Genomic DNA, 72089 nt, shown 5'->3' on the forward strand with positions numbered 1-72089 from the left:
GTTCTATTAGTCCATCTATACTGACCTCCATCAGGTTGCAAACTGAATATAATTTTTTTCTGCATCTAGCTCTGAAAAAGTATTTGGCCTTCTAGCAGTGTGTGGGACTTTCTCTATTAGTCCATGTATACTGACCTCCATCAGGTTGCAAATTAAAAATAATTTTTATCTGCATCTAGCTCTGAAAAAATATTTGGCCTTCTAGCAGTGTGTGGGACTTTCTCTATTAGTCCATCTATACTGACCTCCATCAGGTTGCAAATTAAAAATAATTTTTATCTGCATCTAGCTCTGAAAAAATATTTGGCCTTCTAGCAGTGTGTGGGACTTTCTCTATTAGTCCATCTATACTGACCTCCATCAGGTTGCAAATTAAAAATAATTTTTATCTTCATATACCTCTGAAAAAATATTTGGGCTTCTAGCTGTGTGTGGGTCTTGTTCTATTAGTCCATCTATACAGACCTCCATCAGGTTGCAAACTGAATATAATTTTTTTCTGCATCTAGCTCTGAAAAAATATTTGGCCTTCTAGCAGTGTGTGGGACTTGTTCTATTAGTCCACCTATACTGACCTCCATCAGGTTGCAAATTCAAAATAATTTTTTGTCTGCATCTAGCTCTGAAAAAATATTTGGCTTTCTAGCAGTGTGTGGGACTTTCTCTATTAGTCCATCTATACTGACCTCCATCAGGTTGCAAACTGAATATATTTTTTTTCTGCATCTACCTCTGAAAAAATATTTGGGCTTCTAGCTGTGTGTGGGACTTGTTCTATTAGTCCATCTATACTGACCTCCATCAGGTTGCAAATCGAATATAATTTTTTTCTGCATCTAACCCAGCCAATAGTTTTGGCCTAATACCACAGTTTGGCCACTCAGCTCTGCTCGGTTCCAATCCATTGTTTTTTTGTGCAAACAACTCCAGAGTTGTGAATTAGTTAACCACCAAAATGAGTGGAAAAAGGCCTGCTGCTGGTGGAAAGGGGAATAGGCGTGTTGGGAAGGGGAAAAAAGGTTGTGTTCGTGTTGTAGGTGTTAAAGCAACAGTAACATCTGCAGAAGAAAGACCATCTTCCAGCCAAACTAAAATGTCTACTTCTTTTAGCGGACAATGTGATAAGATCCCTTTCTTACGGCCACGCCAATCGCTACAAATTCCAGATGAGGCACAAAAACAGCAGGTGCTTCAACGGATATCAAGTGCTCCTTTAAGTGGGCTCTCCTCCACATCAACTTCAACATCACAAATACTCCAGTCCTCAAAGGTGTCACCCCAATCGCACTTGCTTCCTCACAGCTCCCAAATCTCCATCTGCCCGTCTGAGTATGAGGTAGAACAGATGGTTGAGTCTGCAGAGCTGTTTACTCATACTATAGCCTGGGAATCAGAGGTAGACTCCAGCGCTTCTGTGAATCCAGACGAGGAAATGATCTGCACTGATGCCCAGAATCTTTATGAGTCGGATCCAGGACCAGACGCAGAAGGTTCTGACCATAATGTAGACCCTCATTCCCAAACTGTAACTCCTGTTGGTGGAGACAATGAGGAAGACGATGATGAGACTCAAATACCTGATTGGAGCGACAACTTTAGTTTTTTGTCAGGGCAGGAACAGGTTGGCTCTGAGGACGACGGGTGTGATAACGCACAGGGTGATGATGATGAGGTTGGAGATCCCACTTACTGTCAACCCACAGTCAGCCAAGAGATGAGGTCAGCAGAGGAGGTGGAGGAAGATGCTAGTGACGACGAGGTCAGGTTGCGCCTTCCTGGACAGAGACCTAGTACTGGAAGCTCGTCAACAACTGCATCCTCAAACACAACTCTGCCTCTCACCACAAGTCGTGGTGGCTCTTCAGGTCGCATGGGTGCTAAGCCTTGCATAGCCTGGGCATTTTTTCAGATCGATAAAGATGAACCAACTCGTGTTATCTGTAACATTTGTCAGCAAAAGCTAAGTAGAGGCCAAAAAATACATAGTTTGAGTACTTCATGCATGAACCGGCACATGGACATGAAGCATAAGTTGCAGTGGGAAACTCAGTGTGCTACAATGCGGCCTAGCCGGCCGGGCCAACCACCGTCTGCCATATCTTGTGCATCCGCGGCCTCTTCATCCTCTGTGACTGGGGGGACAGCAGTCACACCTGTTTTGGGGCGCAGACCTGCCACCTCTTTACCCGGAACAGCCAGCGTGATTGGCAGGTCATCATTTTCTTTGGAGGTGGTAACACCAGCTGGTGTTGAGCGCTGTCCGACATCGATAGCACCACCTTTGGATCAAGGCAACTTAACATGTCCGCCTGCATCTTCCTCACAGACCGGCAGTTTGCCGGGGACACCCTTATCAACCCCGTCTAAGCACAATAGCCAGCCCTCGGTCCCTCAGATGTGGACAAGTAAAAGACCATTTCCTCCTAGCCATGAGAAAGCTAAGAGGTTGAATTTCACCATCTGCAAGCTCTTGGCTACAGAAATGCTGCCTTTCCGCCTGGTGGACACAGAGGATTTTCGAGACCTTATGTCCGTCGCAGTGCCCCAGTACCAGATGCCCAGTCGGCACTACTTCTCAAAGAAAGGTGTGCCTGCGCTCCACCAGCATGTCGCACACAACATCACCGCTTCTTTGAGAAACTCTGTGTGTGTGTCACGCTGTCTCTGTATACTGGAGGTAGGGGGCCTAAGCTGACCCTAAGCTGGGGCCCTGACTAATCCCTCAACCTGGAGGTACTGTTAAAGGTACAGAGGTCCAGGCCACCAGCGTAACCCCTACCTCCTGAGGATCCCTGCACCTAAGTAATCTAGTCCTGAGAAGGACCCCGATCACAACAAAAGGGGACAAGTAATAATATGCCCACACACAGTACTTAGACAAACGAGACAGTACAAGGGAAAAACCAAAACCACCTTGCATACAAAAACTACACAACTACAACAGAGGGAACACCAACGGGAAAGGAGATAAATGATAAAGCGAGGAAGGGAAAAAACGCTCCAAATACACTTATCTCTGAAACTCCAAATACCACGATCCGCTCTGTTAGTCTGCATGAAATGCTTTCACCGACACTTCCCTAACAGACCAGCAGGCATTTGAAGGAGTCTCACTACAGCAGCATTGATTGCAGCTGGGCGAGGCTGGACCTCGTCTAGCACAGAGAGAGAGAGAATTAACTCCCTCACTGCCGAAAAACACAAAGCACCAAAAAGTCAGCTGCGAGAAGTCAGGCTGTGTAATCGTGACGATCTTCGTGGCGACACACCCGTGACAGTACCCCCCCTTCTACGAGGGGCCTCCGGACCCTCAGGGCCAGGTTTATCCGGGTGAGTCGTGTGGAAGGCCCGAACTAATCGGTCTGCGTTAATATCCGACGCAGGAACCCACATCCTCTCCTCAGGACCATACCCTTTCCAATGAACCAGGTACTGAAGGGACCGGCGATTAAAGCGTGAATCGATGACCCTCGATACCTGGAACTCCAAGTTACCATTGACTACCACTGGAGGGGGAGGTAAAGGTGACGGTACCACCGGCGCCACATACCTCTTAAGCAACGATCTGTGGAACACGTTGTGAATTTTAAACGTAGGGGGGAGGTCAAGACGGAATGCCACCGGATTAATAATAGAACTGATTCTGTACGGCCCGATGAACCTGGGACCCAGTTTCCAGGAGGGAACCTTAAGTTTTATATTCCTGGTAGACAACCATACCCGATCGTTCACACTTAGGTCCGGACCAGACACTCTCCTCCTATCAGCCATATGTTTGTATCGGTTCCCCATAGTATTCAGATTCTTCAGCACTCCTCTCCATACTGAAGCGAGTGATGAGGAAAATCGTTCCTCCTCAGGAACCCCCGAAGAGCCCCCCCTACTGAAAGTACAAAACTGGGGGTGAAAACCATATGCCCCAAAAAACGGGGACTTACCAGTGGACTCGCTCCGCCTATTATTAAGAGCAAACTCTGCCAGAGGTAAGAAAGAAGCCCAGTCCTCCTGGTTCTCTGACACAAAACACCGGAGATATGTCTCCAAGCTCTGGTTCATACGTTCCGTCTGACCATTGGTCTGAGGATGAAAAGCCGATGAGAACGACAAATGCATACCCCGCCGTGCACAAAACGCCTTCCAGAACTTGGACACAAACTGAGACCCCCGATCAGACACCACCTCGGAGGGTACCCCGTGAAGCCTCACAATCTCCCCAATGAACACCTGCGCAAGAGTTTTAGCATTAGGGAGAGCCGGAAGAGCGATAAAATGTGCCATCTTGCTGAACCTGTCCACTACAACGAGTATGACCGTTTTACCCGAAGACGGAGGGAGGTCCGTAATAAAGTCCATAGACAGATGAGTCCAAGGACGCTCCGGGATCTTCAAAGGTAAGAGGGCCCCAGATGGACGGCTATGTGAGGTCTTAGAGCGCGCACAAACCCCACAGGACGCGACAAAAGTTAACACCTCCTTATGTAAGTTAGGCCACCAAAACCGACGCGAGAGGAGATCCACAGTTGCTCTACTCCCCGGGTGTCCTGCAAAAATTGAGTTATGGTGTGCCTCGATCACCTTTTGTCGCAACTGATCTGGAACAAACAGTCTCCCCGGAGGTCCAACAGGGGCGTCCCCCTGAGCCTCCAATACCTCCTCCTCCAGCTCAGAGCATACTGCCGAAACCACCACCCCCTCCTGAAGGATAGGAATCGGGTCGTCCGTATTCCCGGCCCCAGGGAAACTACGAGATAAGACATCCGCCTTTACATTTTTTGACCCAGGACGATATGTAACGACAAAATTAAACCTGGTAAAAAACAATGACCACCTAGCTTGTCTGGGATTCAGACGTTTCGCGGACTCCAGATATAGCAGGTTCTTGTGATCGGTGATGACGGTGACCGGATGGACTGCCCCCTCCAAAAAATGGCGCCACTCCTCAAAAGCTAACTTAATGGCCAAGAGTTCCCTATTGCCGACATCGTAATTCCTCTCAGCGGACGACAATTTTTTAGAGAAAAAGGCGCACGGATGCCACTTACCAGGGGATGAACCTTGTGACAATACTGCTCCCACCCCTACCTCGGAAGCGTCTACCTCTACAATGAATGGCTGTGACGCATCAGGTTGAATGAGTATGGGTGCCGAGGCAAAACATTTTTTCAAGGAGGAGAATGCTTGACAAGCCTTGTCAGACCACCTAGAAAAATCCGTCCCCTTTTTAGTCATGTCTGTGAGAGGCTTAACCATGGACGAGAAATTACGAATGAACTTCCGGTAATAATTAGCAAACCCCAGGAAACGTTGTAGTGCCTTAAGATTCTCTGGCCGATCCCACTCAAGAACTGCCCGCACTTTCCCAGGGTCCATACGAAAACCGGACGCTGAAACCAGGAAGCCTAAAAACTGGAGTTCCTGTACGGCGAACACACACTTTTCCCATTTGGCATACAGTTTATTATCCCGCAAGATCTGTAACACCTGCCTAACGTGCTCCTGATGAGACACCAGATCCGGCGAGTAAATTAAGATATCATCCAGATATATGACAACAAACTGTCCCACCAGGCAGCGAAAAATGTCATTAACAAAGTGTTGGAACACCGCCGGGGCATTAGTCAGACCGAATGGCATGACAAGGTTCTCATAATGCCCCTCCGGAGTGTTAAACGCCGTCTTCCACTCATCCCCCTCCTTCATCCTAATCAGATTGTACGCCCCCCTGAGATCCAACTTAGAGAACCATTTGGCGCCCACGATCTGATTAAAGAGATCGGGAATAAGTGGGAGCGGATACGGATCTCGGACCGTAATCCGATTAAGTTCACGGAAATCCAGGCAAGGGCGTAGGCCTCCATCTTTCTTCTTAACAAAGAAGAACCCCGCAGCCACCGGTGAAGATGAAGGTCTAATATGCCCCTTAGCCAGACTTTCTGAAATATAATCCTTCATGGCCTGCCTCTCAGGACCAGAAAGGTTATACAACCTAGCTTTAGGTAACTTGGCCTCAGGGAGCAGTTTTACAGAACAGTCATACTCGCGATGAGGAGGTAGTTCCTGACACCCTTTCTCCGAGAATACATCCTCAAAGTCCGCCAGAAATGGAGGTAAGACCCAAGGAGTAACCGCACCGATGACCGTGTTCATGCAGTTTTTATTACAGAATTTACTCCATTGGCTTATCTCTCTGGTTTGCCAATTAATAACCGGGTTATGCTTAGTTAACCAAGGAAGGCCCAACACTATAGGAGTGGGAAGACCCTCCAACACGTAGCAAGACAACAGTTCTTTATGTATCGCCCCCACTTGAAGTTTTACGTCATGCACAGCTTGCAAAAAACTTCCCTGACCGAGAGGCCTGGCATCGATCGAGAATATGGGGATGGGTTTAGCCAACTCACTCAATCGCATACCTTGAACCCGGGCAAACCGAGCATCAACCAGATTAGCCCCGGCCCCACTATCCAGAAGAACAGATATCCTCTCAGTTCTCGTACCCACCACCACCTCCGCCGGTACAAGAAACTGAGACGAACCTAGGGACGAAATACCTACTCCCAGATTGCCGTCCACCACACAACCTGGGATCAACAGAGTTCTGACGACTCTTCACTCTGCAAGGGACGGGATGGACACCCCCCAATAAAATGTCCCTTTCTCCCGCAGAAGAAACACCTTCCTGTCTTATGGCGCACCACCGGTCCCCTCCTCCGAAATGATGTCCCTCCTAATTGCATAGGCTCCTCTGGACTGACCAGGGGAACCACCATATGAGGGGACCTTGTAGGAGGTGGAGTCATCACAGGGGGTGGAGTTATCCCGCACCTCTCCCGAAGCCGTCTGTCAATGCGAATAGCAAGGGCCATAGCGGCTTCCAGTGACGCGGGAGAGTCATACTGTGCCAACACATCCTGTAATTTTTCGGATAAACCTTGACAAAACTGGCTCCTAAGAGCCGGGTCATTCTACTGGGTGTCCGTGGCCCACCTACGGAACTCCGAACAGAATTCCTCCGCCGGACGATCTCCCTGCTGAATCCTACGTAACTTAGACTCAGCAAGGGAGATCCGATCTGGGTCATCATATACGAGTCCCAGAGCAGCGAAAAACCTATCCACTGACTGGAGAGCCGGGGAGCCCGGGGGAAGAGAGAACGCCCAAGATTGTGGGTCCCCTTGTAGGAGCGAGATGACAATTCCCACCCTTTGTTCTTCACTCCCCGATGAGCGAGGCCGCAGCCGAAAGTACAACTTGCATGCCTCCCGGAAAACAAAAAACTTGTCCCGCCCCCCAGTGAACCTGTCAGGAAGAGCTACTTTAGGTTCTGGTCCGGCTTGCTCCTGAGGATACAAAACCTTGGACCTAACGTCCGCCAGCTCCATGGACAAACTCTGCAACTGCCGAGCTAGACCGGCTACTGGATCCATGGTAGCTGGAGAAAAACTAAGTGGTCGGTGAAAATGTCACGCTGTCTCTGTATACTGGAGGTAGGGGGCCTAAGCTGACCCTAAGCTGGGGCCCTGACTAATCCCTCAACCTGGAGGTACTGTTAAAGGTACAGAGGTCCAGGCCGCCAGCGTAACCCCTACCTCCTGAGGATCCCTGCACCTAAGTAATCTAGTCCTGAGAAGGACCCCGATCACAACAAAAGGGGACAAGTAATAATATGCCCACACACAGTACTTAGACGAACGAGACAGTACAAGGGAAAAACCAAAACCATCTTGCATACAAAAACTACACAACTACAACAGAGGGAACACCAACGGGAAATGAGATAAATGATAAAGCGAGGAAGGGAAAAAACGCTCCAAATACACTTATCTCTGAAACTCCAAATACCACGATCCGCTCTGATAGTCTGCATGAAATGCTTTCACCAACACTTCCCTAACAGACCAGCAGGCATTTGAAGGAGTCTCACTACAGCAGCATTGATTGCAGCTGGGCGAGGCTGGACCTCGTCTAGCACAGAGAGAGAGAGAATTAACTCCCTCACTGCCGAAAAACACAAAGCACCAAAAAGTCAGCTGCGAGAAGTCAGGCTGTGTAATCGTGACGATCTTCGTGGCGACACACCCGTGACAGTGTGACAGGGTGCATTTCACCACAGACACTTGGACGAGTAGGCATGGACAGGGGCGTTACATGTCGCTGACTGGGCACTGGGTAACTATGGTGACAGCAGGACAAGGGGCTGCTGTCCAAGTCTTGCCGTCCCCACGAGTTGTGCGTCAATCCTCTTTATGTCAAAGTTCCTCCACTGCTTCTGCCTCCTCAACCTCCTCTCGGTCTTCCACCTGCACCCAAAGCCTGTCTGGTCATGCCACAAGCTTTCTAACTGCGCAGAAGGGATCCTGCACACCTCCTTACTATGCTGGCAGTAGGGCTCAACGTCATCAGGCGGTTTTTACTTTGAAATGTCTGGGAAATGTGAGTCACACAGCTGAGGAGTTGTGGTCAGCTCTGGAGAACCAATTTCATGAATGGTTGTCTCCACTGGACCTGAAACCAGGGAAGGCCGTGTGCGACAATGCTGCAAACCTGGGTGCGGCCCTTCGCCGGGGCAATGTCACACACGTGCCTTGTATGGCTCACGTGTTGAACCTGGTTGTCCAGCAATTTTTAGCCCACTATCCCAGACTAGATGGCCTTCTGCAGAGGGCACGGTCGCTGTGTGCTCACTTCCGCCGTTCGCATCCCGCAGCTCAGCGACTTACATCTCTACAGAAGTCGTTGGGCCTGCCACTTCACCGGCTAAAATGCGATGTGCCTACCCGGTGGAATTCAACTCTGCACATGTTGCAGTGACTGTGGCAGCACCGACAAGTCCTGGTGCAATACGTTCTGACGTATAGCCTGGGCCAACGAGATCCAGAGGTGGGGCAAATCACGCTGGAGGAGTGGTCTCAGATCAGGGACCTATGCACCCTTCTGCACAGTTTTGAAATGGCGACGAAGATGTTTAGTGCTGACGATGCCATTATCAGCATGACTATTCCGGTGATTTACATGCTGGAGCACATGTTAAACAGAATTCGGAGTCAGGTGGTGGCACAAGAGGAGGTGGAGGAAGAAGAGGAGGAGGAGTTGTATGCGGAAGGGCTAACATCTGCAAGGTCCAGACGGTCGGCAGCACCAAGGCGGCAGGCATGTGAGGGTGGGGGAGATGGTTTTACCAGGGCGCATGGTAGCAGCCAAACTAGTGAGGAAGGTGCAGGAGCCCAGGAAGAAGTGGAGGACGAACTGATGGAAGACTCATCAGATGAGGGAGACCTTGATCACATTTCTGTTGTGCGAGGTTGGGGGGAGAGGACAGAGGAAGGAAGCATGATTGTTACCTCGCCACCAACACAACAGGGACTTGGTGCTCCTGGATGCGCAACACACATGAGTGCCTTCTTGCTGCACTACCTGCAACATGACCCTCGAATTGTGAGAATTAGAAATAATCCTGACTACTGGGTTGCCACACTGTTAGATCCCCGGTACAAAAGTAAATTTGCCGAAATTATTCCTGCCATAGAAAGGGATGCACGCATGCAGGAGTATCAGCAGAGACTGTTGCAGAATCTTACATGTGCTTTTCCACAAAACACCAGTGGTGCACGTAGTGAATCTCACAGTTCCAACTTGCCAACCGTGGGACCGTCAAGTGTTCAGCACTCAAACCATAACAGAACCACAGTATCTGCTGGTAACATCAATTTTGCGGAATGATTTCACCACTTTTTTAGCCCATCCTTTGCAAGGCCACAGGAGACAAGAAGTCTGACACATAGTCAACGCCTAGAGACGATGGTACAGGAGTATCTCCAAGTAAACATTGAAGCCATGACTGTGTCACTGGACCCTTGCTCTTTTTGGGCTTCCAATCTGGATAAATGGCCGGAGCTAGCCACTTACGCCTTGGAGACCTTGTCATGACCCGCAGCCAGTGTTCTGTCTGAACGTGTGTTCAGCGCTGCTGGTGGTGTGCTGACAGATAAGAGCACGCGGCTCTCCACTGATAATGTAGACAGACTCACGTTCATAAAGATGAACAAATCATGGATCCGAAACGACTTTTCTACCCCTGTGTCATCCTGGGGAGAGTAAAAGCTTGATGATTGGTTAAAATCACCCTACCAACCGTTTTAAGCTTTCAAATTACTAATCATGTTTATCTGTATCTTGGCTGGAAAATAATTTGGGCTTTGTAGCAGTGTGCAGCACTGATTCTATTAGGCCATCTCTAATAAGCTCCACCAGATTTAAAATTACTAATCATGTTTATCTGTATCTTGGCTGGAAAATAATTTGGGCTTTGTAGCAGTGTGCAGCACTGATCCTATTAGGCCATCTATACTAAGCTCCACCAGATTTAAAATTAATAATAATTTTTAGCTGCATCTAGCCCGGAAAATAATTTTGGGGCTCCGAGATGCGCAAGACACATAAGTGCCTTCTTGCTGCACTACCTGCAACATGACCCTCATATTGTCAGAATTCGAAGTAATCATGACTACTGGGTTGCCACACTCTTAGATCCCCCAAAACTTTTCGATCAACCTTTTCATTTTAATAAAGACCAAAAAAATTGTCATTTTTGAAATTATAAGCATTAGCAGGTTATTAGAAACTGAAATCAAACAGTTTTCAACTCAAAACTTTATTCTAGGTGATGTTACATTTTCACATAGGACCCCTTGTTCGAAAGGAGCTTCTGAACTCTCTCATCCATTGAATTTGTCAGGTTTTGGATGGTTTCTGCTTCAATTGTTTTGCATGAGGACAGAATACCCTCCCAGAGCTGTTGCTTAGATGTGAACTGCCTCCCGCGCCATCATAGACACTCCTTTTGATGATGCTCCAGAGGTTCTGAATGGGGTAGAGGTCAGGGGAGCATGGGGGTCACACCATAAGTTTGTCCCCTTTTATGCCCATATCAGCCAGAGATGCAGATGTTTTATGTGCAGCATGAGATGGTGCATTATCATGCAAAAAAATGATCTTGCTGTGAAATACACGGTTCTTCTTCTTGAACCATGGCAGGAAGTGCTGTTTGAGAAAAATCAACATACATTATGGAGTTCATCTTTAGCGCCTTCAGGGATCCTAAAGGGGCCGACAATCTCTCTCCCCATGATTCCAGCCCAAAACATTACTCCACCTCCTCCTTGTTGGCGCTGTAGCCGTGTTTGCGTGGGGTGTCCATCAACCAGCCATCCTCCACTCCATCCATCTGGACCATCGAGCGCTGCACGGCACTCATCCGTGAACAAAACAGTTTTGAAATCAGTCTTCATGTAATGTTTTGCCCACTTGAGCTGTTTCTGCTTGTGTGAAGTGGATAGAGGAGGTCGACAGGATGGCGTATGCACAGCTGCAAACCTCTGAAGGACCCTGCATCTTGTTGTTAGGGGGACGTTGGAGGCACCAGCAGCTTCAAAAACTTGTCTGCTGCTATGACAAGGCTTTTTTGCCGCTGCTCTTTTAACCTGACGTAATTGCCTGTATTAAAGAGTCCTCAATTTGCCCTTATCAGCACGCACACGTGTGTACTGTGAATCAGCTACATATTTCTTGATTGCCAAGACACTTCATCCTGATCATCGCACAATGTTGATTGTAGTCATGCCTTGACCTAAACACTCCACAATTTGTTGCTTTTCAGCAGCCGACACATCCTTTTTCTTTCCCATTTTGGCAGAAAATGTAGGCTGCTTAATAATGTGAGACAGCCTTCTTAAGTAGTCTTGCCTTTCATTGGACACACCTGCCAAACTAATTAGCACAGGTGTCTGCAATTGCTTACAGTGATAAAAAGAGCCCTGACACACATCACCATCAATGAGTTTAACTGACAAACAAACAAATTCTTCCCTTATCACTCCTAAACACTTTTTGCATAATAATTTGGAACACAGTGTACATGTGCTTTTCCACAAAACACCAGTGGTTCACGTAGTGAATCTTACAGTTCTAACTTGCCAACCGTGGTCTGTATGGAGTTGTTCAATAAAGGGCCCAAAATTAAGATAACATAGATGGGAGAGGTCTCTATGAATAGGAATTCCTAAGTATTTGATACCCTGTGAGGGCCAGGCAAAGGGAAAGTTGGACTGGATGGAATCCTATATGGATTTGGGGAGGGAGACATCGAGGGCCTCAGACTTCGCTGCATTGATTTTAAAATTTGACCATGTAACAAAGTGATCTATTTCAGCCATAACAGCATGGATGGATATATGTGATTGAGTGATATATACTAGGACATCATCAGCAAATAGAGAGCACTTGTACTCGGTGCCTCCCACCTCAATCCACCTAATATTGGGGTTATGGCGAATTGATGAGAGCAGGTGCTCCGTCACTAGGATGTATAAGAGAGGGGACAGAGGACATCCCTGCCTTGTCCCATTGGTGATTGTGAAAGGTGATGAAAATGTTCTGATGCACCCCCTGGGCCTTGGGACACCCGGAGCCGGACCCTTTTTGGTGGATGCTGGTGGTTGTAGTCTTCGTGGCGGCGACCCGGTTCCGTGGCTCAGGGTGGTCAAACCAGTGGCGGAACTATTTATGTGGTTTTGATGTTTAAATGTCCGACTACGCCACCCGTGGATTGAGGTCAGGGTGAACCGCCGCTGCAGGGCAGACCGCTGAGGCTGGTGTTGTGGGTGCAGCAGAGCGTAGCATAACTCTCCACGGGAGGAGTATAGCCTCAGGGCAGTGTATGTGGAGGATGGGGGTGATGGTGCAGGGCAGCAGCAGTAACGACACGGAGTCAGTGATGCAGTCCAGGGCCTTTACTCACAGTTCTTATTATCCAGACCACGTCTGCAGGTAACGGCTGCCCACGTCGTACTGTGCTCACCAGGTGAGGGGCTCAGAGAACTCCCAGATAACTTTGGAGCGCTTCACAGGACCCCCTTTGTGTGTCCTTTGTCTGGCCTTTCTTACCAACCCTTCTGTCCGGCTGCCTCGGGCCTCCTCTTGGTAAACTTGGCGCCAGTTTCCCTGACCCTATGTGGTGCCTTCCTAGCGGGTGTAGCGAGGGGCTGCGCCACATAAAATGTCACAGCCTCCGGTTTCTAGCTGAGGGTCGTTTCCTGCCTCCACTAGTTTCGGGGACCGGTCTCCCCCTTTGGCCTGACCCCTCCACGCAGGTGGATTCGGGCGTGCGGTGGCGACTCGCCCGTCCGCACCCCTGGGATCCCTTCATTCCTCGTTCCTGGAGCCTTCTCCGCTCCTCTTCCTTCCTTCCTTCTCCCTCTTCCAGGCCTGGGTCTCTGTTACTAGGCCCGCCTCCGGAGCAGAGCTCATGCAGAGCCCCTGCTCCCTGCCACTTCTGCTCAGACTTCTCTGCACTGAACTAAGATGGTGCCCACCTTTTATACTCCCTTCTCAATGCACCCAGGAACTGCTTCCTCCCTGCTCCTGCACTACAGGGTTCCCCTTCCTCAGTGTTCCCTCCCCCCACTCCAGCCAGGGACAGGGACTGTCGTGCCCATCTCAGAGGCATATTGGTCGCCCTGCCCCACGGCAATGTGGTGTAATGCATGCAGGTGTCGGGTCCTGATCCACACTCCATCCTTACCTGAGAGTGAGATATCACACCTCTGGGTGAGGTGCAATACCTCTGTAGCAACCGAGACCTCAGGGTGCTACAGTTCCATTTATCTTCAGCCTAGGTGACGTATTGTGATACAGGGCCGTGATTTTGGCTATAAAAGGGTCCCCTAGACCCCTACCCCAAGCTTTTTAAGAGAATCATATATGGCGTGCCAGGAGACTCTATGGAATGCTTTCTCAGCATCCAACGAGAGTATCTAATTACAAATTTTTGACTGCATCTAGCCCAGGAAATACTTTGTGCCTAGTAGCAGTGTCTGCTAGTCAGCGGATTATCCCGGCTGTTAAGCAAGCTACACCACCTGTAGTTTGGACACTTAATTTTTTCAAAGGAAATGCTTCGGGACCATGGGATACTCAGTGAAGAGCATCAGGAGGCACCCCAAGGCATAGGGGCTGGGACTGGCAGTAGGATGCCTTGCGGTGGACAGCCGAGCTCGATCCTTATAAAAGCTTTTTAACTGCAGCAGCTTTAGTGGACGCTACTGGAGCTGGAATTACGCGGCTGCTGGCATGAGACTTGCCCTCCAATAGATCCTTGTAAATGGATTTAAAGTGTATTCATTCAAATTAGAGAGACAATTTAAATTAAAAAGCTTAGAGCTGCCTCCACCACAGGGGGGCTCGCTCGACCCACCAGCGGACAGGCACCAGTATTGGGAGAGGGGGGCTGGCCGTCAGGGTTCACCACGGCTCTGGCACAAACCCGGCGACACGGAGGTGGCACGGGCAGGAGCGGACTTAACGTGTCGGCTTCTCACTTTTTGGATTTTAGAAGGGCATGACATGATATCTGTGTCTCCCCCTCCTTTTACTCCTCCACCTCTTTTCTTTTCTCATGACTATATGTACTTGTCACTTTTCCATGTGTTAGTTGTGTCTTCTGAGCAGTTTGTCAGCTTTTGGACACCTTTGAAGGTGTTTTCTATGTGTTTCTATGTGTTTTTTTTGCCTGCCATTGGTTTTAACGGTGTTCGAAGGTGTTCGACGAACAGTTCGGCGAACACACGGGTGTTCGACGAACCGAACCGAACTCGAACACTACGGGGGTGGCTCAACACTATTTATAATCCCTGATGATGTCATACGGTCAGCCAATCACAGTAATGCCACTACCAAGATGGCTAAGGCATTACAGTGACTCGCAGGCAATCCCCACATGCCTATTAGCTGTGTAACTGGCGCCAAACATGCAGGGCAGGGATTCGAGGTTGAAATTAAGCATCGCCCAATGCTCACTGAATAACGAGCACATCCGAGCACCTAGATACTGGAGTGATATTCGAGTATCACCGAGCACGTTTGCTCACGCTAGCGGTGAATTATCTCTTTGAAAACAAAAGGAACAGCAGTTGAAAATCGAACAAGTCAGATCTCTATTTCACCCAACATCAAGAATCAAGACATTAGATTGTCAACTGAACCCTGTAATATATGGGGTTCAGCTAATGTTTGTGTAATGTGCATGAGGGGTCTTTCTTCAGTGCTGCAGCCCATTCAATGTTGTTCTCCTTAATAGGAGCTCTTAACCACTTGGCCGTGCTTGGAACAGCAGCACTATCCTAATAACATGAATGGATGTAGTAGCAGCTACCCTGGCTACTAGCTGTTCTGGAGAAAAACAATGAAGGGGCAGCAGTGTTGACATCAGCATTGTAGACCCTTCATTCTCAAGACTTGAGCCCAGAGGTCACTGCCCAATCAATAACAATGTTATATTATATCCCAATGAATCGAGGTGAATTTCACTTTAAATTATTCTAGTTTCAGCTTATCTGTCTATCTTCTTTTCAGAAGATACTGTAGCTAATCCAATTATTCTCATAATCTGCCCTTTATTGAAAAGAATTGTGTGTACAACCTATGAGTGAATCCATATTTACATATTAAATTCACATTAAAGAGATTCATAAAGAGTATCTGGCTGTGTAATCCGTTTCTGTTTATGATATATTACTTTATGGAGCTCAAATGAGAGCTTTGACTAACAGGGTTTAATATAGATTACAGTATGTGAGGTGCCATGATGGATCAATAATATGCCAAATCATGTATCCTAAGAAAGGTGAACAGGTGCAATTTACATCAGCTGCCATTTTGTTAGAATGCGATCTAAAAAGTGAATGACAATGGTAGTATAAGGTATTGGATTCCCAGTCACAACGTACAGAATATAACAAATATCTGATCTTTAGTGACTTCTCCAAAGAGAAGAAATCTGTTTGGTGACGGACATTCACATTTCAGATGGAGGCAATCAAATGGATTGCAGTATAACAATGTGTTTTGGCTGCTGATGGAGTGATCAGGAAATTAGTGTTTGGCAATACTAAGATTTTTGTTTTGTCACGAATCAGGTAGGTTGAGTCACCCACGGCAAATTTTATCGTAGACTTCATTAAAAGCCAAAAGTCACTCAGACTGCTCAGCACTTGTCAGTACAGATCTTCAGACCCCAAAGCATAGTAAATGGAGGTCAGATAGGGATTAAAAATATATAAAATATTACTCACCTTGCCCCTCACCTATCCTGCAACAGCTGCCCTAAATAGTAATAAACATTGAGCCTCCAGAAAAAAAATAAAAGAAACTATATTCTTCAAAATGATAATATAACACATAGTTTCCTCTGAAATAAACAATATAGCAAGCAGCGATGACCTTAAAATGAAAGCACCATACACCTGATTACCAAAAGTTCTACATGCCTCACAGTTTGGGAGAATCTGGTAGAAGAGACCAGATTCCATTATTGTTCCAATTATACTTTGGACGTATTCTTCATAAATAATAACTGCAATGTCCCTCCAAGCAAAGTGCTCTGGAAAGACAACATTTTAATAAGGTCAACAAGCTTAATAGCAGCTGTAGCTGTAGCTGTCTGCATTGTATTTCAGAGCACACAGCTTAGAGGGAGCAACAGACACATGGTAAACATGAAAATTTGGAACCCTACATTGATTTTTAACATATGTACTGCTCACATAAAAAAATAAATATATTTTAAAAGAAGACATTCTACCATATTCCTCTTATAATCTTTGCTGCTGTTATTTGACTCAAACACACAAAACAAAAACCTAAAAATCAATCTTTGCATATAAATGTCTCTCAGAGATGATTGTCTCTCGGAGATAATTTAAATTTTTGAAAATTTAATTCGCTAAGCAATATTTTCTCTAAATTTTGCCTTGCAGCAAATTGACTCACCAAAGCCTCCAATTAACCTGAAAAAACATGTGTGATACTCTGAGGTGTCTTAGAATCACCTCTTTCATGCTCCTTAACACAGTCACAGCCTCAGTAATGTCAAATTGACCTTTCCATAGGAATTGAGAATAGCCCAGTAGCAACCAACAGTCAAATTATCAATGCGATGACAGACTTTTCTTATTGTCCTTATAATTTATACCTCTTAATCATTTGCAATTATGCAGACAGACTGGAACTGATGGTGTTGCTGTCAGGGATAGCATAACCTGGCTGTGACTGAGACACGTAATGTGCCATATATAGTGCTGAGCATAAATTAGTACACTGAGGATACTTTCTAAAACATAGCTTTTAATGATATCCATAAAAACCTCATAATCTCCAAAAAGGGAAAACATTTTTTTTACCCCTAAACCTCAATACTTTTTACTTCAAATAAATAAGGATAAAGACTAAAGACAGGTTACATAAAAACCCTTGGTCAGGGCCGACTAGTATTCATCAAATAATAAAGTCAGCCAGAGATAATTATTCAATTCAACAACAAGATAGTCCCTCTACGAGAGGGTTCCCTTATCCAGAAAAACAAGACATGTATATACAGTGTCCTGTTATCTAATAAATATGAAAAATCGTGCAGATCTCACTAAAGGAGTCACCGGGAAGTCCAAGTTTTAAGGTAATCCGTGCCTGGAAATCGCCTGGATACACTTTTCTACTCCGTCGTGCCCTTGTAATGACTCCCACCCTAACAGTATCCAAGTGTAATTCTTATTCTGCCCCAAAAATTGCCCCTTCCTACGCATTTCTTTCTCTGTAAGGAGAAGTCACTAGGGGAGTGTACTGGATCATTCGGGGAATGTTGTAAAAAAGGGCATAGATGGTAAAACAGACCAACTTATTCAGGACCCAAGGTAAGCAAAAAGGTGTCTCAGTGCCTATAAAGTGCTTAGTGTCCTAAAAAATTCCCACAGTGGTGGATTTCTCATAGTGGAAGTGCAGCGTGCCGCAACTTTCTTGTACCAAAAAAAGGGGACATCCACTTTGAGGAGATGGATATATATGTTCTGAAAGCAGAGAAATATGTATTTATTATTTTAAATGAGTAAACCCCAACATTTATTATATTAAATGAGTACACCCCAACAGATTTGTCAGAAAACCTTGTTTTCTTTCAGAATCAATATTTTCTTTGGGACAGTATACTATAAAATGCTCCCACATATGTGGACCATTGATTGCAAACAAGATTTATTTTACACACCACAAAAAGTAATTTTCCTAGCAAATTCATTCAATACCAATTTGCAAAAATGAGTACACCATAATGAAAGTCTAAAGAGCAAAGCTATAGTTTAGACTACAAAGTTCTAATTAACAAGAATTCAACCACAGGTAAACGTAATTAATCCTAAAACAGGAGTCCAGCAGACAATTAACTATAAAAGGGCATTACTTAACAAAGAAAACCCCTTCCCACTGTTATGCTTTCACCAATGGCACCACATGGAATAGAAACATTACAAGACCATAAAAATAAAATAAGTTCTTTACACAAAAAAGGTGAAAGCTACAAGAAGATCAGTAAAGTTTTACTTATCAGTCAGAATACTGTAGCAACAGTGATGCAAATTTTTAACAAAGATGTAGCTGCAACTATCTCACAGAGACATCCAGGACAATCACGAAAGTTAGCACCTAAATAGGAGCATCTTCTCAGGAGAAGAGTTGTAGAAAATTGACATGCAAGTTCACTGCAGTTAACTAAAGAAGCAGAAAGCCAAAGCAGGGTGAGTGTTTCCCATTGTATAATAAGGGGTACACTGCAGAAAAATGGCATGCATGGGTGTTGTCCACAAAGGAAGAATCTACTAAACCCCATGGACAAAACTCCTACAATTTTCCAGGGCCAATGCTGAAGAATACTGGGACTCTACTCTGGAGTGATGAGACAAAGATAAATGTTTTTGGAACTGATGGCTTCAAAATTGTATGGCGTCACAAAAGTGAGGAATACAAAGAAAAATGCATGGTGCCTACAGTGAAGCATGGTGGTTGCAGGGTCATTATGTGTGGTTGCATTAGTGCTGTGAATGTCAGGGAGCTACATTTCATTGATTGTATCATGAATTCACAGATATACTGCTCTATATGGAAAGAGAAGATGCAACAATCACTCTGTGCCCATGGTAGATGAGCACCTTTCCCACATGAAAATGATCCAAAACACACATCTAAGGCCACTGCTGTATTTCTGAAGAAGAACAGGGTGAAAGTCATTCAGTGGCCAAGTATGTGTCGTGATCTGAACCCAATAGAACACCTTTGAGGAAATCTGAAGAGACAAGTTGAGCATCACTCTCCATCCAGTATTCAGGCTCTAAAAGAGGTAATTTTTTAACTAATGAAAAAAGATAGATGTTGCAATATGTCACCAACTTGTTCATTCCATGCATAGAAGACTTGTTGTCTTTATAAGTCATGAAAGTCATGCAAAATTCTAGATGCAGTTGTTTTTTATGTGTGTATTCATTTTTGCATCAGCTAATTTGAGCAAAAGTAAAGATTTTGAAGGTTATATTAAAATATTTAGATTTGAGAGTCCTCAGTGGTTGATACCTTTTAACGGCTAACTGAAAAGATGGTAACAAATTGCAAGCTTTCGAGACTACTCAGGACTCTTCATCAGGCATAGTATACCACAAAATCTGAAGAGTCACATATTTATACACAATAAGACACAAGAAAAAAAAAATTGCAATAGGTAAGACAGGTGATGAAAAGCAGAGTTATTATGGAAGAGATAAACAGTTCTGGCTATAAATATTTTAGCAGTTAATAGATAAGGAGTGTGAAGGTTTTATTGTCCTGTGTCCAGTGTTGTGATGGCCTCATAGGTCTGAGGAGCACATTCCTTAGTTGATGTAGAATGACATAAATCCATGCGCCACATTCATTCCTGCTCTGAAAGTGTTAAAGGTCATCATCAGTTTATATTCTGCGACTCTCCTTTCTCTCTGAGATTTGAAGTTACCTTTTAATACTAGTAATTTCATATCTTTTATGCTGTGATCAGGGGAACAAAAATGCTTGTCTACAGGCAGATCTATTCTTTTTTCTTTTATTGTGTGGCGATGATGATTCATCCTTGTTCTAAGTTTTTGCCCTGTCTCCCCTACATAAAGACCCCCAGCTGGACATTTGGTACATATAATTAAGTACACTACATTAGTAGTGTTGAGCCACCCCCGTAGTGTTCGAGTTCGGTTCGGTTCGTCGAACACCCGTATGTTCGCCGAACTGTTCGTCGAACTGTTCGTCGAACACCTTCAAACACCGTTAAAACCAATGGCAGGCAAACAAAAACACATAGAAACACATAGAAAACACTTCAAAGGTGTCCAAAAGCTGACAAACTGCTCAGAAGACACAACTAACACATGGAAAAGTGACAAGTACATATAGTCATGCGAAAAGAAAAGAGGTGAAGGAGTAAAAGGAGGGGAAGAAACAGATATAGGCTTGTCATGCCCTTCTAAAATCAAGAAAGGCTGGAGTAAAAATCTAAAATCAGCCTACCAACACCCAGACGTCATGACAAGAAAATTAAAAAATGAAATATCTTAGGTAGAATGGCGGTTCCATTCAGAACACTTTCCTTACAAGACGTAGTGGTATCCCCGTTGTGAGTTGTGCCAAAAACGGAACCCAATACATTTGGACTAATCCACCATTTGTCATATCCAAGGGGCAGGTCAGTAAACGACAACATCGACGCGGAACCAAGTACAGTAGTATATACTGTACATCCTTTGACAAGGCAATCAGGCGGATCAAGAAGTTGGGAAGGGTCACCCTAATGGCCAAAACAGACATTGAGGCGGCGTTCCGGTTACTTACTACCTGTGCCTCCGAATAGTGTCCAATTATTGGGCTGCTTCTGGGAAGGAGCATACTATATAGATTGCTGTTTGCCCATGGGGTGCTCCAGATCCTGCTCACTATTTGAGGTGTTTAGTTGCTTCCTCGAATGGGATGTAATGGACGTTTCTAAGGGGGCACATATTATCCATTACCTCGACAACTTCTTATGCCTGGGCCCAAAAGATTTGCCACAGTGTTAATACACGCCGTAGTCCACCAGTGAGAAGGAGAGAGCTGGAGGGAGAGCGGACACCACAGAGCCAAGGGGTTAGGTGGAGAACGGAAGTAGGAAAGAGGGCGAGGGAGGTAAGGGAGTACAGTGGAAGGCCGACCTGAGCTCCCCCACATTCCTGCTGGGCGGGGAACAGGCCTGGGAAGAAAAGCCGCTTGCGCATCCCTTTGAGGTTACGGGCGCGAGCGGGCAGAGGGACTACGCTGGAGTGCGAAGTCGACATGGCCAGTCCGTTCCTGCCCGTGTGACCTCCGTGTCGCCGGGTTTGTGCCAGAGCCGCGGAGGACCCTGACGGCCAGCCCCCCCTCCCAATACAGGTGCCTGTCCACTGGTGGGTCGAGCCCCCCCGGGGTGGGGGGGAGTAACATCTGCAGAAGAAAGACCATCTTCCAGCCAAACTAAGATGTCTACTTCTTTTCGTGGACAATGTGATATGATCCCTTTCTTACGGACACGCCCATCACTACAAATTCCAGATGAGGCACAAAAACAGCAGGTGCTTCAACGGATAAGTGCTCCTTCAAGTGGGCTCTCCTCCACCTCAACTTCAACATAACAAGCACTCCAGTCCTCAGAGGTGTCACCCCAATCGCACTTGCTTCCTCACAGCTCCCAAGTCTCCAGCTGCCCGTCTGAGTATGGAGTAACACAGATGGTTGAGTCTGAACAGCTATTTACTCATACTATAGCCTGGGAAACGGAGGTCTGCTCCAGAGCTTCTGTTAATCCAGACTAGGAAAAGATCTGCATTGATGCCCCGAATCTTTATGAGTCGGATCCAGGACCAGATGAAGAAGGTTCTGAGCATAATGTAGATCCTCGTTCCCAAACTGTAACTCCTGTTGGTGAAGACAATGATGAAGACATTGATGAGACTCAAATACCTGATTGGAGCGACAACTTGACTTTTCGGTCAGGGCAGGAAGAGGTTGGCTCTGAGGACGACGGGTGTGAGAACACACAGGGTGATGATGACGAGGTTGGAGATCCGACTTACTGTCAACCCACTGTCAGCCAGTCTATGAGGTCAGCAGAGGAGGTGGAGGAGGATGTGACTAGCCCATGGGATGGGGATAACTCGGTAGCCGGGCCTTTGCCTGGCCTTTGGGATGTCGCGGTGGTCGGCTCCCGGACCCGTACCCTGGGGTCACTCTTTAAAAGGGTGGATAATTGTTAATTTTATAAGAGTTCGTGACACCACCTGTGGTATCTGGTGAGAAGCAGTCCACTGAGGCCAGTGATAAGGCAGCTCGAGGATATATGTCCCCACAGGTGAAGCTAGGCCTCAGGGCAGTGTATGCAGGGGGAATGCAGGATAGGCAAGACCCAGCTGGGTCAGAGCAAGAACGGAAACGGACACGGTAGTCACTTCAGTACCTTTTACTGGTGGAAATTCAGGCACATTCCGGAGCACTGTAGGGTGAAGGGTGCATATCAGGATCCTCCCCAATGAGCGGGTGTAGGGCCTCCTGTTTTTTGCCTCTGCGTAGTAAGTTTCTGACCTGCCTGGAGCTAGGCCTAACTTTATCTCTGTCCTGTGCTGGCTGACCTTGTGGTAGGGCCTTGTCTTGGAGTTCACGCTCCCAGTATGCGGGGCCTAAGCGTCTCCTGGCTCTGTTTCGTATCAGCACCTTAGCAATCCTGGGACTTGTAGTTCTCCAGGGATTCCGGTTATGCCTTACTGGGTCATAGAGATCCCGGTAAGCTCGGATCCGGTGTCCGGTAAATGCTTCGGGGTGAGCTGGTTAAGCTCCTCTGCCCCCTATGTACTAACTCTCCACTCGCCTTTGGCCTACTCGAGCCCTCACTAGGCTATACACACTAACGGCAGCTTGCCGCGCTTCACCGATCTTATGGCGCCGGCACACCTTAAGCTCTAACTGGGCTCCCTGAATCTAGCTAGCAGGAGCCTCGTGCTCCACTGCTGAACTATTAACTGAGTTCTCTAGACTAGACTGAGCTCCACTGCAGACTGACCTCTCTTAGGCTTCTCTACTGCAGGAACTCTTCAGAGGAACTGAACTGCCTAGCTCCACCTTCCCTATTTATATCCCTAACGGGCTCCCTCTGCTGGTCTGAGGTGGAAGGTGGAGATGTGTGAATGTTTATGGGGGCCTCTTGTGGAGGATTCCATCAATGCACTCTTCTAGGATCTGTGATACCAAGCGCAGCTGGGCGTCACAGATGCTATTGACGACGAGGTTAGGTTGCGCCTTCCTGGACAGAGACGGAGTACTGGAAGCACGTCAACAACTGCATCCTCAACCACAACTCTGCCTCTGACCACAAGTCGAGGTGGCTCTTCAGGTCGCATGGGCTCTAAGCCTTGCATAGCCTGGGCCTTTTTTTTCTGATCGATAAGGATGACCCAACTCGTGTTATCTGTAATATTTGTCACCAAAAGCTAAGTAGAGGCCAAAAAATCCAAAGTTTGAGTGCTTCATACATGAACCGTTACATGGATATGAAGTATAAGTTGCAGTTGGAAGCTCACTGTGTTACAATACGGCCTAGCGGGCCGGGCCAACCACCGTCTGCCCCATCTTGTGCATCCGCGGCCTCTTCATCCTCTGTGACTGGGGGGACAGCAGTCACATATGTTTTTGAACGCAGACCTGCCACCTCTTTACCCGTAACAGCCAGTGTGATTGGCAGGTCATTATTTCATTTGGAAGTGGAAACACCAGCTGGTGTTGAGTGCTCTCCGACATTGAGAGCACCACCTTTGGATCAAGACAACCTAACTTTTCTGCCTGAATCTTACTCACAGACCAGCAGTTTTCCGGGGACACCCAACTCAACCCCGTCTAAGCACAACAGCCAGCCCTTGGTCCCTCAGATGTGGACAAGTAAAAGACCATTTCCTCCAAGCCATGACAAAGCTAAGAGTTTGAATTTCACCATCTGCAAGCTGTTGGCTACAGAAATGCTGCCTTTCCGCCTGGTGGACACAGAGGATTTTTGAGACCTTATGTCCGTCGCAGTGCCCCTGTACCAGATGCCCAGTCAGCACTACTTCTCAAAAAAAGGTGTGCCTGCGCTACACCAGCATGTCGCACACAACATCACCGCTTCTTTGAGAAACTCTGTGTGTGACAGGGTGCATTTCACCACAGACACTTGGACGAGTAGGCATGGACAGGGGCGTTACATGTCGCTGACTGGGCACTGGGTAACTATGGTGACAGCAGGACAAGGGGCTGCTGTCCAAGTCTTGCCGTCCCCACGAGTTGTGCATCAATCGTCTTTATCTAGAAGTTCCTCCACTGCTTCTGCATCCTCAACCTCCTCTCGGTCCTCCACCTGCACCCAAAGCCTGTCTGGTCATGCCACCCGCTTTCTAACTGCGCAGAAGGAATCCTGCACACCTCCTTACTATGCTGGCAGCAGGGCTCAACGGCATCAGGTGGTGTTTACTTTGAAATGTCTGGGAAATGTGAGTCACACAGCTGAGGAGTTGTGGTCAGCTCTGGAGACCCAGTTTCATGAATGGTTGTCTCCACTGGACCTGCAACCAAGGAAGGCCGTGTGCGACAATGCTGCAAACCTGGGTGCCGCCCTTCACCGGGGCAATGTCAAACACGTGCCTTGTATGGCTCACGTGTTGAACCTGGTTGTCCAGCAATTTTTGGCCCACTATCCCGGACTAGATGGCCTTCTGCAGAGGGCATGGTCGCTGTGTGCTCACTTCCGCCGTTCGCATCCCGCCGCTCAATGACTTACATCTCTACAGATGTCGTTGGGTCTTCCAGTTCACCGGCTGAAATGCGATGTGATGACACAGTGGAATTCAACTCTGCAAATGTTGAAGCGACTGTGGCAGCACCGACAAGCCTGGTGCAATGCGTACTGATGAATAGCCTGGGCCAACGAGATTCATAAGTGGAGCAAATGACGCTGCAAGAGTGGTCTCAGATCAGGGACCTATGAAGTTGTCGCGCCCCGTGGGCCGTGGGGTACCCGGAGCCGGGCCGGTAAACGCTGGGGGTTGTAGTCACTGTGGCGGTGACCCGGTCCGTGACCCAGGGCGGTCAATCCAAGGGTAATTTGTATATATGGGTTTTATAATGTCCGAGTATGCCACCTGTGGAGTGCGGCCAAAGGGGCCGCCGCTGTGGAACTGTCCTCTGAAGCTGGTGGTTTTGCAGCAATGGTATTATTACTCCCAACAGGAAGAGTGTAGCTTCAGGGCAGTGTGGGTGGATGATGGTGGTTGTAGTGCAGGGAGTCAGTAATGAACACAGAGTCCGTGTGATGCAGTCCCAAGATCTTTACTCATAGTTGTTGCAGTCCAGATTACAGGTACCAGAGAAATCTCCCCCGTCGTCCTGTGCGTACTCAGTGAGGGTCTCAGTCCACCCCCAGATAGCTCTGGAGTACTTAGCAGGACCCCCTTCTGTGTGTCCTGTCTCTGGCCTTCTCCCTGCTCCTCACACCCAGTGACACTTCTATCCGGTATCCTCGGGCCTTGGTGGGCGACGTGTGTTTTGTCCCCTGGGTCCTATATGGATACCTTCTTAGTGAGACTGGTGTGGACTTTGGCCTGCAGTACATGAAATGTTGCAGCCTCGGGTTTCTAGTTGAGCCTTGCTGTTTCTCCGCTAGTAATCCCGACTACTGGGTTGCCACACTCTTGGATCCCTTGTACAAAAGTAAATTTACCGAAATAATTCCTGCCATAGACGGATTCACGCATGCAGGAGTATCAGCAGAGGCTGTTGCAGAATCTTACATGTGCTTTTCCACAAAACACCAGTGGTGCACGTAGTGAATCTAACAGTTCTAAATTGCAAACCGTGGGACTGTCTAGTCTTCATCACTCAAACCGTAACAGTATCACAGTATCGGCTGGTAACAGCAATTTTGTGGAATCGTTTCACCACTTTTTTAGACCATCCTTTGCATGGCCACAGGAGACAAGAAGTCTGACACATAGTCAACGCCTAGAGAGGATGGTACAGGAGTATCTCCAAGTGAATATCGAAGCCATGACTGTGTCACTGGACCCTTGCTCATTTTGGGATTCCAATCTGGAAAAATGTCCGGAGCTCGCCACTCACGCCTTGGAGATCTTGTCATGCCCCGCAGCCAGCGTTCTCTCTGAATGTGTGTTCAGCGCTGCTGGTGGTGTACTGACAGATAAGCGCACGCGGCTGTCCACTGAGAATGTAGACAGACTCACGTTCATAAAGATGAACAAATCATGGATCCGCAAGGACTTTTCTACCCCTGTGTCATCCTGGGGAGACTAAAAGCTTGAGGATTTGGCAAAATCAGCTCACCAACCGTTTTATGCAACTCTGGGGCAATTGATGCCACTTAAGTGGTGTCTGTGCCACAATTTTTGGAAAAAATGGAGACTCTTTTTGGAGTCCCCTTGCTGTGTTTTACGTGACGTTGGCATCTTCAATTCCAGGTGGGTTGTGTCACTCCCCCCCCTTTTAACTGTAAGAAACTACATACACAATGGCTTGGGGTAACACAGATGGTTGAGTCTGAAGAGCTGTTTTCTCAGAGGTCTGCTCCAAAGCTTCAGTGTCTGCTAGTCAGCATAGAATTTTTAACTGCATCTAGCCTAGGCAATACTTTGGGCGTAGTAGCCCAGCTGCGAAGCAAGCTGCACCGACTGTGTATCTAATAAGAATTTTTAAATGCATCTAGCCTAGGCAGACTGTGGGGACCCCTAACCAAACCCAGACGCTCACCCCCCCTACCGCCCCCCTTTCCGTGACAATACAATAATGTAACTCTTACAACTGGATGGGTGAGGATCGGTCACAGCTTTATTAACTCTTTATACTCTTTCCATTAGAAAAGCATTTTATTTCTAAAATAATTCAGCTTGTTGCAGCATGCCCTGGGTCTCCACACTGGCAAGTTGGCCAACTAGTGTAACTCTCCAACAGGTCCTTTCTATTTCCAGGCCACGGAGGATCCTGCGTACTCGTATGCAGGACTCTGACCCCCATCCATCACTCTTAACGCTTGTTCCACTCCATCCTGGAGTCCTGACAGGACTATGTCCAGTCCAATATTCATTAAGTGAACACCGTCGGGCCGTATGAGGCCTGCTTTATCTCCTTCCAGTTGTTGGTGTTGTATCACTACACCTCCTCTGTCTCTTCTAAATTTTCCAGGCAAGATGCAGCTAAAAATTATTATTAATTTCAAAGCTGGTGGAGCTTGATATTGATGGCCTAATACAATGAGTACCACACACTACTACTATGCCCAAAATTATTTTCCAGGCAAGCTGCAGCTAAAAATTATTATTAATTTCAAAGCTTGTGGAGCTTGGTATAGATGGCCTAATACAATGAGTACCACACACTGCTACTAAGCCCAAAATTATTTTCCGGGCTAGATGCAGCTAAAAATTATTATTAATTTCAAAGCTGGTGGAGCTTGGTATAGATGGCCTAATACAAAGAGTACCACACACTACTACTATGTCCAAAATTATTTTCCAGGCAAGATGCAGCTAAAAATTATTAGTAATTTGAAAGCTGGTGGAGCTTAGTATAGATGGCCTAATAGAATGAGTACCACACACTGCTAATATGCCCAAAATTATTTTACAGGCAAGATGCTGCTAAAAATGATTAATAATTTCAAAGCTGGAGGAGCTTGGTATAGATGGCCTAAAACAATGAGTACCACACACTGCTACTAAGCCCAAAATTATTTTCCGGGCTAGATGCAGCTAAAAATTATTATTAATTTCAAAGCTGGTGGAGCTTGGTGTAGATGGCCTAATACAATGAGTACCACACACTACTACTATGCCCAAAATTATTTTCCTGCAAGATGCTGCTAAAAATTATTATTAATTTTAAAGCTGGTGGAGCTTGGTATACATGGCCTAATACAATGAGTACCACACACTGCTACTAAGCCCAAAATTATTTTCCGGGCTCGATGCAGCTAAAAATTATTATTAAATTCAAAGCTGGTGGAGCTTGGTATAGATGGCCTAATAGATTGAGTACCACACACTGCTACAGGCCCAAACGGTTTTACTTGGCTAGGTGCAGTAAAAAAATTGTATTACATACACATGTGGTGTAGCTTGCAACACAGATAGGCTACTCCACTGACTAACACACACTGCAAGAGGCCCAAAAGGATTTGCTTAGCTAGATTTAGCCAAATGCTGTGAAAAACACTTGCACAGCACTAAAACAGACCTGCCTGGCAAAAAGTGATAGGAACTGATGTAGCCTAGCCCTCAAAAGGGCTTGAATTACAACTAGTCACTGCTCTGAACCTATCTGTCGATTTAAGAGCACAGACCTGCCTGCTAAAAGTGCTAGGAACTGCTGTAACCTAGCCCTCAAAAGGGCTGCAATTACAAACTAGTCCCTACTCCCCAAACCTTTCTGTCTATTTAAGAGAAAATTTGCTTGCAATTCAGTTACACAATATAGCGCTAACAGCAGCAGCAGTGCCGTCTAACACTCAGCTGCAGCAGTGAGAAAATGGTGGCGATGGGGAAAATGGCGGGGTATTATAGGGCAAGGACATGTGACATACACAGCCAATAACACATGCCCTTGCTTGTGTGAAAAAAAGCACTTTGCTCCGTGTGTGCGCTGCTGATAAGCTAACAAACTTCACCTCCCAACTGTAAATGCGGGAAAGAGGAAAAAAAATGTAGATCTTCATTATTTCTGCAGAGATCCATCCCATGCCCCTCCCCCCGCCCCGCTGTACACTCAAACTGTGTATTAACATTGATTATCAGCATTACTGTGAAAAAATCCAGTTACGATTTGGGTGCACGAACAGTTATCGAACATAACCTCGAACAGCTGGATTTTTCTCAAATCGTTCGGGTTCGTCGAACGGCTCGAACACCGCCCAAAACAGCTCGAATTTGAGATTGGCGAACAGTTCGATTCGAACACCGCTCATCTCTATACATTAGATGTGATACAGCTGAACATACCTGGGATCTTATAGTCCTGATGTGAATTGGGAATCTTTATCTTGTCTGTGGTCATTATAAATGGACAGGTTTTACATTTTTTTTGGTTGCAAGGAAAGGTACCTGTAGCTGGTGGAGATGACAGGGAGCTTCTGACAATGATGCTTCTTAGATTTGGGGGCTACCTGAAACACAGAAGTGGGGGGTCTGGAAATATGGATTGTAATCGGGCATCTTTTTGTAGAAAGGGTTGTAGTTTCCATGCAGCTCTTCTTAGCGCCTCCAGATTTGGATTGTAGGTGACTACGAGAGGCACCCGGTTTCTTTCTTGTTCAGTTTTGTAATGTAGGAGATGATTCCTTGATATTCTGGTGTCTCTTGTAATCTGGTTCTTAATTGTTCTTGGATGGTAGCCCTGTTTCAAAAAGATCTTTCTGAGGCCATCAAGGTGTTTGTCTCTATCCATCTGGTTGGAACATATCCGATTTTATCTGATGGCTTGGCTGTAAACAATAGAGTTTTTTATGTGTTTTGGATGGAAACTGTCCCATTTAAGGTATGTAGGACGGTCAATTGGTTTCCGGTACAAGGATGTCTCTATTTCATTGTTCTGTAGCTTGATGATGGTGTCCAAAAAGTTAATTTCAGTACAGGAGTAGTTGAGTGTTAGGTTGATGGTGGGATGAAATCGATTAAAGTGTTCATGGAACATCTTCAGCTGTTGCTCAGACCCCGTCCAGATGATTAAAATATCGTAAATGAAACGATAGTAGGCCAGACGCCTGATGGGACATGAGGACAAAAAGTCACTTTCAAGCTTGGCCATGAAAAGATTTGCGTACTGTGGAGCCATTTTACTTCCCATCACTGCACCAGTTTCCTGTAGATATATGTTGTTATCAAATTCAAAGTAATTGTGGGTGACGATGAATTCTGTAAGTTTGACCACAGAATCAGCAACAATTCCTGTATTTTCTCTGAAGATTTTGCAGGCATTTAATCCATCCTTGTGTGGGATATTAGAATACAAATATCCATGGTGGCCAGGATGATTCCTTCTGGTAGAGGACCTACTGCTGCTAGTTTATTCAGTATGTCTGTCGTGTCCTGAATGTAGCTGGGTGTACTCTTTACCAGTGGTTTAAGAACACACTCTACCCATCCAGAAACTTGCTCAGTAAGGGTGCCCACACATGAAATAATTGGTCTTCCTGGATTTCCAGATTTGTGGATTTTGGAGAGCATATAGAATGTCCCCATTCTTGGACTCTCTGGTATCAGGTCATCGGCTCTTATGGATTCATCAGGCAGACACGATACCAACTTGTTTAGTTCCTTGTAATAGTCCTGTGTAGGATCAGACTCCAGTCTTTTGTAGTAGCGCGTGCCCACCAGTTGTCTGTTTGCTTTCTTTATGTACTGTAGTCTGATGTGTTCATCATGATTATTGCACCCCCCTTGTCAGCAGGTTTAATGATGATTTCTTTGTTGGTTTTCAAAGATTGTATGGCCTTTCTCTCCTGGGCACTGATGTTGGATGCTTGTCTCCTGTTTGTGTCTAAGATGGTGGATTTTATCACATGTTTGAAGGAGTCTATATATGTATCTAAATGAGGGTTTCGTGCAGGTGGAGGTGTCCATTCTGACCTCTTCTTGGTTGTCAAGATCCATTTTCCTTCAGTTAGGGTGGGTTCTGAATCTTCTGTAGCTTTGAAGTATTCCATCTGGCGCAGTCTCCTGAAATAATTTTCCATATCACTACAGAGTTCAGTTTTATCTAGGGCCTTAGTAGGACAAAATGAGAGTCCTCTAGAAAGCATGGTCAGCTCCGCTTTGTTTGGTGTATAATCTGAGAGATTGATGACACAGTTAGATGCTTCTGTGTCTGGAATGGAGTGGTTATCCAAATTGTCAGGTTTTGGCTTTGTTTTGTAACTGTTTGTATAGCGTCCTGAGTTTAGGTGCAATCTGTGCAGCTTCTTTTTCTTGTTATGAATCAGAAGGGTCCGTAGTTTGTTATAGTATTGCTGTAATTTTTGCTCTGTGTTTTCTGTAAGTGTTTTCCTCCGAGTTTCAAATTGCCCTTGGACTTTACTCTTGATACTATAGAAGACATGCAAAAGGTGGTTCTTTAGTCTCTCAGAAGTCCTGTGGCAAAGGTTTTGTGCATAATGAGTATTGTAGGTATGAAGAATTGTGTTTGTAATCCAGAGTCCTTTGGGAATTAGATTCTCCTTTTTGCATTTAGATAAGAAAAAATGTCACTGTCCAATTGTGCACGTTTCTTCAGAAGTGGCTTAAGTTCCATGAAGATGCGGTACATTCTGGTATCCTCCATTTTGATATAGGGAAAATATATATTCCTGTACCGTGTTAGCCAGTAGATAGAAAAATATTTAGATTTGAGAGTCCTCAGTGGTTATATTATTAACCTTACTTCATTTTATGGGTTAAAAAATGTTTTCTCAAACTCTGTCTTGTCAAAATTTTGGAAATTTTTCTTATGTTTAGTGAAATATGGATTAAAATCAAGGAGATGTACTCACTTATGCTGAGCACTGTATTTCATTACTCTCTCCACTGCCACCCCTTTAACACCCTTGCTGGAGGCTATGCATATAATAGTACTACTTTCAAGATGGCTGGTGCTAATGGTGGTGGTTGTGGTGGTTCTGCTGTTGCTCGCAACAATCACATTTTTAGACATGGCATGTTTTCTTTACACTAATCTGTGCATTGACCATGGATATTTGTTTGTACCATACATTTAATACAACAGTATAATTAATTTTAACAATTATTCAACCCCTGCTATAAAGTTCATAACAAGAAATGCTAGGTACGTACACTTATTAAAAACATAATGTACCTGCAACAACCTAGTGAAAACCATAAAGCTCTTCAAACCTTAAACTAGAGAATCTATAAGGAATATAGACCATAAGTCTAGCAGAGATGGTAACCATGCTTTAACCCCTTTAAAGCCCAGGATGTACTAATACGTATCTGCACCCTGGGACTTAAGAGCCAGGTACGCATTAGTACTTCTTGATGATTTTGCCCGCACACAGGCTGTGCGGGCTCAATCGCCGCTGGGTGTCAGCTGATTGTCACAGCTGACACCCGGTGCTATGTGCTAGGATCGGTCCCGCACCGCTCCCGACACATTAACCCCCGCAATGCTGTGACCGAAGTCGATCGCAGCTTTGCGGGGCCAAGGGGAGGTGATCGCGATACTCACCTCTCCTGCCGGTGTCCAATGCTGTCTGCAGTGGCTTCATGGATGTTGCCATGATGACCCGATGTCGTCATGACAACCCGATGTCGTCATGACAACATCCGGGTCACCAGACATCAGGAAGATACTTTGGTCATGCGCAGTGCATGACCAAAGTATCTTCTGCATATGCAGCTCTGACAGCCTGTATAGCACAGGGATGGTGCTCCATCCCTGTGCTGTACAGGTTATCAGAGTAAAAAAAAGTGAAAATCCCATAGTGGGACAAAGTATAAAAGTAAAAAACGTGTTAAAAATGAAAAAAAAAAAAATTTTTTTGTAAAAATATCAAAAAAAGAATCCACCAAAAATAAAAATCGATTGTACCCATCAATAAATTTGAAAAAAAAAACAATAAAAGTACACATATTTGGTATTGCCGCATCTGGAACGACCTGACCTATAAAACTGTCCCACTAGTTAACCCCTTTAGTGAACACGGTAAAAAAAATAAAAAACTAAGCAAAAAACAATGCTTTATCATCATACCGCCAACAAAAAATGGAATAACACGCGATCAAAAAGACAAATATAAATTAAAATGGTACCACTGAAAATGTCATCTTGTTCCGCAAAAAACAAGCTGCCACATAGCTCCATCAACTGAAAAATAAAAAAGTTATAGCTCTCAGAATAAAGAGATGCAAAAAAATATTTTTTTCTATAAAATAGCTATTATTGTGTAAAAGCGCCAACACATAGAAGAACGATATAAATGTGGTACCGCTGTAAATGTACTGACCCAAAGAATAAAGCTGCCTTATCAATTTTACCACACGCGGAACAGCATAAAATAATTTTAAAAAAACAATTCCTGAATTGTTGGTTTTTGTTTATTCTGCCTCCCAAAAATCTGAATAGAAAGAGATCAAAAAATGTCACGTGCCTGAAAATGGTACCAATAAAAATTATAGCTCTCAAAATATGGCGATGCAAAAACTAGATTTTACAAAAAAATGCGTCTTTTAGTGTGTGACAGCTGTCAATCATAAAAACCCGATATGATTCTGGTATTGCTGTAATCGCACCGACCCAAAGAATAAAGTTGCTTAATCACTTATACCACACAAGGAACGGTGTAAAAAAAACCTCTAGGGTTAGGGTTAGAGTTTGCTAGGGTTAGGGTTGGGCTAGTGTTAGGGTTGGGTTAGGGTTGGGGTTAGGGTTGGGCTAGTGTTAGGTTTGGGGTTAGGCTTGGGGTTGTATTTTTTTCAAAAGTAAAAAAAACAGATGACGATATGGCGACTAGTGTTGAGTGCAATTGCTCGCTACTTTAATTTGCATCGGGTGCACGGGTATGCACTGAGTATCGCGGGTGCGCAAGTAACAAGCTCGAGTCTCCGCCCAATATGCTTCGTGGCCAAAAAAACCTTGCGGGGATTTCCTGCCATGCACGAGCGATCCCCGCATGGTTTTTTGGGGAGTCTAATAACCGTGAAACATGCGAGCGGGGACTCGAGCATGTCGCTCGAGCATGCGCGATACATGATGCATACCCGAGTACCCGATGCAAACTCAAGTAGCGAGCACTTGCGCTCAAGACTAATGACAACTTATGCAATATGATGACCTAATGTTATCAAATACTGTGTCGTACCTCTGGGTTCAAAATGTTCACTATACCCCTTGATAATATCCTTGAGGGGTGTAGTTTCCCAAATGGGGTCACTTTTGGGGTGTTTCCACTATTTAGGCACATCAGGGTCTCTCCAAATGTGACGTGGCGTCCGCTCTCAATTCCAGCCAATTTTACGTTCAAAAAGTCACACAGTGCTCCTTCCCTTGTGAACTTTGCCGTGCACCCAAACACTGTATTTTCCCCCACATATCGGGTATTGCCATACTCAGGAGAAATGGAACAAAAGTTTTTTTGGTCTGTTTTCTCCTCTTACCCTTGTGAAAATAAAAAAATTGGGGCTAAAATATAATTTTTGTGGAAAAAGTTTGATTTTTTTAATTTCACGGCTCCATGTTATAAACTTCTGTAAAGCACTTCGCAGTTCAGGGTGCTCACCACACATCTAGATAAGTTCCCTGATGGGTCTAGTTTCCAAAATGGATCACTTGTGGGGAGTTTCCACTGTTTAGGCACATGAGGGGCTCTCCAAACGCAACATGGCGTCCGCTAATTATTCAAGCAAATTTTACATTCAAAAAGTCAAATGGCGCTTCTTCCCTTCCGAGCCCTGCCGTGTGCCCAACAGTAGTTTTCCCCCACATATGGGGTATCAGCGTGCTCAAGAGGAATTGGACAACAAACTGCATGGTGCAATTTTTCCAGTTACCCTCATGAAAATGCAAAATTGGAGGCTGAAAAACATTTTTGTTGCAAAAATGTGAAAATTGTATTTTTATGGCTCAATGTTATAAACTTCTGTGAAGCACCTGGGGGTTCAAGGTGCTCACCACACATCTAGATAAGTTCCCTGAGCGGTCTAGTTTCCAAAATGGTGACACTTGTGGGGGGTTTCCACTGTTTAGGCACATCAGGGGCTCCCCAAACGCAACATGGCGTCCGCTAATTATTCAAGCAAATTTTACATTCAAAAAGTCAAATGGTGCTCCTTCCCTTCCGAACCCTGCCGTGCGCAAAAACAGTGTTTTTTCCCCACATAGGAGGTATCTGCGTGATCAGAGGAAATTGAACAACAAATTTCGGGGTCCATTTTTCCTGTTACCCCTGCAAAAATAAAAAAATTGGGTCTAAAGTAACATTTTTGCGAAAAAAGTTAAATGTTATTTTTTTTCTCCCACATTCCAAAAATTCCTGTGAAGCACCTTAAGGGTTAATAAAGTTCTTGAATGTGGTTTTGAGCACCTTGAGGGGTGCAGTTTTTAGAATAGTGTCACTTTTGGGTATTTTCTGTCATAAATACCCCTCAAAGTGACTTCAAATGTGATGTGGTCCCTAAAAACATGGTTTTGTAAATTTTGCTAGAAAAATGAGGAATCGCTGGTCAACTTTTAACCCTTATAGCTCCCTAATAAAAAAAAATGTTGGTTCCAAAATTGTGCTGATGTAAAGTAGACATGTGGGAAATGTTATTTATTAACTATTTTGTGTGACATATGTCTCTGATTTAAGGGCATAAAAATGAAAATTTTGAAAATTGCACAATTTTCAAAATTTTTGCCAAATTTCTGTTTTTTTCGCAAATAAACGCAAGTGATATTGAAGAAATTTTACCACAGTCATGAAGTACAATATATCACGAAAAAACATTCTCAGAATCAGAGGGATCCGTTGAAGCGTTCCATAGTAATTACCTCTTAAAAGTGACAGTGGTCCGAATTGTAAAAATTGGCCTGGTCATTAAAGTGCAAACCACCTTGGGTTGTAAAGGGGTTAAACCTGAAGCTCTTCAAAATAAAATCACTTTGTTAAAAAAAAATTATAGGCCGCAAAGAAAAAAAATCCAAACCTTGTAAATTCTGCAAATAAAAACTTAAGTTAAATATTCGTCCAACTAAATCGTCATCACACCATCAAGACATTAAAGATTGGCAAAAATGTAAATTGTTTCCATATAACTTTTCTTGACTAGATGCCCAAAAAATAATAATTTTATTGATAAAAGTTAATAATGAATTTCGGGTGAAATTTATGGTATGTGTTGGTGACAACACAAGTGGGGTACCACAGAGCTCTGTCCATGGACCTGTATTGTTCAACATTTTTATCAATGATTTACTGTAGATGAAGGAATTGAGGGTAAACTGATTAAATTTGCTGATGACACAAAGCTAGGAGGGATAGCTAACACTAGAGAAGAGAGAGAGAGGATTCAAACAGACCTAAATAAACTGGAGCAGTGGGCAGCAACTAACAGAATGGTTTTTAACAGGGAAAAATGCAAAGTACTACATCTGGGCAATAAAAATGAAAAAAGCATATACAGAATGGGAGGAATAGAGCTAAGCAACAGTACATGTGAAAAAGACTTAGGTATACTAATAGATCACAGACTGAACATGAGTCAACAGTGTGATGCCGCAGCAAAAAAGGCATATGCAATTCTGGGATGTATTAACAGAAGCATACAGTCTAGATCACATGAAGTCATTATCGCACTTTACTCCTCTTTGGTCAGACCTCTTCTGGAATACTGTGTCCAGTTTTGGGCACCACATTTTAAAAAAGACATTGACAAACTGGAGCAAGTTCAGGGAAGAGCGACCAGAATGGTGACCTGTCTGCAAACCATGTCCTATGAGGAACGGTTACAGGATTTGGGAATGTTTAGCTTGCAAAAAATAAGACTGAGAGGAGACTTAATAGCTGTCTACAAATATATCAAGGGCTGTCACATTGTAGAAGGATCATCTTTATTCTCATTTGCACAAGGAAAGACTAGAAGCTATGGGATGAAACTGAATGGGAGGAGACACAGATTAGATATTAGAAAAAACTTTTTGACAGGGTGATCAATGAGTGGAACAGGCTGCCACGAGAGGTGGTGAGTTCCCCTTCAATGGACGTCTTCAAACAGAGGCTGGACAGATATCTGTCTGAGATGATTTAGTGAATCCTGCTTTGAGCAGGGGGTTGGACCAGATGACCCAGGAGGTCCCTTCCAACTCTACCATTCTATGATTCTATGACAATATATTTTTTTTCCAGAAATCAGGATAAGTGGTGAACATTTTTTGAAAAGTCATATAAATGAAAACTTTGTTACCAGACTGAATTAAATGGACGTAAACCAAGTCAAAGAAATTAATACTTTGTGTATAGACAAATACTGCAGGCACAGAGTGAATCAAATGGATGAATAAATATTAAATAAGTATTGAGCTAATGCACAGTGGTACTAAACTGTACTTAAATTAAGCACTATGGACTTGATTCATTAAAACTGGTGTTGTGCATGCAAGTATTAATTAAGGATGCTGCTAAAGTAAGATATGCCTAATACATTTAGAGGTCTATGCCACTTGATGTATCAGGCTAGAGATGCCTATAAAGATGGGCAGATCTTTTGAGATTTAAATTCACCGCTTTGCTTAATTTTCCTGAAAAGTTTGATTTGCGGTGAATAAATTTGTATGAATAGAAAGCTTGAAAATGCTTGTAAATACACATGGGGTAGAAGAGAGAGAGAACCTTGCTGACCATATTAGCTTACACTCTAGAGGAGAGAGATGACATAACTGATCATAAGAGCTTACTCTTTACATTAGATAAAGAGAGAGGACCAAGATGACAATAAGAGCTTACACTCTACAGGAAAGAGTGACTTACCCAGTGACTCGGAAGACTGAAAATTACTCTGCTGTACAAACTGTACTTCATTATGAACTGCTAATCTGTGATAGCCCAGGTGCTGACCACCACTGTATAAGGTATAATATCCACTAGATATCATAGTTGCAGGGCATTATGGAGAGGTTTGCCTTACAATGCAAAAAGAGATTAGTCTGCACTCTCATGCTTCAGTAGTGTAAGAAATGGTGATGGGCAATATTTTTTTTTAACGAACCACGACTCAAATCTCAAAGTGTTTGAATACTTGTTACACCACAACTTACCCAGTGACTCTGAAGATGGAAATTGACTCTGCTGTATAAACGGTGCTCCAAAAGGAACTGCTGATCTCTGATGGCACAGGTACTGACCACCCCTGTACAAGATAAGATAATCTGTAAGATGTGATAGGTGCAGGGCATTATGGGGAAGCCCACAGTGCAATGCAAAATGACATTTGCCTACTCTCTGATGCTTCAGCAGTGTGGGTAATTGTGCCAGGTAATTTTTTTTTTTTTTGCGAACAGAAAATCGAATCTCAAAAACTTCTAATTCGTGTTAAACTGCAAATTTCAGGAAAAATGACTAGAACCTTTGAAAATCAATCCATTCATCTTTAATACTTAGTAGTAACTGATATTTAGCACATATATCTGCACTTGGAAAGGGAAAAAAAATGCTACATTTTACATTGGTAAAAATAAACCTTGTACATTCTTACCAACGTTAAACTACCACCCCTCTTTATAACAATATCAATTAATTACCTGGTTACACATAGGAATAAGGTGAATAAGCCTCCTTACATTGGCATGCCAGAGCCGGTATATCACTCTCCACAAGGAGAAACGTTACTCCTTAGACCTTACTCCAGAGCCCCTCGCCTAGACAAATCAGTTCTCATACTTTGCACTGACAAGGGCCAATAGCCTGAAACACCGTGTCTGCAAATTGAGATTCTGATTTGGCTATTATCCTAAGTCATTTTGCAAGACTTGTTAACGGGTCGATTGTAACTTGTAGGATTTCTGCTTCCACTAGATGGCACTACAGAGTTCAAGTCCTCTTTCTCTCTGAAAAGGCAATATGCATATCAATTTCTCAGAGGAGCATTGCATGGCGAATAAGCCTTCTTACCTTGATATGCCAGAGCCGGTATGTCACTGTCACGGGTGTGTCAGATGTGACAGACAGTCGCTCTGGATCTGGCTGTTAAAAGTTCACTGCACTTGGCATTGTAGATGCCTTCTTGATCCTCTTATCTCTATAGTATAGTTATATCCTTCTTCCTTTATGACCAAGCAGCTATCTCCACCTTCTGCTGGTGATTGACACACCCTTGCTTGGTAGTTAAAAACTCTCAGTTTCTCCAGAGAGTCACCGGTGATAGTTCTATGTACCTCTGTGCAGGCTTAGAGCACTAGCAGTTGACTAGTTTCTTCTTTGGTGCCCTTGGAGTACAGTTGGCGTTACCTCTCTGGTGTCTGCTCAAGTTAAGTGTATCCGCTTTGTTTGCTTACCTTGTTGCCTTTAGTTTGTAGTGGGGCCTGACTAGGGTTAACCCCATCCCCTCCCTATCTAGGGTCTAGCTCTAGGGACATTCAGGGATTAGGTTCCTGCTCGGCGATAGGTGTTGAACCCATATAGGATGATAGAAAAGGCAGAGTGATATTAAATCTGCCTAGGGGTCTCCACTCCCCCTTTCCCTACTTGTTGGGCTCCCTTACCCTCTTCCCATTATTGTGCACTTAGTCTTTCCTTCACCTTGTGTGACAGTCACTCTTCACAAGTAGAAACATTACCCCTTAGACCTCACTCCAGAGCCTCTCACCTAGCCAAATCAGTTCTCATACTTTGCACTGATGAGGGCCAATAGCCCGAAACACTGTGTCTGCAAGTTGAGATTCTAATTTGGCTATTATCCAAGTCATATTGCAAGTCCTCTTTCTCTCTGAATAGGCAATTTCAATATTAGCTACACATAAGCACTTACATGAAACAATAAAATAATTAAACTAAAAAGAGGGCATATTTATCTTAACCCCTACTGCAGATGTCAACATTTATTTTTTGCACTGTTGTTTTTTTTTCATCTTCTTTTTTAAGAGTTAAAACTTTTTGTATTTTTCTCATTTAGATATCCACATCAGGGCTTGATTTTTTGTGGGATGAGTTGTAGTTTTGAATTACAGTTTTCAATAATTTGTATAATCCTGAAAATCAGGGAATAATTCCAAGTGGGGTGAAATGATGAACAAAATGCAATTCTGCAATTGTTTTTTGAGTTTTGTTTTAACAGAGTTCTGTGTATATTGAAAATTACTGACTCATAACATTTTTTTCCACATTTTTTTTGTCAATAGAGCTATGTGAGAGGTTTTTTTAATAATTTTTTTGTGTCAAGCTATCTTTTTTATCAATATTATTTTGTCATAGGATGGACTATTTAAGATGTACAAAGATAGCTATGTGGTGGCTTTCAGAAAGCCCCTAGCTGCCATGGAAAGCTATCAGCATGCAGCGGGGGGTTGTGGTTGCCTACATTGATTCCCCATTGGGATGGCGCCACTTAAATGTTTATGTGAGAGAAAGATAGCATTTGAATGATTCAGTAAAAATGAATGGAATTAGCATTGATTACTGCTTTTACAGGAAACTGATGGCAGGATAACACAGCAAGCTCTATTTGTGCTGGTACAGCTCCTAAGCTTACTATATACATACGCACCTGAAATGTATGGCATGATATTTATCATAATTGTTCATGCTGATTCATAAACCTGCTTCATCTGTAGACTGTTTAGCAGAGGCAGAAATACCATTAGTGCCACATGTGCAGCTGCACAATGACCACAAAAGTAAGGGGACCCACTTACACCTCAAAAGCTGGTTAATTGTGCATTATGATGAGTTGTTGGACTATAAAGGACCCATATATTGTTTTTGCACAATTGATTTCTTCTGCCTGTGTCCGTTCCTGCTGTCTATTTTAGGTTTACACTTTCTATTAGTTGGCTTACTTTGTGCTAGAAATCTGTGCATTTTTGTAGGAAATGATGCAACATGCTTGTAAACACGCCTTTTCTGGTAAGTAACAACTCTTTTTTTACAAAGTCATACCCCCTTGTCAGATAAAGTGCAAAAAGTGTCTAAAACATATAATCATTGTGGAGTAAATCATGAAAGACACTTTGTTCCACAATGGATGGGTTTTTATATATGAAATGCATGTTGCTGCTTTTTTTAAAATATCAAACAGAAATTAAAATTTTTGAGCAAATAATAGGGTCAAGGACATAGTGCTTAATTCAAGTACAGTTTAATACCGCAGTGCATTAGCTCAATAATCATTTAGTATTTATTCATTCATTTGATTCACACTGTGCCTGCAGTATGTATTTCTATGACTCGTCTAAGTAATTATTTATTTTATTTGGTCTATACACAAAGTATTCATTTATTTGACTTGGTTTCCGCACAAAGTATTTATTTATTTCTGTCTGTTTGCAAAGTATTTATTTATATGACTTGTTAAATATTGAATTAAAAACAATGGGGCATATTTATAAATGTACTCCAGACTAGACAGTCTTAACCCATTCACACCATGGTCAATTTCAATTTTTTGCACTCTTGCATTTGTCTCCCATTCTTCCAAGAGTCGTAATTGTTTTTTATTTTTTCCATGTACAAAGCCATATGTGGGCTTCGCTTATACAATATGTGATGTACTAAAATGGTGAAAAAATTGCAATTCTTACATTGTTTTTTGGCTTTTTTTTACAGTGTTCATTGTAAAGTATAAATTACATGGCAACATAATTCTTTAGGTCGGCATAATAATGATATCAAACTTGTATAGTTTCAGAAACTTTTAAAAATAATTTGGTTTGTGTATTCTGACACCTGTGTCTTTTTTATTTTTCCATCTAGGTACATACAATATATCACAATTTCTATATTTAGAAATTGTGCTTTGTTTCAGAAGCCATTCTTCAAAAAAAGATACTTGAAATACTTGTATTAATATGATACACATTTTCTTTCTAGTCTTATGGTGCATATTTCCCAATTCGGGTATCTACAGCAAACCTCTGGAGACAATCTTTTCCATTGGAATGGATTCCAAGTTATACATTTGCAAAGCAGTCCATGATTATTTAGCAATGTCTCTGTCAATGTACTTATTCTTGTATGAGCCTATGAGCTTTTAGCTATGGCTCTTGCAATGTACTTATTCTTGTATTTATACACTATATTTGTCACTTTTTTGTATTTTAAATAATTACTTTCAGAAATTATTTTGCATGTTTATGAAAAACCATCACTTCATACATGGAAGTCCATTACTATGTATATATATGGCTGTAGTAGTTACCTTTAACTGAAGACAGCTATCCTATGTATTACAGTGCAATGAATCAGGCAAAATTGGAATTCACTTGTTTATGCATTTTTTCCAGGGGAAATTCGATCAATCGGAAAGTTATTCTCTGCGAATTTGCTAAATATCATCTAATGAATATCTGATATTGCTATTGAATTTTGATTCAACTGAAAATTTTTAAAAATCTAAATAATAAAAATGGCCTGGACAAAAATGATGGAGCCCTTAAAGAGAATCTGTAAGCAGGTTTTTGTTATTCCATCTGAAAGCAGATTAATGTAGTGAGTGAGGCAAGTTAGCCTGACAACAGGGATATGAAACATATTATTATTTCAATACAAACAGTTTTATCAGCAGGAGATTACTTAGCAAAAACCTGATAACAGATTCCCTTTAACTTGACATTTTGGTGGACAACTTTTGAGGCACTTACTGCAAACAAACTGTAACTCTCAATGAGACTACACCTGTTCTCCTTAGGTATTTTTCCCCACTCCTTGGGAACAAACTTTTCAGCTGTCTCAGTGTGAAAGATGCCTTCTCCAGACTGTATGTTTTAGCTCCTTCTCCAGAAGTTCAATAGGATTTAGATCAGTGCTCATAAAAGGCCACTTCAAAGGAGTGAAATGAGATGTTTTGAATGTTTTTTGTCTGTCATTGCCCTATTGGAGGATTCATGACTAGTGTTGAGCCACCCCCGTAGTGTTCGGGTTCGGTTCGGTTCGTCGAACACCGGGATGTTCGAGGAACTGTTCGTCGAACTGTTCGTCGAACACCTTAGAACACCGTCGAACACCGTTAAAACCAATGGCAGGCAAACAAAAACACATAGAAACACATAGAAAACACCTTCAAAGGTGTCCAAAAGCTGACAAACTGCTCAGAAGACGCTCTCTTTAAAAAAGCCGGCCAGCAATTCAGCAGCGGCATACACCGGTACCCGACAATTTAGACAAGAAGGAATAGAGCATCACACATAGATTAGATAGATAGAAACATGTCAGTCACACATATATGAAGTACAGTGATAGTGTTGCTTACTGTACTTGTCATTTAGTGTAAAGGATTTATTTTAAAAAATAATAGTGTTTTCATGCACCGTCTCTTTAAAAAAGCCGGCCGGCAATTCAGTACCCGACAATTTAGAATAGAAAGAATAAAGAATCACACATAGATTAGATAGATAGAAACATGTCAGTCACATATATATGAAGTACAGTGACAGTGTTGGTTACTGTACTTGTCATTTAGTGTAAAGGATTTATTAAAAAAAATAATAGTGTTTTCATGCACCGTCTCTTTAAAAAAGCCGGCCGGCAATTCAGCATCTGTACCCGACAATTTAGAACAGAAAGATAGAGCATCACACATAGATTAGATAGATAGAAACATGTCAGCCACATATATAAGAAGTACAGTGACAGTGTTGGTTACTGTACTTGTCATTTAGTGTTAAAATAAAGGATTTATTAAAAAAAAAATTGGCGTGGGGTTCCCCGTAATTTTAGGCTCTAGCGGAGGTTAAGCAGACGGCTGGGGCAGATGTTTGAAGCCTGGGAAGGGGGTAATACCCACGGAGCTTCACAGGCTGCTAATATCAGCCCCCAGCGGAATACCTAGCCTTTACTAGCTATTAAAATGGGGGACCCCCTCAAAAAAATGACGTGGGGTCCCCCCTATTTTAATAGCTAGCAAAGGCTAGGCAGACAGCTGGGGGCTGATATTAATAGCCCAGGAAGGGTGCCATGAATATTGGCCCCCTCCCAGGCTAGAAACACCAACCGTCAGCCGCCCCAGAAATGGCGCATCCATAGGATGCGCCAATTCTGGCACTTAGCCTAGCTCTTCCCACTGCCCTGTAGCGGTGGCAGTGGGGTAATAGGGCTGGGGTTGATGTCAGCTTATAATGCCAGCTGACATCAAGCCCAGGTTAGTAATAGAGAGGCGTCTATAAGACACCCCCATTACTAACCCCATAGTCAAAGTTAAAAGAAAACACAAACACCCAGAATAAAGTCCTTTAATTGAAATAAAGACACAATCCTTTATTGTTCTAAATTAAACCATACTTACAGTCACGCCCATTCCAGCTGAAGCCAACGATCTCCTGCAATAAAAATAAAATAATAAAGCAACCTCATCCTTACCTTTCCATGGTTCCCAGGACAGCTTCAGCTCTGCTACATTCACATGACAGGCTGGACCGCAGCAGAACGCTGCCATCCAGCCTGTCATCCCGCAGACACTGAGAAGCGCAGGCATGCTTCCGCTCCTCAGTGTCTCTCTGTGACGACATAAAGATGAGCCGAGGTCATGTCCAATGAACTCGGCTCACCTCATGCACGTCACTGACAGCGTGGGAGAATTCTCCTGCGCTCAGCGCTTCAGCGTGAGAATTTTCCCACGCTGTCAGTGACGTGCATGAGGTGAGGTCATGTCCAATGAACTCAGCTCACCTCATGTACGTCACTGACAGCGTGGGAGAATTCTCACGCTGAAGCGCTGAGTGCAGGAGAATTCTCCCACGCTGTCAGTGACGTGCATGAGGTGAGCCGAGTTCATTGTCGGCTCATCTGGATGCTGTCACAGCGAGACACTGAGGAGCGCAAGCATGCCTGCGCTTCTCATTGTCTGCGGGATGACAGGCTGGATGGCAGCGTTCTGCTGCGGTCCAGCCTGTCATCTCGATGTAGCAGAGCTGAAGCTGTCCTGGGAACCATGGAAAGGTAAGGATGAGGTTGCTTTATTATTTTTCTTTTATTGCAGGAGATCGTTGGCTTCAGCTGGAATGGGTGTGATGGTAAGCATGGTTTAATTTAGAACAATAAAGAATTGTGTCTTTATTTCAATTAAAGGACTTTATTCTGGGTGTTTGTGTTTTCTTTTAACTTTGACTATGGGGTTAGTAATGGGGGTGTCTTATAGACGCCTCTCCATTACTAACCTGGGCTTGATGTCAGCTGGCATTATAAGCTGACATCAACCCCAGCCCTATTACCCCACTGCCACCGCTACAGGGCAGTGGGAAGAGCGAGGCTAAGTGCCAGAGTTGGCGCATCCTATGGATGCGCCATTTCTGGGGCGGCTGACGGCTGGTGTTTCTAGCCTGGGAGGGGGCCAATATTCATGGCACCCTTCCTGGGCTATTAATATCAGCCCCCAGCTGTCTGCCTAGCCTTTGCTAGCTATTAAAATAGGGGGGACCCCACGTCATTTTTGGGGGGGGTCCCCCATTTTAATAGCTAGTAAAGGCTAGGTATTCAGCTGGGGGCTGATATTAGTAGCCTGGGAAGCTCCGTGGGTATTACCCCCTTCCCAGGCTTCAAACATCTGCCCCAGCCGTCTGCTTAACCTCCGCTAGAGCCTAAAATTACGGGGAACCCCACGCCAATTTTTTTTTAAATAAATCCTTTATTTTAACACTAAATGACAAGTAAAGTAATCAACACTGTCACTGTACTTCTTATATATGTGACTGACATGTTTCTCTCTATCTAATCTATGTGTGATGCTCTATTCCTTCTATTCTAAATTGTCGGGTACCGCTGCTGAATTGCCGGCCGATTTTTTTAAAGAGACAGTGCATGAAAACACTATTATTTTTTTTAATAAATCCTTTACACTAAATGACAAGTACAGTAAGCAACACTGTCACTGTACTTCATATATATGTGACTGACATGTTTCTATCTCTCTAATCTATGTGTGATTCTCTATTCTTTCTATTCCAAATTGTCGGGTACCGCTGCTGAATTGCCGGCCGGCTTTTTTAAAGAGACAGTGCATGAAAACACTATTATTTTTTTTGATAAATCCTTTACACTAAATGACAAGTACAGTAAGCAACACTGTCACTGTACTTCATATATATGTGGCTGACATGTTTCTATCTATCTAATCTATGTGTGAAGCTGTATTCTTTCGGTTCTAAATTGTCGGGTACCGGTGTATGCCGCTGCTGAATTGCCGGCTTTTCATGTTTCACTGTGAGCACTGTTCCCATCGATTTGGGCAATCACTGTAATGCCACAACCACCATGGCTGTGGCATTACAGTGAGTGGCAGACAATCCCTGCATGATTGGTGCTCTAAATAGCGCCAGACATGCAGGACACGCTTTTGGTGCACGAACAGTTATCGAACATAACCTCGAACAGCCGAATTTTTCTCAAATCGTTCGGGTTCGTCGAACAACTCGAACACCGCCCAAAACAGCTCGAATTTGAGATTGGCGAACAGTTCTAGTCGAACACCGCTCATCTCTATTCATGACTACCCTAATGTTCATTGGTCTTGGTAGTAACTCTATAGGGATAGCATGTCTCTGGGCAAATGTAGATGACAAAAAATTGCCGTCGGCGCCAGGATCCACCGACACCTTGGCAGTAACCGCGGTTTCTCTGAAGGACAAGGACACCTTATACAATAATTTGGAGGAAGAAGCCCCAGAATCTAACACACCTCCTCCAACAGTGGTTAGACACACTTGTTTACCCGACTGCTTGGGACCCTTATTAACGGGGGACTCCAAGAGATGTGCAGGTCGGGAACGAGAAGAGCTAGGCTCAGTTCGGGATATATCCAAAGCCTCAGGCTCCGGGTCGGGAGTCTCTGGTTTGGAATTGGGTCTAGAGAAGGATGGTGCCAACCGATACTGAGGTCTGGCGACCTCCTGCTCTAACTTGTGTTCTGCATGATGCAAATCTATTCGGTTAGTGAGAGATATTAACTCCTCCAGGGAGGTTGGAATCTCTCTAGTAGATAGAGCATTTTTAATATGCCCAGACAGACCTTTCCAGAACACCGGGATTAAAGACCGCTCAGACCAATCCAATTCATGCGCTAAGGTTCTGAATTGAATGGCATAGTGGCTTGCGGTGGCTGAACCCTGGATCAGCGCAAGGAGCTTAAGAGCCTTATCATGCGTGACCTGAGGACCAAGGAATACACTCTTTAGGGCTTTGAGAAAGAGACCTGCATTAGTCACTACCAGGTCATTGCGCTCCCACAGAGGAGTAGTCCACTCCAGAGCTCTGTGGGAGAGTAACGAGATGACATAACCCACTTTGGCTCTTTCGGAGGGGAACCGTGCCTCCATCATTTCCAAGTGAATGGAGCATAAATTAATAAAATCCCTGCAGGATTTACTGTCCCCAGAAAATTTATCCGGGCGAGCAAAACGGGGTAATGGGGCAGTTGCAGCTGTCGCAGCATTTAGCGCAGCCGAGTTAACCAGATTGGCTGCTTGCGAAGCCGCCTGGGTAGCTACTGCAGTGATATCAGCTACCGGAGCTTGTTCCAGAGACCTAAGTCTGGTCTCCAGTTGCTGTATGTAACGCTGCAGTTGCTGGTTGTCGGCCATGTTCGGCAAGACCCTGGTGCTCTGATACTGTTAAGGGGATGGTTGCAAACAACTTTATTAAATAATGGAAAGCAACCGACCCCGGGGTCCGCGATGCAGCCTGGTGGACTGCAGCCGAACACTTTCTGGGTGAAAAGGAAAGCAACCAACTTAAATGATAAACCCTTCCATGTTACTGCACACTGGAACGGGTATAGCAATTTGCACTATTTCCGTTAGCAGCACGAGAGATATGCGGTGAAAAACTGTCTGTAGTCCTGTTACTGCACAGGGACTATTCTGGCGGCGCTAGGATGCATGTGTGACTACGCCAACGGGTACACGTGCCTCCAGCCGGTGTGCTACTGGACTGAAGGGTACTACTCCAAGTGGCTGACAGGCGATAGCCGTGGAAAGGACGTCTGCATGCTGCTCAGGGTGTTAGGCGATCCCTTTGGCAGAGACAGACTGCAAGACGAAGCTACCTGCCTATTTCCACTAGCCTGCCTATTTCCACTCTACCTGCCTATGGAAACTACGTGGAACACAGTCATCCACACAACAGCATCACTTGCTCAATGATCAGAGCGCGCCGCCATGTTTGTGGGCGGGCCTTTTAAAGACTAAGGCTTGCCCACAGTCACACCATTGGTGACGCCACCCATGGACCAATCAGGCGGTGCCAGGTCACCGGGTCAGGTGGTTGCCAAGCCACCAATCACGGTCCGCCAGGTCACGGGCATGCTCAGCGCGGCGAATCCTGGATTTAGACTCCAAGAGCCCTGTCTCCCTCCGCAACCTATGCTTAACATTGTTAGGCAAAAATACCCAAGAGACAATCTGTACATCTCGTGGACCAGCTAGGTGTTGGGGCTGAAGATGATGCTGAGCAGCATCATTCCTGGCTGGACTGGAATGGGAGACCACCGAAGGTTCTGGACCCATTTCAAATCCAGCAACAGCCTGATGCCTAACAGTTCCCAGCACAGATTCAAGACACCCTGTGCCAGATGCAGCAAAGCAGCCCCAAAACATAACTGAGCCTCCTCCATGATTCCTAGTAGGCACAATGTTCTTTTATTTGCATGCTTGATTTTTGTGTCTGTGAACATAGAGCTGATTTGACTTGCCAAAAATCTCCAATTTTGTCTCATATGTTCAAAGGACATTCCCCAGAAGTTTTGTGGCTTGTCAATATGCATTTCGGCAAATTCGAGTCTCAATTTTATATGATTTGCTTTCTACAGTGGTATTCTTCACGGTCAAAGTCCACTCGGCCAAGACAGCTACGGATAGTGTAATCTGACGCTGATAGACCTTGACCTTGTAGTTCAACTCTAATCTCTTTGGAAGCTGTTCTGGTCTGTTTGATTACTATTCGTATTCTCCATCTCTTCAAAGTTTCATTAATTTTCCTCTTGTGGTCCCGGCCAGGTGATTGGCTACAGTCCTATAGACCTTAAACTTTTTAATAATATCGGCAACTGGAATAACAGGAACATCGAACTGTTTGGAGATGGTCTTATGGCCTTTACCTTTAACATGTTTGTCTAAAAAAAAATTTTCAAATCTCTTGAGACAACTCTTTAACTAGCTTTCTTAGTACACACCGTGATACCAAACAGCACAGTTATTATTTATACCTTTTAAATAGGCAGACCAATTGATTACAAGTTTGTGGACACCTGTGATGCTAATTACAGGACACGCCAAAGTTTAACATGTCTTTTGCTCACATTTTTTCAATCTTTTCTAGGAGTACCATCATTTTTGTCCAGGCTATCTTTATTAGTTTGGTTTTTGTTTGTTTTTTTATTTTTCTGTAGAACCACAATTCAGTATTGGTCTGATTTTCATTAGTTGATATTCAGAAAATTTAATTTGAAAATTACTTTCCTCAGTTTCAAGTTATTTCAGTGACCATTGTGAGTTTTTCTTACTTTTACAGAAGTGTACCAACAAGATTAAGTTTAACATGTGCACTATGTAAATGTCAGCTAAGTCATGAGTAATGAAAGCAATTCTAACATGTTGAGGAAAAAAAGTATTTTAGAAGTGCTTTTTTAACATAAGAAAAAAATTGCTTTAAAGTTCGAAATATTGTTTACTAAAAGCAAATCTTCAATGGGAGATGCTCATTTTTTAAGAGTGGTACCAGAAACCAAATTCTAAAATCTAACATCATCTCCTACCAAGTTGCAAGTCTTAAAAAATACTGTGATATTACAATGGAAAAAGATCACAGACTGAATACATTTCTAAAGGCTCCAGAAGTCTTAAATTTATTTTAAGAGATATAATAGCCCATAGTTAAGGATCTATTATGTCAAAGTTGAATAAAAAAATAAACTAAATAATTAAATAAAAATTAATTACCCAAAAAAACATTGACAGTGGGTACGGAAAGTATTCATACCCCTTTAAATTAATTCTAAAAATTTAATTTTTTTCTCATTAATGTACACTCTGCACCCCATATTGACTGAAAAAAAACAAATGTAGAAATCTTTGCAAATTTATTAAAAAAGAAAAACTGAAATATCACATGGTCATAAGTATTCAGACCCTTTGCTCAGACACTTATATTTAAGTCACATGCTGTCCATTTCATTGTGATCTTCCTTGAGATTGTCCTACTCCTTCATTGGAGTCCAGCTGTGTTTATTTAAACTGATAGGACTTGATTTGGAAAGGCGCACACCTGTCTATATAAAACCTCACAGCTCACAGTGCATGTCAGAAGAAATGAGAATCATGAGCTCAAAGGAACTGACCATGGAGCTCAGAGACAGAATTGTGGCAAGGCACAGACTGATAGGACTTGATTTGGAAAGGCACACACCTGTCTATATAACACCTCACAGATCACAGTGCATGTCAGACCAAATGAGGATCATGAGCTCAAAGGAACTGACCATGGAGCTCAGAGACAGAATTGTGGCAAGGCACAGATCTGGCCAAGGTTACAAAAGAATTTCTGCAGTACTAAAGGTTACTAAGAGCACAGTGGCCCCCATAATCCTTAAATGGAAGAAGTTTGGGACCACCAGAAGCCTTCCTAGACCTGGCCGTCCAACCAAACTGAGGAGTCGTGGGAGAAGAGCCTTGGAGAGGTAAAGAAGAACCCCAAGATCACTGTGGCTGAGCTCTAGAGATGCAGTAGGGAAATGGGAGAAAGTTCCACAAAGTCAACTATCACTGTAGACCCTTCGCCAGTCGGGCCTTTATAGCAGAGTGGCCCGACGGAAGCTTCTCCTCAGTGCGAGACATATGAAAGCCCACATAGAGTTTGCTCAAAAACACATGAAGAAATTCCAGACTATGAGAAATAAGATTCACTGGTCTGATGAGATGAAGTTAGAATTTTTTGGTGATAATTCAAAGCGGTATGTGTGGAGAAAACCAGGCACTGCTCATCACCTGCCCAATACAATCCCAACAGTGAAACATGGTGGTGGCAGCATAATTCTATGGGGGTGTTTTTCTGCTGCAGGGACAGGATGACTGGTTGCAATTGAAGGAAGCATGAATGCGGCCAAGTACAGAAATATCCTGGATGAAAACCTCTTCCAGAGTGCTCTGGACCTCAGACTTGGCTGATGGTTCATCTTCCAACATGACAATGACCCTTAGCACACAGCTAAAATAACAAAGGAGTGGCTTCAGAACAACTCTGTGACCATTCTTGACTGGCCCAAAACCCAATTGAGCATCTCTGGAGAGACCTGAAAATGGCTGTCCACCAACGTTCACCTTCCAACCTGACAGAACTGCAGAGGATCTGCAAGGAAGAATGGCAGAGGATACCCAAATCCAGGTGTGAAAAACTTGCATCATTCCCAAGAAGACTCATGACTGTACTAGCTCAAAAGGGTGCTTCTACTCAATACTGAGCAAAGGGTCTGATTACTTATGACCATGTGATATTTCAGTTTTTCTTTTTTCATAAATTTGCAAAAATTTCCACATTTCTGTTTTTTTCAGTCAAGATGGGTTGCAGAGTGTACATTAATGAGAAAAAAAATGAACTATTTAGAATTTACCAAATGGCTGCAATGAAAGAAAGTGAAAAATTTAAAGGGGTCTGAATACTTTCCGCAACCACTGTACTTTTAGCTTTGGGATAATGTTTAAAAATAATGATTCTAATATTTTTTTTTATTGTTTTATTTCAAAGTCCAGTTAAGACATAGATTTGTGTCCCTTAGAATTACGGTATATACAATATTATTGCACCTGACCTGCCCTCTTTGTTATAAATTAGCTTCACTGCAGCAGTTACAAAGTTACTAAATGGTGTTATGAAAGAACTTATTAACTTGGCTGCAATCTCGGCCTAGTTATTCTGACTCTTGCCAGCTGGCTAAAAATAATTTACAATCAAATTAAATAATGTAAAAAGTTTCCACATCTGTACGGCTGGAAAGCTATGCAATAGTGGTGTAGGAAAAGTACTGGTTCAACAGCATGGCTTATATCCCTTATATTAAATGGAGTATTGTCTTAAATCATACACATTGTATGTATATGTTTATAATTTTTAAGAGGTCAATAAAAAAGTTAAGATTAAATACTAATAGATTTAGAAATCAAAAGTAGTTTTCAAAATGATTATTATAGATTGAGAAAAAAGTGTGTTTTATTTAAAAAATAGTGCCACTTTTGTCTATATACTTTGTCTGGTACTACAAGTCCATTTATAGTTGTGCTCAAAAGTTTACATACCCCGGCAGAATTTTTTCTTTCTTGGCCTTGTTTTAGAGAATATGAATGATAACAAAAAAACTTTTTCTCCACTCATGGTTATTGGTTGGGTGAAGCCATTTATTGTCAAACTACTGTGTTTTCTCTTTTCAAATCTTAATGACAACCAAAAACATCCAAATGACTTTGATCAAAAGTTCACATACCCCAGTTCTTAATACAGTGCATTGCCCCCTCTAACATAAATGACAGCTTGAAGTCTTTTGTGGTAGTTGTAGATGAGGTTCTTTAATTTCTCAGATGGTAAAGCTGCCCATTCTTCTTGGCAAAAAGCCTCCAGGTCCTGTAAATTCCTGGGTTGTCTAGCATGAACTGCGTGCTTGAGGTCTCCCCAGAGTGGCTCAATGCTATTGAGGTCAGGAGACTGAGATTGCCTCTGCAGAACTTTCACTTTGTTCTGCTGTAGCTAATGACTTGGCCTTATGTTTTGGATCGTTGTCATGTTGGAACGTCCGAGTACGTCCCATGCACCGTTTCTGGGCTGATGAGTGTAAATATGCCTCCTGTATTTGCTGATAACATGCTGCATTAATCTTTCCTTCAACATTTATCAAGTTTCCTGTGCCTTTGTACCTCACACATCCCCAAAAGATCAGAGATCCACTTCCGTGCTTTTCTGTAGGAATGGTGTTCCTTTCATCATAGGCAATATTGACCTTTCTCCAAATGTAACGTTTATGGTTGTGGCCAAACAGTTAAATTTTGGTCTCATCACTCCAAATTACCTTGCTCCAGAAGTTTTGAGGCTTGTCTCGGTGCTGTTTGGCGTATTGTAGGTGAGATACTTTGCGGCATTTGCGCAGTAATGGCTTTCTTCTGGCGACTCAACCATGCAGCCCATTTTTCTTCAAGTGCCTCCTTATTGTGCATCTTGAAACAGCCACACCGCTAGTTTTCAGAAAGTCCTGAATTTCAGCTGATATTATTTGTCGGGTTTTCTTTGCATCCCAAACAATTTTCCTAGCAGTTGTGGTTGAAATCTTTATTGGTCTACCTGACCGTGGTTAGGTTTTTACAGAGACCCTGATTTTCAAATTGTTAATCACAGTTTTTGATGCTTCTGACTGCCATTATCAATTCCTTATATTTTTTTGTATCCCCTTTCCTGTGTTAAACAGTTCAACTACCTTTTCCCGTAGATCCGTTGACAATTCTTTTGCTTTCCCCATGACTCACAATCCAGAAACGTCAGTGGCTGAGTGAAAGATGCAAGAGTCTGTCTGGATCCCAGAAACTCACTCAGCTTTTATGCACAGAACTGATTACTAGAGATGAGCGTTGTTCTACTCGAACTGTTCGCCAATCTCAAATTCGAGCTGTTTTGGGCGGTGTTCGAGCCGGTCGGCGAACACGAACAATTTGAGAAAAATTCGGCTGTTCGAGGTTATGTTCGATAACTGTTCGTGCACCAAAATCATAACTGGATTTTTTCTCAGTAATGATGAAAATTAATGTTAATACGCAGTTTGAGTGTACAGCGGGGCGGGGGGAGGGGCAGGGGATGGATCTCTGCAGGAACAATGAAGATCTCCATTTTTTTTTCTCTTTCCCGCATTTGCAGTGGGGAGGTGCAATCTGTCAGCCTATCAGCAGCGCACACACGGAGCGAAGTGCTTTTTTTCACACAAGCAAGGGCATGTGTGATTGGCAGTGTATGTCACATGTCCTTGCCCTATAAGACCAAGCCATTTTCCCCGTCGCCACCATTTTCTCACTGCTGCAGCTGCGTGTTAGACGGCACCGCTGTTGCTGTGTGCGCTATACCTTGTTAATTTCAAGCCAATTTTCGCACAAATATACAGATAGCTTGGGAGTAGGGAATAGTTGTGATTGCAGACCTTTTAAGGACTAGGTTACAGCATTTCCTACGACTTTTATCAGGCAGGTCTGTGCTCTTAAATAGATAGATTGTGGGAGTAAAGACTAATTGTAATTGGAGTCCTTTTCCGGACTAGGTTACATCAGTTCCTATCAGTTTTTGCCAGGCAGGTCTGTGCCAGTGCTGTGCAAGTTTTTTTCACAGCATTTGGCTGAATCTAGCAAAGCTAATCCTTTTTGGCCTATTGCAGAGTGTGTTAGTCAGTGGAGTAGCCTATCTGTGTTGCAAGATATACCACCTGTGTATAGAATACCAATTTTTTTACTGCACCTAGTGAAGTAAAATCTTTTGGGCATAGCATCATTCTATTAGTCCATCTATACTGACCTCCATCAGGTTGCAAACTGAATATAATTTTTTTCTGCATCTAGCTCTGAAAAAATATTTGGGCTTCTAGCAGTGTGTGGGACTTGGTCTATTAGTCCATCTATACTGACCTCCATCAGGTTGCAAATTAAAAATAATTTTTTTCTTCATTTAGCTCTGAAAAAATATTTGGGCTTCTAGCAGTGTGTGGGACTTGTTCTATTAGTCCTTCTATACTGACGTCCAGCAGGTTGCAAATTGAATATAATTTTTTTCTGCATCTAGCTCTGAAAAAATATTTGGGCTTCTAGCGGTGTGTGGGACTTGGTCTATTAGTCCATCTATACTGACCTCCATCAGGTTGCAAATTAAAAATAATTTTTTTCTGCATCTAGCTCTGAAAAAATATTTGGGCTTCTAGCGGTGTGTGGGACTTGGTCTATTAGTCCATCTATACTGACCTCCATCAGGTTGCAAATTAAAAATAATTTTTTTCTGCATCTAACCCAGCCAATAGTTTTGGCCTAATACCACAGTTTGGCCACTCAGCTCTGCTCGGTTACCATCCATTGTTTTTTTGTGCAAACAACTCCAGAGTTGTGAATTAGTTAACCACCAAAATGAGTGGAAAAAGGCCTGCTGCTGGTGGAAAGGGGAATAGGCGTGTTGGGAAGGGGAAAAAAGGTTGTGTCCGTGGGGTAGGTGCAGAAGAAAGACCATCTTCCAGCCAAACTAAAATGTCTACTTCTTTTAGCGGACAATGTGATAAGATCCCTTTCTTACGGCCACGCCAATCGCTACAAATTCCAGATGAGGCACAAAAACAGCAGGTGCTTCAACGGATATCAAGTGCTCCTTTAAGTGGGCTCTCCTCCACATCAACTTCAACATCACAAATACTCCAGTCCTCAAAGGTGTCACCCAAATCGCACTTGCTTCCTCACAGCTCCCAAATCTCCAGCTGCCCGTCTGAGTATGAGGTAGAACAGATGGTTGAGTCTGCAGAGCTGTTTACTCATACTATAGCCTGGGAATCAGAGGTCGACTCCAGCGCTTCTGTGAATCCAGACGAGGAAATGATCTGCACTGATGCCCAGAATCTTTATGAGTCGGATCCAGGACCAGACGCAGAAGGTTCTGACCATAATGTAGACCCTCATTCCCAAACTGTAACTCCTGTTGGTGGAGACAATGAGGAAGACGATGATAAGACTCAAATACCTGATTGGAGCGACAACTTTAGTTTTTTGTCAGGGCAGGAACAGGTTGGCTCTGAGGACGACGGGTGTGATAACGCACAGGGTGATGATGATGAGGTCGGAGATCCCACTTACTGTCAACCCACAGTCAGCCAAGAGATGAGGTCAGCAGAGGAGGTGGAGGAAGATGCTAGTGACGACGAGGTCAGGTTGCGCCTTCCTGGACAGAGACGTAGTACTGGAAGCACGTCAACAACTGCATCCTCAAACACAACTCTGCCTCTCACCACAAGTCGTGGTGGCTCTTCAGGTCGCATGGGTGCTAAGCCTTGCATAGCCTGGGCATTTTTTCAGATCGATAAAGATGACCCAACTCGTGTTATCTGTAACATTTGTCAGCAAAAGCTAAGTAGAGGCCAAAAAATACATAGTTTGAGTACTTCATGCATGAACCGGCACATGGACATGAAGCATAAGTTGCAGTGGGAAGCTCAGTGTGCTACAATGCGGTCTAGCCGGCCGGTCCAACCACCGTCTCCAATATCTTGTGCATCCGCGGCCTCTTCATCCTCTGTGACTGGGGGGACAGCAGTCACACCTGTTTTGGGGCGCAGACCTGCCACCTCTTTACCCGCAACAGCCAGCGTGATTGGCAGGTCATCATTTTCTTTGGAGGTGGTAACACCAGCTGGTCTTGAGCGCTGTCCGACATCGATAGCACCACCTTTGGATCAAGGCAACCTAACATGTCCGCCTGCATCTTCCTCACAGACCGGCAGTTTGCCGGGGACACCCTTATCAACCCCGTCTAAGCACAATAGCCAGCCCTCGGTCCCTCAGATGTGGACAAGTAAAAGACCATTTCCTCCTAGCCATGAGAAAGCTAAGAGGTTGAATTTCACCATCTGCAAGCTCTTGGCTACAGAAATGCTGCCTTTCCGCCTGGTGGACACAGAGGATTTTCGAGACCTTATGTCCGTCGCAGTGCCCCAGTACCAGATGCCCAGTCGGCACTACTTCTCAAAGAAAGGTGTGCCTGCGCTCCACCAGCATGTCGCACACAACATCACCGCTTCTTTGAGAAACTCTGTGTGTGACAGGGTGCATTTCACCACAGACACTTGGACGAGTAGGCATGGACAGGGGCGTTACATGTCGCTGACTGGGCACTGGGTAACTATGGTGACAGCAGGACAAGGGGCTGCTGTCCAAGTCTTGCCGTCCCCACGAGTTGTGCGTCAATCCTCTTTATGTCATTTTTCCTCCACTGCTTCTGCCTCCTCAACCTCCTCTCGGTCTTCCACCTGCACCCAAAGCCTGTCTGGTCATGCCACAAGCTTTCTAACTGCGCAGAAGGGATCCTGCACACCTCCTTACTATGCTGGCAGTAGGGCTCAACGTCATCAGGCGGTTTTTACATTGAAATGTCTGGGAAATGTGAGTCACACAGCTGAGGAGTTGTGGTCAGCTCTGGAGAACCAATTTCATGAATGGTTGTCTCCACTGGACCTGAAACCAGGGAAGGCCGTGTGCGACAATGCTGCAAACCTGGGTGCGGCCCTTCGCCGGGGCAATGTCACACACGTGCCTTGTATGGCTCACGTGTTGAACCTGGTTGTCCAGCAATTTTTAGCCCACTATCCCAGACTAGATGGCCTTCTGCAGAGGGCACGGTCGCTGTGTGCTCACTTCCGCCGTTCGCATCCCGCAGCTCAGCGACTTACATCTCTACAGAAGTCGTTGGGCCTGCCACTTCACCGGCTAAAATGCGATGTGCCTACCCGGTGGAATTCAACTCTGCACATGTTGCAGCGACTGTGGCAGCACCGACAAGCCCTGGTGCAATACGTTCTGACGTATAGCCTGGGCCAACGAGATTCAGAGGTGGGGCAAATCACGCTGGAGGAGTGGTCTCAGATCAGGGACCTATGCACCCTTCTGCACAGTTTTGAAATGGCGACGAAGATGTTTAGTGCTGACGATGCCATTATCAGCATGACTATTCCGGTGATTTACATGCTGGAGCACATGTTAAACAGAATTCGGAGTCAGGTGGTGGCACAAGAGGAGGTGGAGGAAGTAGAGGAGGAGGAGTTGTATGCGGAAGGGCTAACATCTGCAAGGTCCAGACGGTCGGCAGCACCAGGGCGGCAGGCATGTGAGGGTGGGGGAGATGATTTTACCAGGGCGCATGGTAGCAGCCAAACTAGTGAGGAAGGTGCAGGAGCCCAGGAAGAAGTGGAGGACGAACTGATGGAAGACTCATCAGATGAGGGAGACCTTGATCACATTTCTGTTGTGCGAGGTTGGGGGGAGAGGACAGAGGAAGGAAGCATGATTGTTACCTCGCCACCAACACAACAGGGACTTGGTGCTCCTGGATGCGCAACACACATGAGTGCCTTCTTGCTGCACTACCTGCAACATGACCCTCGAATTGTGAGAATTAGAAATAATCCTGACTACTGGGTTGCCACACTGTTAGATCCCCGGTACAAAAGTAAATTTGCAGAAATTATTCCTGCCATAGAAAGGGATGCACGCATGCAGGAGTATCAGCAGAGACTGTTGCAGAATCTTACATGTGCTTTTCCACAAAATACCAGTGGTGCACGTAGTGAATCTCACAGTTCCAACTTGCCAACCGTGGGACCGTCAAGTGTTCAGCACTCAAACCGTAACAGAACCACAGTATCTGCTGGTAACTAGTGTTGAGCCACCCCCGTAGTGTTCGAGTTCGGTTCGGTTCGTCGAACACCCGTGTGTTCGCCGAACTGTTCGTCGAACTGTTCGTCGAACACCTTCGAACACCGTTAAAACCAATGGCAGGCAAAGAAAAACACATAGAAACACATAGAAAACACCTTCAAAGGTGTCCAAAAGCTGACAAACTGCTCAGAAGACACAACTAACACATGGAAAAGTGACAAGTACATATAGTCATGCGAAAAGAAAAGAGGTGGAGGAGTAAAAGGAGGGGGAGACACAGATATAGGCATGTCATGCCCTTCTAAAATCCAAAAAGTGAGAAGCCGAGACGGCCAGTCCGCTCCTGCCCGTGCCACCTCCGTGTCGCCGGGTTTGTGCCAGAGCCGCGGTGAACCCTGACGGCCAGCCCCCCTCTCCCAATACTGGTGCCTGTCCGCTGGTGGGTCGAGAGAGCCCCCCTGTGGTGGAGGCAGCTCTAAGCTTTTTAATTTAAATTGTCCCTCTAATTTGAATGAATACACTTTAAATCCATTTACAAGGATCTATTGGAGGGCAAGTCTCATGCCAGCAGCCGCGTAATTCCAGCTCCAGTAGCGTCCACTAAAGCTGCTGCAGTTAAAAAGCTTTTATAAGGATCGAGCTCGGCTGTCCACAGCAAGGCATCCTAGTGCCAGTGCCAGCCCCTATGCCTTGGGGTGCCTCCTGATGCTCTTCACTAAGTATCCCGTGGTCCCGAAGCATTTCCTTTGAAAAAATTAAGTGTCCAAACTACAGGTGGTGTAGCTTGCTTAACAGCCGGGATAATCCGCTGACTAGCAGACACTGCTACTAGGCACAAAGTATTTCCTGGGCTAGATGCAGTTAAAAATTTGTAAGTAGATACTCTCGTTGGATGCTGAGAAAGCATTCCATAGAGTCAGATGGCACGCCATATATGATTCTCTTAAAAAGCTTGGGGTAGGGGTCTAGGGGACCCTTTTATAGCCAAAATCATGGCCCTGTATCACAATACGTCACCTAGGCTGAAGATAAATGGAACTGTAGCACCGAGGGCTCGGTTGCTACAGACGTATTGCACCTCACCCAGAGGTGTGATATCTCACTCTCAGATAAGGATGGAGTGTGGATCAGGACCCGACACCTGCATGCATTACACCACATTGCCGTGGGGCAGGGCGACCAATATGCCCCTGAGATGGGCACGACAGTCCCTGTCCCTGGCTGGAGTGGGGGGAGGGAACACTGAGGAAGGGGAACCCTGCAGTGCAGGAGCAGGGAGGAAGCAGTTCCTGGGTGCATTGAGAAGGGAGTATAAAAGGTGGGCACCATCTTAGTTCAGTGCAGAGAAGTCTGAGCAGAAGTGGCAGGGAGCAGGGGCTCTGCATGAGCTCTGCTCCGGAGGCGGGCCTAGTAACAGAGGCCCAGGCCTGCAAGAGGGAGAAGGAAGGAAGAGGAGCGGAGAAGGCTCCAGGAACGAGGAATGAAGGGATCCCAGGGGTGCGGACGGGTGAGTCGCCACTGCACGCCCGAATCCACCTGCGTGGAGGGGTCAGGCCAAAGGGGGAGACCGGTCCCCGAACTAGTGGAGGCAGGAAACGACCCTCAGCTAGAAACCGGAGGCTCTGACATTTTATGTGGCGCAGCCCCTTGCTCCACCCGCTAGGAAGGCACCACATAGGGTCAGGGAAACTGGCGCCAAGTTTACCAAGAGGAGGCCCGAGGCAGCCGGACAGAAGTGTTGGTAAGAAAGGCCAGACAAAGGACACACAAAGGGGGTCCTGTGAAGCGCTCCAAAGTTATCTGGGAGTTGTCTGAGCCCCTCACCTGGTGAGCACAGTACGACGTGGGCAGCCGTTACCTGCAGACGTGGTCTGGATAATAAGAACTGTGAGTAAAGGCCCTGAACTGCATCACTGACTCCGTGTCGTTACTGCTGCTGCCCTGCACCATCACCCCCATCCTCCGCATACACTGCCCTGAGGCTATACTCCTCCCGTGGGGAGTTATGCTACGCTCTGCTGCACCCACAACACCAGCCTTAGCGGTCTGCCCTGTAGCGGCGGTTCACTCTGACCGCAATCCACGGGTGGCGTAGTCGGACATTTAAACATCAAAACCACATAAATAGTTCCGCCACTGGTTTGACCGCCCTGAGCCACGGAACCGGATCGCCGCCACGAAGACTACAACCACCAGCATCCACCAAAAAGTGTCCGGCTCCGGGTGTCCCAAGGCCCAGGGGGTGCGTCAGAACATTTTCATCACCTTTCACAATCACCAATGGGACAAGGCAGGGATATCCTCTGTCCCCTCTCTTATACATCCTAGTGACGGAGCACCTGCTCTCATCAATTCGCCATAACCCCAATATTAGGTAGATTGAGGTGGGAGGCACCGAGTACAAGTGCTCTCTATTTGCTGATGATGTCCTAGTATATATCACTCAATCACATATATCCATCCCTGCTGTTATGGCTGAAATAGATCACTTTGTTACATGGTAAAATTTTAAAATCAATGCAGCGAAGTCTGAGGCCCTCGATGTCTCCCTCCCTAAATCCATATAGGATTCCATCCAGTCCAACTTTCCCTTTGCCTGGCCCTCACAGGGTATCAAATACTTAGGAATTCCTATTCATAGAGACCTCTCCCATCTATGTTATCTTAATTTTGGGCCCTTTATTGAACAATTCCATACAGACCACGGTTGGCAAGTTAGAACTGTAAGATTCACTACGTGAACCACTGGTGTTTTGTGGAAAAGCACATGTACACCGCGTTCCAAATTATTATGCAAAAAGTGTTTAGGAGTGATAAGGGAAGAATTTGTTTGTTTGTCAGTTAAACTCATTGATGGTGATGTGTGTCAGGGCTCTTTATATCACTGTAAGCAATTGCAGACACCTGTGCTAATAAGTTTGGCAGGTGTGTCCAATGAAAGGCAAGACTACTTAAGAAGGCTCTCTCACATTATTAAGCAGCCTACATTTTCTGCCAAAATGGGAAAGAAAAAGGATGTGTCGGCTGCTGAGAAGCAACAAATTGTGGAGTGTTTAGGTCAAGGCATGACTACAATCAACATTGTGCGATGATCAGGATGAAGTGTCTTGGCAATCAAGAAGTATGTAGCTGATTCACAGTACACACGTGTGCGTGCTGATAAGGGCAAATTGAGGACTCTTTCCTACAGGCAATTACGTCAGGTTGAAACAGCAGCGGCAAAAAAGCCTTGTCACAGCAGCAGACAAGTTTTTGAAGCTGCTTGTGCCTCCAACGTCCCCCGAACAACAAGATGCAGGGTCCTTCAGAGGTTTGCAGCTGTGCATATGCCATCCTGTCGACCTCCTCTATCCACTTCACACAAGCAGAAACGGCTCCAGTGGGCCAAACATTACATGAAGACTGATTTCAAAACTGTTTTGTTCACGGATGAGTGCCGTGCAGCGCTCGATGGTCCAGATGAATGGAGTGGAGGATGGCTGGTTGATGGACACCCCACGCAAACACGGCTACAGCGCCAACAAGGAGGAGGTGGAGTAATGTTTTGGGCTGGAATCATGGGGAGAGAGATTGTCGGCCCCTTTAGGATCCCTGAAGGCGCCAAAGATGAACTCCATAATGTATGTGGATTTTCTCAAACAGCACTTCCTGCCATGGTTCAAGAAGAAGAACCGTGTATTTCACAGCAAGATCATTTTTCTGCATGATAATGCACCATCTCATGCTGCACATAAAACATCTGCATCTCTGGCTGATATGGGCATAAAAGGGGACAAACTTATGGTGTGACCCCCATGCTCCCCTGACCTCTACCCCATTCAGAACCTTTGGAGCATCATTAAAAGGAGTGTCTATGATGGCGGGAGGCAGTTCACATCTAAGCAACAGCTCTGGGAGGGTATTCTGTCCTCATGCAAAACAATTGAAGCAGAAACCATCCAAAACCTGACAAATTCAATGGACGAGAGAGTTCAGAAGCTCCTTTCGAACAAGGGGTCCTATGTGAAAATGTAACATCACCTAGAATAAAGTTTTGAGTTGAAAACTGTTTGATTTCAGTTTCTAACAACCTGCTAATGCTTATAATTTCAAAAATGACCATTTTTTTGGTCTTTATTAAAATGAAAAGGTTGATCGAAAAGTTTGGGGGATCTAAGAGTGTGGCAACCCAGTAGTCATGATTACTTCGAATTCTGACAATATGAGGGTCATGCTGCAGGTAGTGCAGCAAGAAGGCACTTATGTGTCTTGCGCATCTCGGAGCCCCAAAATTATTTTCCGGGCTAGATGCAGCTAAAAATTATTTTTAATTTTAAATCTGGTGAAGCTTATTATAGATGGCCTAATAGGATCAGTGCTGCACACTGCTACAAAGCCCAAATTATTTTCCAGTCAAGATACAGATAAACATGATTAGTAATTTGAAAGCTTAAAACGGTTGGTAGGGTGATTTTAACCAATCATCAAGCTTTTACTCTCCCCAGGATGACACAGGGGTAGAAAAGTCGTTTCGGATCCATGATTTGTTCATCTTTATGAACGTGAGTCTGTCTACATTATCAGTGGAGAGCCGCGTGCGCTTATCTGTCAGCACACCACCAGCAGCGCTGAACACACGTTCAGACAGAACGCTGGCTGCGGGGCATGACAAGATCTCCAAGGCGTAAGTGCCTAGCTCCGGCCATTTATCCAGATTAGAAGCCCAAAAAGAGCAAGGGTCCAGTGACACAGTCGTGGCTTCAATGTTTACTTGGAGATACTCCTGTACCATCGTCTCTAGGCGTTGACTATGTGTCAGACTTCTTGTCTCCTGTGGCCTTGCAAAGGATGGGCTAAAAAAGTGGTGAAATGATTCCGCAAAATTGATGTTACCAGCAGATACTGTGGTTCTGTTACGGTTTGAGTGCTGAACACTTGACGGTCCCACGGTTGGCAAGTTGGAACTGTGAGATTCACTACGTGCACCACTGGTATTTTGTGGAAAAGCACATGTAAGATTCTGCAACAGTCTCTGCTGATACTCCTGCATGCGTGCATCCCTTTCTATGGCAGGAATAATTTCTGCAAATTTACTTTTGTACCGGGGATCTAACAGTGTGGCAACCCAGTAGTCAGGATTATTTCTAATTCTCACAATTCGAGGGTCATGTTGCAGGTAGTGCAGCAAGAAGGCACTCATGTGTGTTGCGCATCCAGGAGCACCAAGTCCCTGTTGTGTTGGTGGCGAGGTAACAATCATGCTTCCTTCCTCTGTCCTCTCCCCCCAACCTCGCACAACAGAAATGTGATCAAGGTCTCCCTCATCTGATGAGTCTTCCATCAGTTCGTCCTCCACTTCTTCCTGGGCTCCTGCACCTTCCTCACTAGTTTGGCTGCTACCATGCGCCCTGGTAAAACCATCTCCCCCACCCTCACATGCCTGCCGCCTTGGTGCTGCCGACCGTCTGGACCTTGCAGATGTTAGCCCTTCCGCATACAACTCCTCCTCCTCTACTTCCTCCACCTCTTCTTGTGCCACCACCTGACTCCGAATTCTGTTTAACATGTGCTCCAGCATGTAAATCACCGGAATAGTCATGCTGATAATGGCATCGTCAGCACTAAACATCTTCGTCGCCATTTCAAAACTGTGCAGAAGGGTGCATAGGTTCCTGATCTGAGACCACTCCTCCAGCGTGATTTGCCCCACCTCTGAATCTCGTTGGCCCAGGCTATACGTCAGAACGTATTGCACCAGGGCTTGTCGGTGCTGCCACAGTCGCTGCAACATGTGCAGAGTTGAATTCCACCGGGTAGGCACATCGCATTTTAGCCGGTGAAGTGGCAGGCCCAACGACTTCTGTAGAGATGTAAGTCGCTGAGCTGCGGGATGCGAACGGCGGAAGTGAGCACACAGCGACCGTGCCCTCTGCAGAAGGCCATCTAGTCTGGGATAGTGGGCTAAAAATTGCTGGACAACCAGGTTCAACACGTGAGCCATACAAGGCACGTGTGTGACATTGCCCCGGCGAAGGGCCGCACCCAGGTTTGCAGCATTGTCGCACACGGCCTTCCCTGGTTTCAGGTCCAGTGGAGACAACCATTCATGAAATTGGTTCTCCAGAGCTGACCACAACTCCTCAGCTGTGTGACTCACATTTCCCAGACATTTCAATGTAAAAACCGCCTGATGACGTTGAGCCCTACTGCCAGCATAGTAAGGAGGTGTGCAGGATCCCTTCTGCGCAGTTAGAAAGCTTGTGGCATGACCAGACAGGCTTTGGGTGCAGGTGGAAGACCGAGAGGAGGTTGAGGAGGCAGAAGCAGTGGAGGAACTTTGACATAAAGAGGATTGACGCACAACTCGTGGGGACGGCAAGACTTGGACAGCAGCCCCTTGTCCTGCTGTCACCATAGTTACCCAGTGCCCAGTCAGCGACATGTAACGCCCCTGTCCATGCCTACTCGTCCAAGTGTCTGTGGTGAAATGCACCCTGTCACACACAGAGTTTCTCAAAGAAGCAGTGATGTTGTGTGCGACATGCTGGTGGAGCGCAGGCACACCTTTCTTTGAGAAGTAGTGCCGACTGGGCATCTGGTACTGGGGCACTGCGACGGACATAAGGTCTCGAAAATCCTCTGTGTCCACCAGGTGGAAAGGCAGCATTTCTGTAGCCAAGAGCTTGCAGATGGTGAAATTCAACCTCTTAGCTTTCTCATGGCTAGGAGGAAATGGTCTTTTACTTGTCCACATCTGAGGGACCGAGGGCTGGCTATTGTGCTTAGACTGGGTTGATAAGGGTGTCCCCGGCAAACTGCCGGTCTGTGAGGAAGATGCAGGCGGACATGTTAGGTTGCCTTGATCCAAAGGTGGTGCTATCGATGTCGGACAGCGCTCAACACCAGCTGGTGTTACCACCTCCAAAGAAAATGATGACCTGCCAATCACGCTGGCTGTTGCGGGTAAAGAGGTGGCAGGTCTGCGCCCCAAAACAGGTGTGACTGCTGTCCCGCCAGTCACAGAGGATGAAGAGGCCGCGGATGCACAAGATATGGCAGACGGTGATTGGCCCGGCCGGCTAGGCCGCATTGTAGCACACTGAGCTTCCCACTGCAACTTATGCTTCATGTCCATGTGCCGGTTCATGCATGAAGTACTCAAACTATGTATTTTTTGGCCTCTACTTAGCTTTTGCTGACAAATGTTACAGATAACACGAGTTGGGTCATCTTTATCGATCTGAAAAAATGCCCAGGCTATGCAAGGCTTAGCACCCATGCGACCTGAAGAGCCACCACGACTTGTGGTGAGAGGCAGAGTTGTGTTTGAGGATGCAGTTGTTGACGTGCTTCCAGTACTACGTCTCTGTCCAGGAAGGCGCAACCTGACCTCGTCGTCACTAGCATCTTCCTCCACCTCATCTGCTGACCTCATCTCTTGGCTGACTGTGGGTTGACAGTAAGTGGGATCTCCGACCTCATCATCATCACCCTGTGCGTTATCACACCCGTCGTCCTCAGAGCCAACCTGTTCCTGCCCTGACAAAAAACTAAAGTTGTCGCTCCAATCAGGTATTTGAGTCTTATCATCGTCTTCCTCATTGTCTCCACCAACAGGAGTTACAGTTTGGGAATGAGGGTCTACATTATGGTCAGAACCTTCTGCGTCTGGTCCTGGATCCGACTCATAAAGATTCTGGGCATCAGTGCAGATCATTTCCTCGTCTGGATTCACAGAAGCGCTGGAGTCGACCTCTGATTCCCAGGCTATAGTATGAGTAAACAGCTCTGCAGACTCAACCATCTGTTCTACCTCATACTCAGACGGGCAGCTGGAGATTTGGGAGCTGTGAGGAAGCAAGTGCGATTTGGGTGACACCTTTGAGGACTGGAGTATTTGTGATGTTGAAGTTGATGTGGAGGAGAGCCCACTTAAAGGAGCACTTGATATCCGTTGAAGCACCTGCTGTTTTTGTGCCTCATCTGGAATTTGTAGCGATTGGCGTGGCCGTAAGAAAGGGATCTTATCACATTGTCCGCTAAAAGAAGTAGACATTTTAGTTTGGCTGGAAGATGGTCTTTCTTCTGCACCTACCCCACGGATACAACCTTTTTTCCCCTTCCCAACACGCCTATTCCCCTTTCCACCAGCAGCAGGCCTTTTTCCACTCATTTTGGTGGTTAACTAATTCACAACTCTGGAGTTGTTTGCACAAAAAAACAATGGATGGTAACCGAGCAGAGCTGAGTGGCCAAACTGTGGTATTAGGCCAAAACTATTGGCTGGGCTAGATGCAGAAAAAAATTATTTTTAATTTGCAACCTGATGGAGGTCAGTATAGATGGACTAATAGAACAAGTCCCACACGCTGCTAGAAGCCCAAATATTTTTTCAGAGATAACTGAAGAAAAAAATTATTTTTAATTTGCAACCTGATGGAGGTCAGTATAGATGGACTAATAGACCAAGTCCCACACACTGCTAGAAGCCCAAATATTTTTTCAGAGCTAGATGCAGAAAAAAATTATTTTTAATTTGCAACCTGATGGAGGTCAGTATAGATGGACTAATAGACCAAGTCCCACACACTGCTAGAAGCCCAAATATTTTTTCAGAGCTAGATGCAGAAAAAAATTATTTTTAATTTGCAACCTGATGGAGGTCAGTATAGATGGACTAATAGACCAAGTCCCACACACCGCTAGAAGCCCAAATATTTTTTCAGAGCTAGATGCAGAAAAAAATTATTTTTAATTTGCAACCTGATGGAGGTCAGTATAGATGGACTAATAGACCAAGTCCCACACACTGCTAGAAGCCCAAATACTTTTTCAGAGCTAGATGCAGAAAAAAATTATTTTTAATTTGCAACCTGATGGAGGTCAGTATAGATGGACTAATAGAACAAGTCCCACACGCTGCTAGAAGCCCAAATATTTTTTCAGAGATAAATGAAGAAAAAAATTATTTTTAATTTGCAACCTGATGGAGGTCAGTATAGATGGACTAATAGACCAAGTCCCACACACTGCTAGAAGCCCAAATATTTTTTCAGAGCTAGATGCAGAAAAAAATTATTTTTAATTTGCAACCTGATGGAGGTCAGTATAGATGGACTAATAGACCAAGTCCCACACACCGCTAGAAGCCCAAATATTTTTTCAGAGCTAGATGCAGAAAATTTTTTTATTCAATTTGCAACCTGATGGAGGTCAGTATAGATGGACTAATAGACCAAGTCCCACACACTGCTAGAAGCCCAAATATTTTTTCAGAGCTAGATGCAGAAAATTTTTTTATTCAATTTGCAACCTGATGGAGGTCAGTATAGATGGACTAATAGACCAAGTCCCACACACTGCTAGAAGCCCAAATATTTTTTCAGAGCTAGATGCAGAAAAAAATTATTTTTAATTTGCAACCTGATGGAGGTCAGTATAGATGGACTAATAGACCAAGTCCCACACACTGCTAGAAGCCCAAATATTTTTTCAGAGCTACATGCAGAAAAAAATTATTTTTAATTTGCAACCTGATGGAGGTCAGTATAGATGGACTAATAGAACAAGTCCCACACGCTGCTAGAAGCCCAAATATTTTTTCAGAGATAAATGAAGAAAAAAATTATTTTTAATTTGCAACCTGATGGAGGTCAGTATAGATGGACTAATAGACCAAGTCCCACACACTGCTAGAAGCCCAAATATTTTTTCAGAGCTAGATGCAGAAAAAAATTATTTTTAATTTGCAACCTGATGGAGGTCAGTATAGATGGACTAATAGACCAAGTCCCACACACTGCTAGAAGCCCAAATATTTTTTCAGAGCTAGATGCAGAAAAAAATTATTTTTAATTTGCAACCTGATGGAGGTCAGTATAGATGGACTAATAGACCAAGTCCCACACACCGCTAGAAGCCCAAATATTTTTTCAGAGCTAGATGCAGAAAAAAATTATATTCAGTTTGCAACCTGATGGAGGTCAGTATAGATGGACTAATAGAATGATGCTATGCCCAAAAGATTTTACTTCACTAGGTGCAGTAAAAAAATTGGTATTCTATACACAGGTGGTATATCTTGCAACACAGATAGGCTACTCCACTGACTAACACACTCTGCAATAGGCCAAAAAGGATTAGCTTTGCTAGATTCAGCCAAATGCTGTGAAAAAAACTTGCACAGCACTGGCACAGACCTGCCTGGCAAAAACTGATAGGAACTGATGTAACCTAGTCCTGAAAAGGACTCCAATTACAATTAGTCTTTACTCCCACAATCTATCTATTTAAGAGCACAGACCTGCCTGATAAAAGTCGTAGGAAATGCTGTAACCTAGTCCTTAAAAGGACTGCAATCACAACTATTCCCTACTCCCAAGCTATCTGTATATTTGTGCGAAAATTGGCTTGAAATTAACAAGGTATAGCGCACACAGCAACAGCGGTGCCGTCTAACACGCAGCTGCAGCAGTGAGAAAATGGTGGCGACGGGGAAAATGGCTTGGTCTTATAGGGCAAGGACATGTGACATACACTGCCAATCACACATGCCCTTGCTTGTGTGAAAAAAAGCACTTCGCTCCGTGTGTGCGCTGCTGATAGGCTGACAGATTGCACCTCCCCACTGCAAATGCGGGAAAGAGAAAAAAAAATGGAGATCTTCATTGTTCCTGCAGAGATCCATCCCCTGCCCCTCCCCCCGCCCCGCTGTACACTCAAACTGCGTATTAACATTAATTTTCATCATTACTGAGAAAAAATCCAGTTATGATTTTGGTGCACGAACAGTTATCGAACATAACCTCGAACAGCCGAATTTTTCTCAAATTGTTCGTGTTCGCCGACCGGCTCGAACACCGCCCAAAACAGCTCGAATTTGAGATTGGCGAACAGTTCGAGGAGAACAACGCTCATCTCTACTGGTAACATCAATTTTGCGGAATCATTTCACCACTTTTTTAGCCCATCCTTTGCAAGGCCACAGGAGACAAGAAGTCTGACACATAGTCAACGCCTAGAGACGATGGTACAGGAGTATCTCCAAGTAAACATTGAAGCCACGACTGTGTCACTGGACCCTTGCTCTTTTTGGGCTTCCAATCTGGATAAATGGCCGGAGCTAGCCACTTACGCCTTGGAGATCTTGTCATGCCCCGCAGCCAGCGTTCTGTCTGAACGTGTGTTCAGCGCTGCTGGTGGTGTGCTGACAGATAAGCGCACGCGGCTCTCCACTGATAATGTAGACAGACTCACGTTCATAAAGATGAACAAATCATGGATCCGAAACGACTTTTCTACCCCTGTGTCATCCTGGGGAGAGTAAAAGCTTGATGATTGGTTAAAATCACCCTACCAACCGTTTTAAGCTTTCAAATTACTAATCATGTTTATCTGTATCTTGACTGGAAAATAATTTGGGCTTTGTAGCAGTGTGCAGCACTGATCCTATTAGGCCATCTATAATAAGCTTCACCAGATTTAAAATTAAAAATAATTTTTAGCTGCATCTAGCCCGGAAAATAATTTTGGGGCTCCGAGATGCGCAAGACACATAAGTGCCTTCTTGCTGCACTACCTGCAGCATGACCCTCATATTGTCAGAATTCGAAGTAATCATGACTACTGGGTTGCCACACTCTTAGATCCCCCAAACTTTTCGATCAACCTTTTCATTTTAATAAAGACCAAAAAAATGGTCATTTTTGAAATTATAAGCATTAGCAGGTTGTTAGAAACTGAAATCAAACAGTTTTCAACTCAAAACTTTATTCTAGGTGATGTTACATTTTCACATAGGACCCCTTGTTCGAAAGGAGCTTCTGAACTCTCTCGTCCATTGAATTTGTCAGGTTTTGGATGGTTTCTGCTTCAATTGTTTTGCATGAGGACAGAATACCCTCCCAGAGCTGTTGCTTAGATGTGAACTGCCTCCCGCCATCATAGACACTCCTTTTAATGATGCTCCAAAGGTTCTGAATGGGGTAGAGGTCAGGGGAGCATGGGGGTCACACCATAAGTTTGTCCCCTTTTATGCCCATATCAGCCAGAGATGCAGATGTTTTATGTGCAGCATGAGATGGTGCATTATCATGCAGAAAAATGATCTTGCTGTGAAATACACGGTTCTTCTTCTTGAACCATGGCAGGAAGTGCTGTTTGAGAAAATCCACATACATTATGGAGTTCATCTTTAGCGCCTTCAATCTCTCTCCCCATGATTCCAGCCCAAAACATTACTCCACCTCCTCCTTGTTGGCGCTGTAGCCGTGTTTGCGTGGGGTGTCCATCAACCAGCCATCCTCCACTCCATTCATCTGGACCATCGAGCGCTGCACAGCACTCATCCGTGAACAAAACAGTTTTGAAATCAGTCTTCATGTAATGTTTGGCCCACTGGAGCCGTTTCTGCTTGTGTGAAGTGGATAGAGGAGGTCGACAGGATGGCGTATGCACAGCTGCAAACCTCTGAAGGACCCTGCATCTTGTTGTTCGGGGGACGTTGGAGGCACAAGCAGCTTCAAAAACTTGTCTGCTGCTATGACAAGGCTTTTTTGCCGCTGCTCTTTCAACCTGACGTAATTGCCTGTAGGAAAGAGTCCTCAATTTGCCCTTATCAGCACGCACACGTGTGTACTGTGAATCAGCTACATACTTCTTGATTGCCAAGACACTTCATCCTGATCATCGCACAATGTTGATTGTAGTCATGCCTTGACCTAAACACTCCACAATTTGTTGCTTCTCAGCAGCCGACACATCCTTTTTCTTTCCCATTTTGGCAGAAAATGTAGGCTGCTTAATAATGTGAGAGAGCCTTCTTAAGTAGTCTTGCCTTTCATTGGACACACCTGCCAAACTAATTAGCACAGGTGTCTGCAATTGCTTACAGTGATATAAAGAGCCCTGACACACATCACCATCAATGAGTTTAACTGACAAACAAATTCTTCCCTTATCACTCCTAAACACTTTTTGCATAATAATTTGGAACGCGGTGTACATGTGCTTTTCCACAAAACACCAGTGGTTCACGTAGTGAATCTTACAGTTCTAACTTGCCAACCGTTTTCTGTATGGAATTGTTCAATAAAGGGCCCAAAATTAAGATAACATAGATGGGAGAGGTCTCTATGAATAGGAATTCCTAAGTATTTGATACCCTGTGAGGGCCAGGCAAAGGGAAAGTTGGACTGGATGGAATCCTATATGGATTTAGGGAGGGAGACATCGAGGGCCTCAGACTTCGCTGCATTGATTTTAAAATTTTACCATGTAACAAAGTGATCTATTTCAGCCATAACAGCAGGGATGGATATATGTGATTGAGTGATATATACTAGGACATCATCAGCAAATAGAGAGCACTTGTACTCGGTGCCTCCCACCTCAATCCACCTAATATTGGGGTTATGGCGAATTGATGAGAGCAAGTGCTCCGTCACTAGGATGTATAAGAGAGGGGACAGAGGACATCCCTGCCTTGTCCCATTGGTGATTGTGAAAGGTGATGAAAATGTTCTGACGCACCCCCTGGTCCTTGGGACACCCGGAGCCGGACCCTTTTTGGTGGATGCTGGTGGTTGTAGTCTTCGTGGCGGCGATCCGGTTCCGTGGCTCAGGGCGGTCAAACCAGTGGCGGAACTATTTATGTGGTTTTGATGTTTAAATGTCCGACTACGCCACCCGTGGATTGCGGTCAGAGTGAACCGCCGCTACAGGGCAGACCGCTAAGGCTGGTGTTGTGGGTGCAGCAGAGCGTAGCATAACTCCCCACGGGAGGAGTATAGCCTCAGGGCAGTGTATGCGGAGGATGGGGGTGATGGTGCAGGGCAGCAGCAGTAACGACACGGAGTCAGTGATGCAGTTCAGGGCCTTTACTCACAGTTCTTATTATCCAGACCACGTCTGCAGGTAACGGCTGCCCACGTCGTACTGTGCTCACCAGGTGAGGGGCTCAGACAACTCCCAGATAACTTTGGAGCGCTTCACAGGACCCCCTTTGTGTGTCCTTTGTCTGGCCTTTCTTACCAACACTTCTGTCCGGCTGCCTCGGGCCTCCTCTTGGTAAACTTGGCGCCAGTTTCCCTGAC

The sequence above is a fragment of the Phyllobates terribilis genome, unplaced genomic scaffold, assembly GCF_046119375.1.
Source record: "Phyllobates terribilis strain yellow unplaced genomic scaffold, ASM4611937v1 Scaffold_11__3_contigs__length_659146591, whole genome shotgun sequence".
Taxonomy (NCBI): domain Eukaryota; kingdom Metazoa; phylum Chordata; class Amphibia; order Anura; family Dendrobatidae; genus Phyllobates; species Phyllobates terribilis.